The sequence below is a fragment of the Lolium rigidum genome, chromosome 1, assembly GCF_022539505.1.
Source record: "Lolium rigidum isolate FL_2022 chromosome 1, APGP_CSIRO_Lrig_0.1, whole genome shotgun sequence".
Lineage (NCBI taxonomy): Eukaryota > Viridiplantae > Streptophyta > Magnoliopsida > Poales > Poaceae > Lolium > Lolium rigidum.
In genome coordinates this window covers 103,406,324-103,469,141 of record NC_061508.1, presented here as the reverse complement: position 1 = coordinate 103,469,141, position 62,818 = coordinate 103,406,324, and the positions used below count along the sequence as shown (strand labels likewise).

General features: G+C 42.9%; 3 protein-coding genes and 1 pseudogene across 3 annotated transcripts in view; 1 reads left to right on the top strand and 3 right to left on the bottom strand.

Moving 5' to 3' along the window:
- LOC124704726 (receptor kinase-like protein Xa21) overlaps positions 1 to 4,744 on the bottom strand; it is a 28,091-nt gene extending 23,347 nt beyond the window's left edge. Inside the window, exon 1 of the mRNA XM_047237017.1 lies at positions 1,885 to 4,744. Coding sequence (XP_047092973.1) covers positions 1,885 to 4,666 — 2,782 coding nt within the window. The 5' untranslated portion in view covers positions 4,667 to 4,744. The remainder of the gene's footprint in view (positions 1 to 1,884) is intronic.
- Positions 4,745 to 8,543: 3,799 nt separating this feature from the next.
- On the bottom strand, positions 8,544 to 11,280 carry LOC124704638 (nuclear transport factor 2-like). Its single transcript, XM_047236934.1, has 2 exons — positions 10,909 to 11,280; positions 8,544 to 8,883 (listed from the first exon to the last, which is right to left on the bottom strand). Exons 1-2 carry the CDS (start codon positions 11,203 to 11,205, stop codon positions 8,812 to 8,814), a joined length of 369 nt encoding a protein of 122 aa, XP_047092890.1. The 5' UTR covers positions 11,206 to 11,280; the 3' UTR covers positions 8,544 to 8,811.
- A 21,278-nt stretch (positions 11,281 to 32,558) lies between these two features.
- On the top strand, positions 32,559 to 36,145 carry LOC124704544 (protein NUCLEAR FUSION DEFECTIVE 4-like). Its single transcript, XM_047236848.1, has 3 exons — positions 32,559 to 32,670; positions 33,788 to 34,725; positions 35,265 to 36,145. Exons 2-3 carry the CDS (start codon positions 33,788 to 33,790, stop codon positions 35,773 to 35,775), a joined length of 1,449 nt encoding a protein of 482 aa, XP_047092804.1. The 5' UTR covers positions 32,559 to 32,670; the 3' UTR covers positions 35,776 to 36,145.
- Positions 36,146 to 56,452: 20,307 nt separating this feature from the next.
- LOC124678887 lies at positions 56,453 to 58,997 on the bottom strand (annotated as a pseudogene).
- Between the last annotated feature and the right edge of the window lie 3,821 nt (positions 58,998 to 62,818).

Here is a 62,818-nt window from a genome sequence, read left to right as displayed (position 1 = left end):
TCTACTCCCTCTGTTTCTAAAAAAACTTCACAACTTTATCTAAATACTGAGGTATATAGATATATTTTAGCTATAGATTCATCCATGTCAAAAAAAAAGTTGTGAAGCTTTTTTAAAAACATAGGAAGTAGTACTTTTAGAGTAGAGCATAATTAGCAATATTCATGTTTTCCTTGTACATAATGGACAAGAATGTTGTATTTTACATTGAGGGATGTACACAACTAGATGCAGAGTTAGCCAGACACCCTCTGAACCGAGGACCATGGCGCGTGTGAGCTGCATTTTGTTTTCCTTGGCCTACTCTCTATAATAAGGACTTATTTGCTTCATAGGATTTGTATAAGATAGTGTAGGATTAAATATTTATAGAATTTTTTTATATTAAATGTTTGATTCATAGAAATATATCGTATAGAAGCCTTGTAGTGCAAATTCTATAGGAAATAATATTAGACTATATTTCATCGCAATTTCGTAACATAAACAAAGAGAAATCATCTTCTCATAGAATTCAGTGTCTTGCCAATTGGACGAGGACAGAAAGTAGAACGATGATGTGGTTTGGTTCAGGAGCCTGACCTTTCAGAAGTGGTCGACTGATGTAATCCTTACTATATCTAGTTTTACCCGAAAAAAATTATAAGTTTCAACTGATGGAAAGAGACTTATACACTTCAACAACCCCTCTCACGTTATACATAAGTTAACGCAACCAAGAGTAACTCTTCATGCACTGGCCTAAGCATTGGGAAGCGTACGCTCGAGAAAAAATGTGTTGGAAAGCGAAGAGATAAAAAAAAAAAAAAGAGGAAACGGAGCTGTTTGGAAAAATCAGACGAACCCTCTTTTCCCCTCCCAAAATTTTTTTTTGCCGATCCCTTTCGCTTGTAGCTCCTGAGCTCATCCGCCGCCGCCCGCCGGTCTGGCCCGCCTCTTGTTGCTCGCTTCGGCACCGCTCTTCAGGAGAGCTCTCCGGGAGGCGGTGCCCTACTGGCTCATCTCGGCGCCTCCTAGAGCTTGCTGCGCGGCTGCGGTACCTCTCGCCGGCCATGCAGAGCTTCATCCAGTCCAGGAAGGCCGCTCCGTTGCTGCCTCGCCGACGCGGCACGCGGCTCCAGCAGGTCATTTTCGATTGGATTAGTTCATTTGATTTTCGGAAAACGTTTTGAGGTAGCTTGGAGTGATATCGATGTTATGTAGAAATACAAAGATGAAAGATATTTTTAATAAAAATATGAAGAGATTTTATACATCTACAATACAACCGCGTCCCAATCCTGATCAATCCCAACTTCAGGACAGAAACAGCTCTTCCCAATTCTACCTTAGTTCTGCAATTGAGATACATTTGGTTATGCCTTTGGTATGTGGCACTTTTCATGATAGATATAGGTGTTTATTTTATTTTTTTGTCTTATTACTTGGTTGAATCTTAGCTCAATCATTGCACAAGACCAATGTTTATTACTCAGTACGTTCCAAATCATTTGAAGTTCTATGTTTATCCTAAGTCAAACTTTTCTAAGTTTGGCCGGGTTTATAGATGTGCTAATATGTGCAATGTCAACTCTGTGATTATTATGATGAATCTAATGAAACTAAGTTGATGTTTGATATTTTTATTTATGAACTTGGTATGTACTTTGACTTAAGACAATACACGAAGTTGCTGCCCCTGGCCGAAAATGGAGAAAAGGTAACAACCTACATAGGACTGGAAAACTTGGGAATTGGCAAGTCATGTACTGGCTAGCAAAATTACCAAAATACAAGATCATGTACTAAGGGAACTAATGTATCAGTCTAAAGTGAATCTCCAATAGCTATTTTTCTTTGCACTATATATGATTATAAAGGATGAAAGAAGAAGATCATGCTAACCTGGAGGAGCATAACCAATTGTTCCTCTGAATCCCATTGAGCTAGTTGAGGGTTGAAAAGATGAGCATCCCTCTGCAAGAATCCTGGCCAATCCAAAATCTCCAACATGTGCTACCATGTCATCATCCAGAAGCACATTGCTTGGCTTAAGATCACAATGCACAACCGGTGCAGCTGCATTGAAATGGAGATAATCCAATGCATGAGCCACGTCACAGAGTATGCTCACTCTCTGGACAAGGCTCAAGTGTCTCTCTTCTGGTTGGTTATTCATGTTAGGATGGAGCCACTCTTCTAAGCTTCCATTGGGCATGAAGTCAAACACGATTGCTTTGAAGTCATTCCCGCTGAAGTCGATACTTGAGCACGCTGTGATTATCTTCACGAGATTCCGGTGCCGTAGGTTCCTCATCGCCTCGCACTCGGCTGCGAAGCTCTTTAGCACCCCTGGTGTCTGAAGTTTTAGTACCTTTACAGCGACGGCATTATCTTCCCCTCCTGTTGGATCACATAAGTTTCCTCTGTAGACAGATCCGTAGCTCCCCTCACCTAACAAATTGGCTGTTGAAAAACCATCTGTTGCGTGTGCCAGCTGCTGGTAAGAGACAACATGGCAGCCTCGCATGACGGCTGATGGAAGGGTTTCGCTTGCTCTTTTCTTGTGCCATGCAAAGAAGAACAGGAGGAGCAGCGAAACGATGCATGTTATTGTTGCTACAAGCAAAATAACAATTGCAAGCACGGGTAATTTGTGCCTTATATTGGGAATGTGAAGAAAACATGGGGGTAAATGTAGGTCTTGAATTCCCCCGCAAAGCTTGGTATTGCCCAAGACTGAAATCTCAGTAGCATTTGCGAAAACTCCGGCAGTTGGCACTTGGCCATCAAAATTATTGAAAGAAAGGTTTAGATGATAGAGTGTGGTAAAATCTCCAAGGAACTTTGGTATTTGGCCAGAAAAATTGTTGCTTGAGAGGTCGAGAATTTCTAAACCCTTTAACTCACTCAAGGGTGATGGAATATTACCCGTGAATGAGTTATTTTGTAGCTGGAGAATCTGGAGAAGCTTGCATTTTGCTAGAGTAATAGGAATTTTCCCCTTGAGCTGATTAGACATTGCATGAAACTCTGCAAGGTTTTGTAGATTCCCAATGCCAGGTGGTATGGATCCTTCCAAAAGATTATTGGAGATATCAAGAGATATGGCAAGTGTGGTGATGTTGAATAGACTACTGGGGATCGCCCCTGTGAAATAATTACTAGAGAGGTCTAGTTGCAGTAGAGACACCAAGCTTCCTACAGTACTCGGAATGATTCCGCTTAAGTCATTCATTGCTAGGGCCAGATTGGTAAGTTGAGTTAAATTACCTATGGTTGTCGGGACTGGCCCTCCCAAGCTGTTATTATCTAGTCTCAAAACTGTCAGATCTCGAATCATACTAAGCGAAGATGGGATATTTCCTGTAAGAGAATTGTTGTGCAGTTCAAGGTCCTGCAAACTCACAAGGTTACCTATTTCTTCAGGTATCTGACCTGAAATCTCGTTGTTGCCGAGGGAAAGAAATGTTAGCGTCGTGGATGATAAATTGGAAACAGCAGAAGGAAGACTCCCACTGAGCTTATTATAGCGCAGTTCCAAGTTTTGTAGCTGGGAGCAGTTTGTCAATGCCCGCATGAAACCCCAGTCCGCAGGACTTTTAGCTTCGAGAGAGTTAAATGCCAGGACTAACCATTGGAGGCTCTGCAACCTTCCGATGTTCGGAGGCACCGTGCCGGTGAAGGAGTTGTAGGCGGCCTCGAACTCAACGAGGTTGGTAGCGTTTACAAGGGACGACGGGAGATGACCATGGAAGAGATTCTCCATCAGGGAGAACACCTGGAGGTGAGGAAGCTTGTGGAATGCATCCTGATGTACTCTCCCCGAGAGCTGGTTGACGTTCACGGCAAAGATGACCAGTGACGATAAATTCCAGATGGCAGGTGGGATGGGGCCGGTCAGGTTGTTGGTTTCCAGGTCAAGCGTGAAGAGGTTGGAGAGGCGGCCAAGAGACGGAGGTATGTGGCCAGAGAGATGGTTCAGCCAAAGGAGGAGCTGTTGGAGGCTGGAGAGATCGCCAAAGGATGCAGGGATGGTGCCTGAGAGGGAGTTATTGGCGAGACTCATGATGACAAGCGACGTCAGGTTTCCCAGCGATGGTGGGATGTTCCCCGACAAGTCGTTGCCATCGATGCTGAGAATGACAAGGTTTCCCAGTGCACCGATCTCACCTGGGATCTCGCCCCGCAGGTGGTTGGAGGCGAGGAGAAGCTTCATGAGACTGGTGCAACGTCCCAGGGTCACTGGGATGTCTCCCTGGAGCGAGTTCGCTGTGAGGTTGAGCAATCGGAGCCGACGAAGACGGCCCAGGTCCAGAGGTATATGCCCTGTGAGGCTGTTCCCCCCGAGGTCGAGGACACGGAGGTAAGAGAGGTTGCCCAGCGACGGGGACATACTGCCCAACAAACCGAGGGAGTTGAGGCTCAGCGCGACGACCCTATCGCGGTGCCTGCGGCGGCCGCACCCAACGCCGCGCCATTTGCACGGGTGGCTGGAGCTGTTCCACGAAAAAAGCAAGCCGGCAGGGTCAGACACCATGGACTTGAAGGAGAGCAGTGCGAGTGTCTGCATTTGCACGGAGGTGAGGTTGCCGCCGGTACCAGTTCGCGGTATCGCCTGGCAGTGGCCGCAATGCAGCATGAACATGGACAGGGTGAAGCACAGGAAGATGATACCAGCAGCCATTATTTGTTTCTGGGATGGCTTGGAGGAGGGAGAGGGATTTGGTGTTGACGAGGACTGGTCGACGAGCAGAAATCACTCGGGAGCTATCCTATAAATAGACAGGAAATGAATACATTTGCTGATACAATGATGCATATGTGCCCTTTGCGGCCATAGATATGTCTATCAACGAAGACCATTGGTCGCAACAACACGTCGGTGGAATATATTCCATCGTGAACTGGCAGTGGCGCACCAGGGGACAAGGGGGCGTGCCGTGTACTGTCGATGGAGACGACGGCCTTGTGCGTGTTTCAACAATCACGGCGGGTCATTCGGTTTGAGAGGCAGAGATCTGGCCGACATCGATGATTCTCGTTAGTAACAGCAGAGGACGAACGAGAGCGGCAAGACAGTGAGCCCCGATCTAAACCACTACACTCCTCCACGTTCCATCAGGCCGACATCGATGACTCTTGTCAGGTTTTTCGGCGCATTAGGATGATATCTCGTGTTTTAGACTACCCACAGTGAGGGTATCGTACTTAAAAATGCGGATGTGTCACATCAATTTTTTTTTGATGTAACCATATATTTCATTAGACAATCTGTTTACAGAAATTACACATATGGTCACCACACAAAATAAACATTTGCATCAAGCAACTTTGCACAAGAAAACTCACAAGAAGTAAAACTACAAGTTCACCCTTGGAGAAACCTGTGCCTCGCCGAAACATCGTCCATTTTCCTCCACTGTCACCATGGTAGCGCTGGAAAAAGAAGCGAACAACCACCACGCCTAGATCTGGGAGAGCACCATCGCATTCAATGATGTTTTTTGAGCCGATGAACCGGGTCGTTGCAGAGGACGAGCCCGAGACTTTGTGGCACGTCGGCCGGGGATCTTCCCCATGGTCACCAGATCCCAACACCGTCATCATCTCCAGACTCAGTCGAAGAAGACAAACGCTGCCGCCTGCCGTCATCCTCACACCCAACTGCAAGACGCCAGACATAACTGCAGCAGCCAACGCAACCGTCACCCGCGAGAGTGCCGAACGCCAACCGCCAGATACGAATCTTACCAGATCCGAAGACCGGCGAGAAAACCAGGTCACCTGCCTTCCGATGTCACCGGTTAGAGCGATGCCGAGATGGAGAAAGAGCAGAGGCAAATTATTCCGACGCGACGCAATCTTCTCCATAGAACGGCGACCCAAGAAAACACTTGCCAATAACTACTGACCAGAGCCGATACTCCGGGGTCCCCACCCCCTCCCGTCGCCGGAACGGCCGACGGAGGAGGCAGGGACCGGCGGCTGGCCGGTGTAGTTTGCTAGCAGAGATCGCCCAGTTATCGGAGCGGTTCCTGGTTTCATGGGAGCGGTTCCTGGTTTCATGGGAGCGGTTCCTGGTTTCGTACAAACTTTTTGCCGGGTGTTTTGGGGGAAGAATGGGTGTCACATCAATTAATGATGAAAGAGATGGAAGTACTTCATACCGGTTTATATGGGTATTAACATTTCGAGAAAATTTGACTATCAATTTGGTCAACAAAATATGAGATATATACTATAAAAAAATATACTATTGAATTTATATTCAAAAGAAGTTTCCAATAGTATATTTTTTGTGATATATATCTTATATTTTGTTGACTAAATTAGTAGTTAAAATTTTATCTTGAAATGCGTAATACCCCTATAAATCGATATGGAGAGAGTAGTGGTATCATAAGTAGATACTGGACCATAGTAGGTAGAACTAGAAAAGTTAATGCCAAACAAAAATTTACACAATTTTGCATAAATACAACTAGATTATGATACTACTATACGATGACATGCATTGTAGAGATATAATCATACACTAGTATTATACTCCCTCCGTCCACAAATAAGTGTACATGCGGGTTTTCAAGATAAATTATGAAGTGGAGTTTAAAATACATTGAGAACATGCATCTCTCTTCTTTAATTATATCAACTCCAATAAACTAACTGCATGTAAAAAAACAAGAAGAACATGTGCTGGTTTGATTTCCATGCGATTGAGAGAGAAGCAACTAAAGTGCATTGAAAAGATAGGAGTACATTTTTTTTGGACAACGTTTAGAGTTAGATGTCTACTTATTTGAGAACGGAGGAAGTATACATGATACTACTTTATGATATCATCCATTGTGGCTAGTCTTATCAAAAGAATTAACATCCACGTATGCTACAGTTTGCTAAGACTGGTCACAATTGAAAGTATCATACAATACACATGTATATGATATAAGTTTATGATACCACTTCTATATTGCATAGTATCATGGGGTAGTATCATACTTTATGCGTAAGGTTTATTAGGCTAGCATGTAGTTTAAGAAAAATGTACATAAATTTGATCAACAAAATATGAATTATATGGAACAAAATTATACCATTAGATTCATATTTAAAATATCGTTCCTATGATATAATTTTTGTGATATATAATTCATTTTTATTAAGAAAAATAGTTTAATTTTTTTTCATGAAATATGTGTTGGTCTACAGAGGGGTAGTTCCATTATATTTAATATTTAGTACAATCATAATGCAAATTTATATACACGATATATTTGCATTTAAATTTTTAATTTTACATGTTATGATATGATATTTATCTATGAACCACTTTCACCCCTCTTCGTATTAATTATTGTGCCAAATCAGATTTTTACCATCATACGGTTTAACATGCAAGTATTTGAAGAAATTGGTTTAACCATTATTTTTGTTAATAAAATATAGAATATATGTCACAAAAATTATATCATTGAAAACCTTTTTAAAATACAAATATAATGGTATAATTTTTTTGACATATAATTCATATTTTGTTGACCAAATTAATGGTCAAACTTTATCTAGTACCAATCCGAGGGAATACTTATGATGCTCTTATTGACTAGCCATAATGAAGTATCGTAAATACTAAGATTAGTCGTAGTGAAGAGTAATTTAGACTAGTAACATGCAAATGTTACTAGTTTATGTTACTAATTTCATAGCACTGTTCGAAAAATCGGTCGATAAACGATTAATCTTCATTTTGAGACTGACTGATAAGTTAACGGTTAACAATTTCTTGAACATTGCTTCATAGTGGGTTGTAACTTTTGTGTGGTATTTTTCATGGATTCTGTCATTTATTTTGTTGTTGACTCATCGTGTGATGTTATGATAGCATAGCTATTTAGCACATCAATTTCTTTCTTTATTTATTGTCATGTCACCGAATTTTTTTGAGGTATGTAATGTTACTACCTATTTTACTTCTACTATGAGTAGTGTAACATATATATCATGTTGACAAAAATCTAATGTGAGGCAACAATTAATAAGGAGAGAGATAAGAGTGATAGAGTTGTATCATAGGAAGACAGAACTAGAAAATTTAATGGCATATAAATTTGCATTTTATAAAATATTAAATATGATGAAAGTTACTGTGTACAATACTTTTCATTGTGACTAGTCTTTGCAAATTGTACATGAAGTATTTTTATTTTTCAGCATTTTCATGTTGATTTATTAGGCTTCACGTTCTTTAAGAAAATATTAACGATAAATTTGGTCAATAAAATATAGATTATATGGAACAAAAAATATTATCGGATTCTTATTTAAAAAACGTTTCCACTGATATAATTTTTGTGAGATATAATCCTTACTTCATTCAGCCAAATAATGGTAAAAAAATTTAAACTACATTAAGGCATAATAAACTGAGATGAGATAGAGAGTACCATTCCCAGCATTTGTTTCAGCATTGACAGCAAGTGTAAATTACAGTAACCCAAGCAAGGCCAGGGGAGAAATTCTTGGGACATGGAAAAGTAATAAGCTTAAATGACCACAAAACAAACCCAAATATGGCATGCATTGACAATACTTCAACGGTTTCCTTCAGCATTCCAGAGAAAGTGTTACCCGAGCGACAACAATGCAAGGCCACACTACATCCCACACATAATAAAGAAATATCTGGCTGATGCCTATCGAGTCTGGCAATTTCTTGCGATGATTTCCACAAATTGACAAACAAGCAAAGAGTCTACAGCATCATTCGGTATTCATCATTCAACATAAATCCCTGAACCAGTTCTTTGCTGCAAGAGTGTTCGACCTTCCTTAACCATAGTTCAGGCGGAACATGTCGTTCTGCACGTAGAAGGACCCTCCAGCTGGCAGCAAATGGAACATCTGCAAATACAGTGGGTCACAAGGTTAGAAACATTATACATCCTTATATGGCCGTCAACTACAATGAACATCACAATGTACTTCCATGAAACTCTCGTAACCTACACCTCGTGTCGGAAAAAAAAAAACCATCCTAATAATATTCATGCAAACAAAGAGGGAACACATGGACATGGATGTGAATTAGCTGCCTCATTCAAAGGACATCTCCTGTCAGAAAAGAAAACCATCCTAATAGTATTCATGCGAACAAACAGTGAATACATGGACATGGATGCGAATTAGCTGCCCCATTCAAAGGATCAGTCATACAAGGCAATCAAGAACCATCTAAGAGCTACAGTGTTCTAAAATGCTAACATAAGTATTATAAAACATTAAGTGGTTAAAGAGGGGAGGCACGTGAGATCTGAATTGCAAATTATTTTATTTGAAAGGACCATCTAATCCAATGAGCAGAGCTCAATTCTATCTAGAAACTCCAAAATACAAATACAAATATCACCGTATTGATTACGAGGAAGCTTTGTGTAGCCTAAAAAATATAAGATGTACAGCATTAGAAGATAACAGTTGAGGTATTGTATAGAAGTGTGTACATTTCATAAACAGTTGGGTCAACTTAAGAATAATCCCGTTGTTTTTTTTAAACGACCACCTGAATATAACTGTATGGTGACAGGAATTCCAGAACAGAAGGCAGTGAAACTTCCAACAGAAACGGCACAATCGGTACACCACTCCAATCTAATACTTTCAAACAGACAATATTCCAAGTTACATGGGACTGAAAATTCTTGATGTAGTCCTCCTTTCTAACAAATGGAAAAAAACATAACCCAAGTTCATGACACTACAAGGAGATGAATCATATTATTTCAGATGAATACAGAATTAAAGCTACCACGTGTTCCATGCATACAAGCATAAAATTAAGTGAACAAGAATGTAAAGCATCTTAAGTGTCAAGTTACTCCAGCAAGAAGAAAAATAATTAACACGGACATCATATTACTTTGTCAGGCAAAAAAAGATATCACGACATTAATATTTGATCTAATATCTACTAGTAGGGAAATTACGCAAAAATGTGATTCAGTGGACTAAATGTCATGCAAAAAAAAATACTGCAGATGGAACATAGAAAGCCGTAGTATCTGTTCTCGGAATGAAACAGCAGCACATCAATATTTGGTAACAAGTCAATCACTACACATCAACAAAGTCAGTGACTTGAGATAAACTGAGCCAAAGAAACAATGAAAGATCAAACTTGGAGATACACCACTGACTAGATACAAACAACAGAAAAATCAAATCATACTGCACAGGAGTCTTAGAGAAGAAACAGCTTAAAGCTGTAACAAAGAGAATGGTTAGTACTACACAATAGATTACCTCCTTCCTAAAACAAGTGTCTCACTTTTGTGTATCTAGAAAAAGCTGAGACACTTATTTTAGGACCGAGGGAGTAGTCAATAAAAGCTCTTGACCAGATTCAAAATTCTAAGAATAGTAACATAGGGAACAACAGGGTACAGATCGTATGAACAAATTACCTTTCAACTACCTCAAACAAATCTAAAAAAACATTGCTAGGAAATAATAGAAGTACCAAAGGGAGAACCCAGTGATTATACAAACAAGAAAACTTGGCAGCTATGAGGCAGAGATCTAAACGTCGCAACTCACGGTTTCACATCTCCAACATAAGGCTTGCGGCTCAAACAAATACAACTACTACCCAAATATACTACTGTAAGTAATCAAGTATAATCTATTGATAACAAAAAAGGCTAGGCTAGGAGATCGACCAAACCCAGCCATCACGATAGTAAGAGTTATGGACATATCAGACAAACATTTTTTTTATCAACAAATCGAGAGTCGACCAGTTCCAGGGAAGACCGCTCCGTCCGATTGTGTATGATTTGGGGCCAAACGAAGGAGCGCAGCAACCAATAGGAACAGATCGGCACGTAATAGGAAGAAACAAGGGGAATATTTGGCGGGGGTGGCGCGGACCTGTGAGAACTTGAGCGGGTGCTCGCCGGGGCCGGTGGTGATGGTGCCGGAGACGAAGACGAGGACGCCGCCCTGGGGCCCCGATGGCTGGCAGTCGACGGTGTCGATCTTGTGCTGGCACTGCTGGAAGGGGAGGGATCCGATCTTGTTGGTGATGGCGGCGGCGCCGCCGAACTTCTCGCCCTCGAAGGTGAGCATGGAGCCGTCCTGGTACAGCCCCGCCAGCGCGGCGCGGTTGGAGTCGAAGGTCTGGTAGTAGTGCTGCACGAAGGCCTTGGCCACCGCGTCGGGATCCATGGCCGCGCCTCTCCTCGCCTCGCCTAGGGTTTGGAGCTGTGGATGCGGCCGGCTCGGTCTCGGGGGCGTTTGGAGTAAATGGGGAGAGGGGTTCGCCAAGGGGAATAATAATTGCTGCTGATTTGGATGGGATGGGCGTGGGTGGGGCTTGGCGTGGGAAGGACGCTACGCCATCGGGGCTGGGCCCGCCGATGGAGGAATACCGCGTTGGGCATTTGGGCTGGGATGGAATTTTTTTATTTAGGATATGACTCGGTTTTCATGGGCTGTTGTGTGTTCGTGGGCTCGTTTTAGTGGGCTACTTGAACATATTCATAGAGTTGAATCCAGTGGTTTGAAGTTTTTTAAACATAAGGCCCTTGGCCCGGCTTTATATATAAAGCCCTCATGGCGAATAGAAGTAGCGATACAACACACACCACAGAACAGGTACCTCCATAAGTCTAGTGCCACCATGCGAATACAGCATACGAATACATAAGTCTGAAACCCAAAGAAAACAGCATAGGGCAAGCGTGGAGCCGCGCACAGGTAGCAGGAGAGGCAGCATGAACTCGTCGCTCCATCCAGGATGTCGATGACGTCAGAGTCCTCCTGCCCGGATCCTCGCGTGAACCCTCCTAACTTTGTCCAGCGCCACGTCCAGCAGTGGTCGATCCGTCGGTCTGACCAGAACCTCCAGCTTTTTGTCCTTGGTGATGGTGTTGCCGGCCTTGCCCTCCAGGTTCTTCTCGGCCGTGAGCCTCTCGGCACGGAGAAGTGCCGAGGTACCATCCGCTGCACCTTGGGTCCTCGAGATCTTCCTCGCCGCCGAGGCCGATGCCGTAGACGGCCTTGGAGCGACGGGCCTGCGCCAGAGGGGTCGCCTCGGACAGCTCCTTGAGGAGGTTGTTGTGTCCTTCATCATCAGTGTGCCGCGGCAGCTCCTCGCCCTCGGAGGCGTCCACCACCTCCACATCCACCGTGCGGCTGTGGCTCGTGGGTAGCGTAAGCCTGGCCAGCTTAGCCGGTGGGCCCTCCGCCTGTTGGCTGTCATCAACCCAAGAAGGCGCCGGGTCGGTGATCTGAGAGTCAAGATCAGCCGAGTCCATGGAGTCTTCAGTAAGGAGGCGGGACCCTTCCGTCGTGCTTGTCGGCGCCACCAGGTGCACAAGCATCTTGTGCCTGGCCGATTCTTGGAGGGTGAGGGAGGGCAGGATCTCTTGCTGCAGCTCGTCGCCGGGGGAGGAGGCCGACCAGATGGGCGGCACCTCAGGGCCGAGCTCCTGCCGCTCCAGCCGGATGGGGGCGCCGGGGTCGCACGCCCGGGGCGGCACCAGCTCGTCGCCGCCCGCGTCGCCCGCGTCCGCTCCCTCACTCATCCTTCTCGCCCCAGGAGGTCGAACTCAATCAAAGTGTTCTTTGCTTTCCCAGTGGTTTGAAGTCCCTTCTTAACTGAATTAAATATGATTTGCTCAACAAAAAATGGACTAAATAAGCCATCGCGTGCCGGGAAGGTTTAGCTCTTGCCGCTGATCTGCAGCTGAACACATGTATTATTGCTTTGGATTGCAAGGAAGAAATAATCTTGTCCATGAAGACAGATCAGAGGGCTTGCTATAGTACGGTTCTGAAGGAAATAAAAGTAAGGAGGTTTGATCTCATGGATGTTAGGTTTATTCATGAAGGAAGAGCATCGAATGTGCATGCTCACAATTTAGCTCGTAATTCACTAGATTTACTTCAAGGGCGCCGCTTGTGGCTCTTGAACTCTCCTGATATACATCGTGTACCTCTTATGATTGTTCAATAAAGAGATTTATGTCCCCTCAAAAAGAAAGGAGCCTGGTATATCTCCATTTCAGTGTCCATCTTATTTATTTCAAGTTTAATGCATTACAGCTTAAATAAAAATTGTGTGCTAAACTTCGTTGGTATTTATAGCTTCGGATGCCTTCAAAAAATTATAAGACTTTGTCAATTAAAACAAGAGTTTGAAGACCTCGAAGATTTGATTTTTAGACTTTATTTTGTAGTCACTAGAGATAGCCCATGTATATGTATCATGTACTATTTGCTAATTTAAATATATATGGTGTTGATTGTAAAAAAAAGTTCGATGGATTTCACAAGGAAATAATCTTGGGTATAGAGATTATAAAACATGCTGAGACGAAGATGTACCTCTTTGTTCACGCCCCTGAAATAAAGTTACCTCACCGTTGGAGAGGTGTGGGTTACCACGAAGGACCACAAAAGTTCGTCTTCTTCTCTAAGCCCCTCCACGAAGTTAAAGCCCCTTCTTATGGTTAGCTTATCTTCCACCCTGAAGTAGACGAGCTCCATAACATCTTCACAAATCCCAAGAAACGGGAAATGGGGGCCTTTTCATAATCTTCCATGAAGCGGATATTGTGGCACCAACCGCCAGGCTCATGGATCTCACTTGAATGAATCAACATGGAGACCTCAAACTTATGCAACTAATGCAAAGTAAGAATACCAAGAAATATGCTCAAATCGTTCTCTCTAAAATACACAACAGCAATAAAATGGTAGCAAGAAATTATAGAGCAAAACAATGGAAAAAGTCAATGATAGCCCACAAGTCTATGGGATCAATTGTAGTACCTTTCAGATATATATGGTTTTCGAACCAACGATCCATGAGGAGCTGAAGGTATTGGTTAGCAAATTCAACAAAGTATACAATAAAAATTGCATGTAAGGATTTGTATTTTCTAGTTTAAAGTTCGCGGGAAAGTAAATGACAAGTAAAGTAATTTGCAAGTAATGTAAATTCCCTTTTCAGAGAAAGCCTAAATCCTCTATTCAGCAAGAGGACAAGCGTGGGTGTGTTCTTATATGAGGCAAGCGTTCGCCAAGGCGGCATAGAATTTATGGCATAAAAAATTATAGTCCAGCATGGTAAATATTTTTTCAAACTTTATTCTAATCAGATGAAGCCTAATAGCCAGATACCTGCAAATTCATGTTGAATTTAAATCAACAAAACATGAAATGAAATTTGAAAACAGAAAATAAAAAACAGAAAAAAGGAAAAGAGGAGAAAAACCTTACCTGGACTCACTTGGCCGTGGTAGCCCACCAGCAGCCCATCAGTCCCAGCCCAGTAGCTAGCCCAGCTCAGCCCAGTACCGATTCAGCTCACCTGGTCGCCTTCTTCCTACTCCCTCGCATGAACGCCACCGGGACGACGTGAGGGAATTCACCGGCCACCTCACCGTCGTCGATAAGGTCGAGTGCGAACGCCAGCGACCAGCTCAACAACGTAGACAAGAATCTCCGCGTCCGAGCTTATCTAAACACGAACAAATTCGTGCCAGAAACCATCACCGACGTCACCGCCACATCTGTGCCGTCACCGACGACGTGCCATCGCCTCAGTGATCTCCTAGAGCTATAAATAGGCCAAGAAGATCTCCGTGAACTCCTTGTTCTTCGAAGCCAGTCCACTCTCTCTCACACCTTCTCCATCTCTCGCCATTCTCACTTACTGGCCGCCGGAGTCGAGGAAGAACCCGACGGTTGGAGCCACCCCAGCACCCGTGTGGAGGTCCAGGAGATGCGCCTTGTCGAGTAGAGCATCCAGGAGGAAGATAGCATCCGGGGAAGCAGTGAGGGATGCCAATTTGGCGATTCCCTTTCACAGTTCATCTCCGGCATAGAAGAAATTGAGTTCGTCTCCGTCCACGATCGTCGTCACCGACCACCTCAACAGAACCAGGGTATGAATACGCACACGTAGCCCTATAATTTGCATCAAATGGTCAACCGTAGCTCCATTTCGACATTTGGCCGGAGCTGCGCCGCTGCAGACATGATCTCCGACGATGCTCCGGTGAGTTTCTAGAGAGGCCAACACCACCACGGTGTTTATCGTGTCGAGAGGGTTCGATAGGGTTTAAACGTGCGTCTGGGGAGGCCGTGTATCGGCGGCGCCGCCCCCAGGCGACCACCGGCGTTTAAACGCCGGCGTGGTCAAACTACCGGCCAACTTTGACTAGTCACTGCTCACATGGCAGCCGACGTGTCACTGACCCCATTGGTCAGTGACTAGAGTTAGGTTCTGTCACGGTACAAAACCGTATTTCTATTTAATTTAAATTCCTGAAAACTATTTAAACTTTCCCAAATTATATAAAATTCATTTCAACTCAGAAAAATACAAATGAGGTATCAAAATGTTCCTAAAAATAAAATCTATCCACTAAAAATATAAAATGAAATTTATATTTTTAATAAAAAAAATTAATTATTTAATACTCATTAATTAAGCCTTTTCTTTTAATTCCAAATGCAACTAAAATTCAATAATTAGAAAAGGTTCTGAAATAAATAAAAACTAATAAATAAAATAAATAAAACCTTAAAACTAATTTTCTTTATTTGTTATTTTGTTAAATCCTTATTAGAAGGATTTAAACCTAATTAATAATTATCTTAATTATTAATTCAATAAAAATAATAAAATGTCAAATCCCATTTTTTTTTCAAAGTTATTAATAACTTCAACTTGATCATGAAGTTATTAACCTAAGAACTATATGGTAATTAGGAAACCCTAACTCCTTATTGAATGATATTACAACTTTATCATTTCATGTGAACCCTAAAACCCTAAATACATTTAGAACCCTAGCTCCATTATTACATGTGAACCTTAATTTGTTTCTAAACCTAAACCCTAGGTTAGAACATGTGATCATGATACTTTGATTTGATTCAATAGCTCCATAGTAGCAACTAAACAATTACCATTTCTTCATAAAATAATAGAGACCCATCTCTAACACATTGGTATTACATGTGTTCATGCCTAGATGATCAAATAGGACCAACCCTAGTTCCTATCTTCTGAGACACCAACCTTAATCATTCCTATTTAGCATCACACCATTGTGATGAAGCCTAATAGCAACCATGCAAATATTGTGCATCATGTTCCATACACCCTAAACCCTACTAGTGATATATACTTATGAACCATCCTATTTAGAAACCAACCATTCCTTACTTAGTGGATCCAATAGTAAAACCTAGACCACCTCAACCCTAATTGATATACTTCTTATTACTTAAGAAGTATGTTCTTCAAAAGTTATTCTTTTGAAGTAAATATGGAATAGCCATCAAACCTGCTTAATAGGACCTATAAACCCTAACTATCTATCACCAATAAGATATACCACCGGATTGCAACCATTGATAATTAAGATGCTTATGCTTAATTAAAAACCCTACAAGCCTAGGTGTTGATGAATCCAACATTGTTAGGATCCATCTAATACTTAATTAGGAAACTCAATTGAGAACCATAGTAAATCATAGAAGTAAATAGTTTCTACTTCAAATACCTAATATTTCATGTTTAACATGTTCTTCTAAAGTTATTCTTTTAAAGTATATAATAAGTAATCATCAACCATGCACTATAGAACTTAAAATGGACAACTGCTCTTTACTTATTATACAACTACCATCCCTTGGTGTATATGATTGTTATTATGCATTTTACCACTTCTTTATGATTCTAAGACAACAAAACCCTAATAAGAACCTTGTTTGTGAATCACTCTAAAAGTGCAACACACCCTGAACTAATCATACCAACTCACTGAACCTAAATCATCGGGGTTAGGTCACGCTTAGAGCGATTGCATCTCATACTTATGCATTATTGCATCCTTGCCAATCTTTTAAACATCATCCTTACCGGATGATGATGCTATTTCAGAATTTGGAGTTATTGCGTATCGAAGACCTTGCCTGCATAATCTTGTAGTCAAGAAAGGCAAGTTCATCGCTTGCTCATGTCATTTGAGTATTTTTTACCAAATTACTTGCAAAGTACTATACTTATCACTCTTGCATGAAAATCAAAGATACTATTTTCATAACTATGAATATGACTATGTGGTTGGCAATGGAACCATGGTATGTGTTGATATGGTGGAGGTTCCATTGCAAGGGTTTATATCCATCTAGGATTAAACAACAAATGTCGTCCAGTGATTCTTGTGCCGTAAAACACGTGTTAACCATAAGATCTGGAATGGGACGGAGTAGTCCAATGTATTTCCACCTCTCGTACATCAACGGATGCGCTTACCGTAGCAGTTGTGTCTTGCGAGAACAACCGGTGGGTGGGGATCCCCCTCTAATTCCCCACGGTAATGTGGTCTATGATGGGTTGCATCTAACGGCGAAGGAGTTTATGGTAGTTAGCCCAGAAATGTTGCCGTGGTCGGGGGCCATCCTTAAGTGGTATAAGTACACCTGCGAGGACCCATGGTCGGGGATTGCAACAAAGGGTGGGTGTGCGAGGTAGCGGAGGAATATAATTGGCTAGAACCTTATACCGGGCCTCACACCAAAGGAAGTGTGGACGGGGAATATGCCCGGTTGGCACCAAGGTTAAGATCTCTTATGGGTAAAGCAACACACCTCTGCAGAGTGTAATGAATCGTGACCTGGCACTCCCTGTTCCGGGTTTTGGAACTGCGAACGCTGCCGGAAAGGAACTCCATGAAGTTCTAGTAAACCGGTGAAGGCTGACGGACATAGTTCTTCTGAATAAAAGCGACCTTTTGAAGAAATGATTATGAAAACCTGCATTGGTATTAGACTTTCTGGTCTAATGCCGTAGCTAGTGCATTAAACACCTCTTTCCTATAATGAACTTGTTGAGTACGCTCGTACTCATCCCACTCTTAAATCCCTGCTTAGATATGAAGGCATCGAAGGAGGATCTACAGTGCAACTCGAAGGTCGAGGAGTCAACAACTAGTTCACGGGACAGGACCCTGTCAGAGGAGTCAAACACCACATCAACAAGGAGAAAACCTAGATTAGCAATAGAAGGGAACTAGCTTCCTAAACTTAGCTCCTATTTAGTTAGAATCTATTCATAGCCTCTATAGATAGTTAAATACTCTACAAATAGAGTTCGTGATAGGATTAGACTACGAGTCGTTCTTCTGGAGTTTATTTGCAGTTTTACCTCATTGTAACGTAGGAGGATGTGATGATCTTATGTAACAGAGTCTGTATGTAATTCTATAGACATGTCTTTGACCCGCATATGTTTCTGTTGTACCACTCTGAGTGATATAATACTAGTGAAACAGTGTTTCATTGGTGTTATATCAGACTTGCATACTACGCCATGTAGTGGTATGCCGGGTCACCACAAATGCCCAAATGAATCTCATAGTAATCATCTTGTCATGTATGGTCTTTATTCTGTCAATTGCTCAGCTATAATTTGTTCACCCAACATGTTATTTATCTTTATGGAGAGACACCTCTAGTGAACTGTGGACCCCGGTCCTTTCTTTTACACTGATAAATTCATCCACTGCAAACACCTGTTCTGTTTACTTACTGCAAGCATTGTTCTCTTTATTTCACTGCAAACAAACATCTCTTTCCACACTATACGGTTAATCCTTTGTTTTCAGCAAAACTGGTGAGATTGACAACCTCACTGCAAGTTGGGGCAAAGTATTTTGGTTGTGTTGTGTGCATGTTCCACGTTGTTTCTAACGCCGGTAGTGTGCCCTGTCGAAAGTCAGCTAGCAACACCTTCAGAAGTGATTTCTTTCTCCTACTTGTCGATTAAACCTTGGTTTCTTACTGAGGAAAAACTTGCTAGTGTGTGATACGTCCAAAACGTATCTACTTTCCCGAACACTTTTGCTATTGTTTTGCCTCTAATTTGTGTATTTTGGATGCAACTAACACGGACTAACGCTGTTTTCAGCAGAACTCGTTACGGTGTCTCGTTTTTGTGCGGAAATCCAACTTTCAGGAAAAACCTCGGGATTTTGACGAAAGGGCCTATTTTCCCGGAATAATGACGGAGCCGTAAGGACAATTGAAGTGGAGGCCCGAGGTCCCCACACCACATGGCGGCGCGGCCCGGGGGGGCCCGCGCGGCCATGTGGTGTGGCCCCTCGGCCGGCCTCCGACGCCCCCTTCGGACTACTTATTCGCCTCGACCTAAAAACGCACGGGGAGAAGTGGAAGTCGCCGTAAACCCTCCCGAACGCCGCCACATCGCGAAACTCCGTCGCGGGAGCCGAAGTCTCCGTTCCGGCACTCCGCCGGGACGGGGATTGGAGGAGATCATCACCGCCATCACCGCCAACGCCTCTCCATCAACCAGCAATGTTTCCCCCATCCATGTGTGAGTAATTCCCCCGCTGTAGGCCGAAGGGGATGGTAGGGATTGGATGAGATTGGTCATGTAATAGCATAAGATTGTTAGGGCATAGTGCCTAGTGTCCGTAGATGGTACTTTTATGATATTGTTGCAACTTGTTATGCTTAATGCTTGTCACTAGGGCCCGAGTGCCATGATCTCAGATCTGAACATGTTATTGATTCATGAAGATATTCGTTGTTTATGATCTTACCTGCAAGTTGTATACACGTGTCGCTGTCCGGAACCAATGGCCCCGAAGTGACAGAAATCGGGACAACCGGAGGGGATGGTAGTGATGTGAGGATCACATGTGTTCACGGAATGTTAATGCTTTGCTCCGGTACTCTATTAAAAGGAGTACCTTAATATCCAAGTAGTTTCCCTTGAGGCCCGGCTGCCACCTACGTTGGTAGGACAAAAGATGTTGTGCAAGTTTCTCATTGCGAGCACGTACGACTATAATTGGAACACATGCCTATTGATTCATTAGTACTTGGATACCGTTTTATTATTATCTGCAAATGCCCTCGCTATGATTGTTACATGAGTTTCTCTCATCCATGCAACGCCCGTCATCCGTCCCCGTGCCTACGGTATTTTAATCCTGCTTGTTTACTAAAATCACTACTCGCTGTCTTTGTTACTCGCTACTCGTTATTTCACTATCGCTCATCGCTATAAAGCGTTACTACCGATAAACTCTTGCGAGCAAGTCCGTTTCCAGTGCGACTGAATTGACAACTCCGCTGTTAAGGCTTTCAATTATTCTTTGTCTCCCCTTGTGTCGAATCAATAAATTGGGTAATACTTTCCTCGAAGACTGTTGCGATCCCCTATACTTGTGGGTCATCAAGACTATTTTCTGGCGCCGTTGCCGGGGAGCATAGCTTTATTTGGAAGTTCACTTGGATTGATATTGTTCGCTACAAATTCTCCATCATGGGTAAATCTCGCGATACTAAGGTCGCCATATTACCATCCACTACAAGAAAAGGTACAACTCTAAGTACCTCTGCTGCTCTTGATTCACCATCTGTGATTGATAAACTTGTTTCACCGCCAGATGCTTCAAATGCTGGTACTTCTGCTGAATCTGAAAACTCTCATAATACTGATAATATGTCTCGCTTGTGCTTGATGATAGTGGTTCATTGGGAACTTTTCTAGATGCTAAAATTGCTAGGTCTAGACAAATCGAAAATACCGAAACTCCCGATGTTACTACACTCGTTAATTCACCCGAACTTGAATACTCTAGTGATGATCTTGATGAAGATTATGTGGAACTTGATGATGATTTTATTGAAAAATGCCATGCTACTACCGATGCAAGAAAAATTAAAAAGTTGCTTGCAGAACATACTCGTTAGATATAAACTGTCTCCCGATCCTAAATTTGCCACATCTCCTATAAACATTAAGGATAAAGATTATGATTTTTCTCTTGATCTATCTCATATAGCTATTGTTGAGAAAACACCCTTTTGTGGTACTGAAAAAGAAAGTGCTGTTGAACACATGACTGAGTTATCTACTCTGAGTAGCTTGTTTTCTGATGATGTTAGGAAGCGTACTTACTTTGTTGCTAAAATCTTTCCATTCTCATTAAAGGATGACGCTAAAACTTGGTATAATAGTTTGCCACCTAGCTCTATTAAAAGTCCAAAAGAATTGCTTGCTCGTTTTCTTCCGGAAATACTTTCTCGCTAGTGCTCAACATGTCTGCTTTGCGAGAGAGTTTATAATTTTGATCGGGAAGATGAAGAGAAATTGCCCGAGGCTTGGGCGAGATTTTTCTCTCTTATTAGAGCTCTGCCCGACCATGATTTGGAAAAGCATGATTTACTTGATATATTTTATAGTGGACTAACCATTGAGTCTAGGGCATACCTGGATAGTTGTGTCTGGTTGTGTTTTCGGAAAAGAACTCCGGACGACGTTCGAAGAATTATTGGCTAAAATAGGCCGGAATTATGATGATTGGAATACGCCCGAACCAACTCCAACACCAATAGTGAAGAAGAGGGGTTTAATTAAATTGAATGATGAAGATATGAGGGAAGCCAAGAAGTCTCTCAAGGAGAAAGGTATTAAATCCGAAGATGTGAAGAATCTACCTCCTATAGAAGATATATGTGAGATAATTCCCCCTTCATCCATGATTGAGGTAAATTCCCTTCAACGCTTTACTAGGGAAGATATTCCGTATTCAAAACCTCTTGCGCAATGCTTAGATGAGTTTGATAATTATATTGTTAAGCAAGAAAATTTTAATATGAGAGTAGAGAATCATCTTATGGAAAATTCTCAAGCTATTAGTCAATTGCATGATATTGTGGAGAGAACCTCCAATGATGTTAAGATGCTAGTTAAACATTTTCATATGATTCAAACTCAAATTGATCAACTCACTAAAGTGCAAAATGACTTGTTAGGAAATAATGCTAAAGAAAAACATGCGTATGAAGTAACAACTAGAGGTGGTGTCTCTACCCAGGATCCTCTATATCCTGAAGGGCATCCCAAAAGAATTGAACAAGATTCTCAACGCATTGAACCTAGAGCTCATTCTAAGAAAAAGAAGAAGAAACATAAAAATGTTGTAGAATCCTCTCGAACCTCGTTAATGATCCTAATAGTATTTCTATTTCGATGTCGAAACCGAAAGTGGTAATGAACATGATAAAGATAATGATAAGAATGATACTTCGATAAAGAAGAGGTTGAAAAAGAACCTCGAAAAGCATGCTAAAAATAAAAAGTATACTAAAGAAGATTTTATTGCTGAGAAACATGGTAATGAAAGAGAACCTTGGGTGCAAAAGCCAATGCCTTTTCCCTGCTAAGAAACTAAAATCAAAGGAAGAAGAACACTATAATAAATTCCGTGATTGGATGAAACCTTTATTCATGCAAATTCCTTTGATCGATGCTATTAAATTGCCTCCTTATTCAAAGTATATGAAAGATATTGTTACTAACAAAAGGAAAATCCCCAATGAGGAAATTTCCACTATGCTTGCTAATTACTCTTTCAATGGCAAAGTTCCAAAGAAGTTGGGCGACCCAGGTATACCTACTATTCCTTGTTCTATTAAGAATAATTATGTTAAAACTGCTCTATGTGACTTGGGCGCCGGTGTTAGTGTTATGCCTTTTTCTCTATACAAGAGACTTTACTTAGATAAGTTGATACCTACCGATATATCTTTGCAAATGGCCGATAAATCTACTCGCTATTCCCGTTGGTATATGTGAGGATGTTCCTGTTCAAGTTACTAATAACCGCTTGATATTAATCGATTTTGTTGTGTTGGAAATGCCCGAAGATGATAATATGTCTATTATTCTTGGGAGACCTTTTCTTAACACCGCGAGGGCTGTTATTGATTGCAATAAAGGAAAGGTTACTTTCAATGTTGATGACAAGGAACACACCGTTTATTTCCCCAAGAGGATTGAAAAAGCGTGCGGAGTTAATACTATTTCTCATGTGAGAACTATCAAAGTGGGAACTATTGATTGTCCCATATATGAGCCTAAAAGAATATCAAACTCTTATGATTGGATCCATATCAATACAATTCAAGGTAACATGATTGATTTGAGGTTTATTTCTTCATATGCTATGTAAAATTTATTTGGTGGCAAGACTTGATCAACCTTGTTAACAAATACCTTTTATATGCATAGAGGAGGTAAACAACATCTCTTTCTTCCTCCACTTGCTTTAGTTGCTGTAGCATTTTTTATTTGCAAAGTTTCTTAGTTGATTTGAGATTTCAAAAATTTTCCGGCCGGTAATAATAAACTTAATACCCGTGAAAATGTGCATTTTTCAAAGTTTTCAAAAATTCGCGAAAATTACACCGTTGGTCCTATTTTTCGACGAGGCACCTGGGAGCACCAGAGGATGACCTGTGGGGCACCAGAGGGCGCCAAACCACAGGCCGGCGCGGCCAAGGAGGTGGGCGCGCCACCATGTGGTGTGGGTCCCTCCTTGCCCCACTTTGTCATCTCTTCCTCCCAGCACCTTCTCTCTCCCGAAAAAACTCGTACCAAATTTCTCTCACTCGCGTTTTTGCTCAAGAACTCCAGATTTCTCGATCTCTTTGCTCAGCTCAGATTTCCTGTTGAAATTTGGCACATTTGCTCCTTGGTATGTGACTCCTCCACCCATCCAAGTAGAATTTTGTTTGGTTGAGTATATCTTGAATATTTTGCTGCTGTAGGTAACATGTTTAGTGAGCTTGCATGCTTGTTCTAAGTGGTAGAAACTAGTTTTGATGCATGATTGGTACTCTAGCAAGTTCCTATGATAGTTTCCCTCAATTATATGTCACCAAATCAAGTTTTATATTGTTTGTTGAAAATTTCAGAAAATGGAAGAAGGTAGGCACCAACTCAACCAACATGAGTTGGAGGTGCCACAGGTTATGAGAGTTCACCGAGAAGAAGGAGTATATCCCACTTACTATCCGTGTGCAGATTTCATGAGAAGTGCGAGGATCTTGCAGGACGTCCAAAATTTAATCTCTCGTGCAGGATTGGATGATTTTGTTGATGGGGAACCATGCCAATATGTGAAACTGACTATGTCAGTAGTGCAAGATTTTAAATTCAATTGGTCACGATCTAACCCCATGGTTCAAGTACAAAATTTATAATAAAGCTCGTCAACTTGCCATTCAGTGATTTTTGTGCAGCAATCAGAGTGCCGCAATGGGGATCATGCGAGAAGATAAAGGGATCGCCGCAAGAGCTCTTGGACCTCTTCAAGATGATTTGTCATGGAAGGAGCTTCTCAGAGGATGATGGTAAAATCAGTAGTATTCATTTCCCAGCTATTCATTACTTCGCTTATTTCATTACCAAGTGCGTTCTAGCGAGAAAGAATGGAGGTAAATTAACTATCCCTGATCTAGCCTTTCTAGCTGCTGCATTACAAGGTAATAGGACTTATAACTTGGAAGCTTTGATAGCCAACAGACTTGCCATTAACCGTGAGAAAGGAGGAATTTGTGGGGGTCTCATCGCCTCTCGTTTATTAGCTATGCATAATGTGAGACCTCACAGTCTTGATATTCCGCTCCCTATGGAGAAACTTGACATAGCTTCCATGATTAAGCATGAATTTCTGTCTAATTCGTCTAATGTTGGGAACCTGTCTTATAAAATAACATTTTACAAGAAATCTTGGACAAGGACTAAGAAAGTTGAAAAATTAGTGGGATTGCCTGCACGACTTTGATTCCAGGGAGGAGTGGTCAGTCACGGAAAGTATGGTTAACGCATACATCGAGGGAGGAAGCCATCGTGCACGTGACAACACAAATGAGGTCGAGGAACACCTCGACTCGTCATCCGATGCAGCAAGCTCTTCGCATCCACAAGCTGGGTATGAGGAACCCCCACGTTTTTCTTCTCGCATCGGCATCTTATTATGACTACCCCACATATGATCCACCGGCGTGGAACCCGGGCCCTCGATGGGATTGAACTCCACTTAGGCCAAAATCCTAAGCTTGGGGGAGGTATACCGGCATCACTCATTCTTTGCATATTATGATTGTTGGATACTTGTATATACTTGTTTAGTCTCTTTGAGTGGTTTTCTAATGAGAGGAAGATGATATTTGGGGAAGTGCTGCCTGAAAACAGATTCTGGGCTGTTACCGTAAAAATTCGTGCGCACAGCCAGAACGTTATTTTGAATTGAAAACTTTTGTGCATGTTCCCCAGGTTGTTATCTAACTTTCATTAGTTGAACACTTTTTGAACTGAGCAACGTAAGATTTTTGTAAAAATCGATTTCTGTACTGCTGTCAGATTTTGGCAGATTTCTGCCATCTCGCTTTCTCGTGTTTCTTTTAGTTTGCTATTTCTTGCTTCCACTTTGTTTCTTTCCCAAAACACAAAAAGACCAAAAATATTTCTGTTGTTTCTCTTCACCATTTGCTTATCTTGGTTTCTTGCATTTGTTTCACTTTATTTGCTATTGCTAGTTTGCCATAAGAAAACCCAAAAAGATTTTGCTTTGTTTGCTTGTTTCCTTTTGTTCTTGTTCTCAAATTCGAAAACACCAAAAATATTTGCTGTTCTTCTTTGGTTTGTAAAGTTCATCATGAGTTCAATGGTCTTCGGTGGCTGGAGCGTGGTTTTCATTTCATATTATCCAAGCTACACAAGTGAAAGGCAATAATGACGATCCACGACAATCTGATTGTGGTGAGAGGCTGGTATGAACTCTATTTGTTTTCATTTTTGTACATATACTCATCCATGTGAGCATGCTTAGTTGGTTCATGTGAGGTATATGTTATTTGAGAAAGTTTAGTAGTTCATGATCTCTCATGATTAGCCCCAATTTATTAATATGAGTAGCATGTCATGGATGTTTGCTTGCATAGTTCTATTCATAAGTAAGTATGGCATTGTGGTATCCTCCTCTGAATAATTCATTTATATCGACTTGGCACATGCTCACGCATGCATATGACTGAACAAGAGTCAATTAAGCCTCAATGATTTACATTGCTTCGCAGTTCTTGTATCACTTTTATGCCTCGGCTTAATTTATTTTGCCGCAAGCATGATTATGACGAGTCATCGCTCTCTTGATTTGTCGCTCCCTAGTCTTTTTGCTAGCCTTCACTTGTACCGAGCGGGAACGCTGCTCGTGCATCCAAACACATGAAAACCAAGTTATTCCAGAGTGTCCACCATAAATACCTATGCATGGCATTTCAAACCATTCCAAGTAAATTCTCATGCGCTACCTTTAAAACCTTCAAAATGCTTCTTAATTTGTGTTAATGTTTCATAGCTCATGAGGAAGTATGTGGTGTTTAGCTTTCAACCTTGTCATTTACTTTTGACGGACTCTCATATGGAATAGTGGCACATCCGCTTATCCAATAATTTTGCAAAAAGAGCTGGCAATGGGATTCCCAGTCCCGAGTTAATTAACTTAAATAGACACTCCTCCATGGTTTGTGATTGTTGGACGGCACCCGAAGGATTCGGTTAGCCATGGCTTGTGTAAGCAAAGGTTGGGGGGAGTGTCCTCATCATAATAAAACTAAATTAAAAAGGCACTCCTTCATGGTATGAGATTGTTGGCAGGCACCCGAGGATTCGGTTAGCCATGGTTTGAGTAAGAAAGGTTGGAAGGAGTGCCACATAAAAATGCAAATAATTCATGGGAGCCGCTCTTGAAGGTCCGCTTGGCGAGGTAGTCGGTGTACCCATTACCATTCGTTGACAACAACAAACACCTCTCAAAATAATTTTACTCCTGCTTTACAAATGAAAAGCTCTAGCGCATGTTAATCCCTGCTTCCCTCTGCGAAGGGTCAATCTTTTACTTTTATGTTGTGTCTCCATTATTTCTTTGAGCACTTTCTTGAGAGCACAACTCGTCATTCTTAGTATAATATGCTTGTCTCAAAATATGATTGATTGTGGTATAACTTTGATGCTTTTATCTTTGACAATCACTACTTCTAGTCTTTCTATGAACTCCGCAGGTGCCCGGGCATTTATGTTTTGCCGATCAAATACGGGCAAGCGAGATACCACTTTATCATACTCTCTTATGAACATTGCAATCCTGCTTATATACATGATTCATGATGCTTATTATTAATTGTTGGTACCTCTTCATGATTGACATAACTGTTAGATGATCTTATTTGCATGTATCTTATTATGAACTCGCTTAAGTATTAGCCATATCATGAGAATATATACATCATATGAGCAAATGTGTTCGTGAAAGTTCTTTTATCGCTCAGTTGTTAACCGAATTGCTTGAGGACAAGCAATAAGCTAAGCTTGGGGGAGTTGATACGTCCAAAACGTATCTACTTTCCCGAACACTTTTGCTATTGTTTTGCCTCTAATTTGTGTATTTTGGATGCAACTAACACGGACTAACGCCGTTTTCAGCAGAATCGTTCCGGTGTCTCGTTTTTGTGCGTAAATCCAACTTTCGGGAAAAACCTCGGGATTTTGACGAAAGGGCCTATTTTCCCTGAATAATGACGGAGCCGTAAGGACAATTGAAGTGGAGGCCCGAGGGCCCCACACCACATGGCGGCGCGGCCCGGGGGGCCCGCGCGGCCATGTGGTGTGGCCCCCTCGGCCGGCCTCCGACGCCCCCTTCGGACTACTTATTCGTCTCGACCTAAAACGCACGGGGAGAAGTGGAAGTCGCCGAAACCCTCCGAACGCCGCCACATCGCGAAACTCCGTCGCGGGAGCCGAAGTCTCCGTTCGGCACTCCGCCGGGACGGGGAATTGGAGGAGATCATCACCGCCATCACCGCCAACGCCTCTCCATCAACCAGCAATGTTTCCCCCATCCATGTGTGAGTAATTCCCCCGCTGTAGGCCGAAGGGAATGGTAGGGATTGGATGAGATTGGTCATGTAATAGCATAAGATTGTTAGGGCATAGTGCCTAGTGTCCGTAGATGGTACTTTTATGATATTGTTGCAACTTGTTATGCATAATGCTTGTCACTAGGGCCCGAGTGCCATGATCTCGGATCCGAACATGTTATTGATTCATGAAGATATTCGTTGTTTATGATCTTACCCGCAAGTTGTATACACATGTCGTCGTCCGGAACCAATGGCCCCGAAGTGACGAAATCGGGACAACCGGAGGGGATGGTAGTGATGTGAGGATCACATGTGTTCACGGAATGTTAATGCTTTGCTCCGGTACTCTATTAAAAGGAGTACCTTAATATCCGAGTAGTTTCCTTGAGGCCCAGCTGCCACCTGCTGGTAGGACAAAAGATGTTGTGCAAGTTTCTCATTGCGAGCACGTACGACTATAATTGGAACACATGCCTATTGATTGATTAGTACTTGGATACCGTTTTATTATTATCTCGCAAATGCCCTCGCTATGATTGTTACATGAGTTTCTCTCATCCATGCAACGCCCGTCATCCGTCCCCGTGCCTACAGTATTTTAATCCCTGCTCGTTTACTAAAATCACTACTGCTCGTCTTTGTTACTCTGCTACGTTATTTCACTACTCGCTATCGCTATAAACTCGTTACTATCGATAAACTCTTGCGAGCAAGTCTGTTTCCAGGTGCAGCTGAATTGACAACTCCGCCGTTAAGGCTTTCAAGTATTCTTTGTCTCCCCTTGTGTCGAATCAATAAATTGGGTAATACTTCCCTCGAAGACTGTTGCGATCCCCTATACTTGTGGGTCATCAGTGTGCTCATCATACCTTCCTCTCGAGGTTCCCCAACGGTGTGCGCTGCACTCATCACCTCCTGCAATAGAAAGGTGTTATTCCAGACCGTTTGGAAAACTTTCTCGGTTTGAGACGTATATTATTCCAGATCGCCTCCAAATTATTTGAGATAATTGTAAATAAATATGCAGCGGTGTAATTTAATCGTAGTCATGATTCAGTTAACAGTGATCCATATAGTTGGGGAAATGCATACACACTAGAAGAGTATATATAGATCAAACTTTATAGTAATACATACATACTAGAAGTGCATATATACATCAAAACTAGCAGTCTAGCATATATACTTAGTACTCTAACACTTAGCATTGCATTAATATTGGCGAGGAAGGGCCTCAACTAGAAGATGTAGTTGTCCATCATCTCTTTCATGGAAGGAGAAAAGGACATTGCCACGGAGGTGGCATTTTGGCACACGTGTGCATATGCACCCATTATAGAAAATAATAAAAAACAATTTTAGAAATATCAAAAAAAATCTGACATAATTTTTTTTTGTACATTGTGACATCCTATGTTCGTTCACAAGTTTTCGTGGAAAAATAACATTTTGTGTGGTGTGTACAAAAAAGACAAAAAAATGTCCTGTACGTTGTCGTGTTACAGCATTAAAATTTGTCTTTTTACAGGAGCCATAGAAAAATGTTTTTTCTTTTGAAAACTTGTGTACCAACATAAAATGTCTAGATGTACATGTAAAAATTTAGTTTAGAATTTTTTAATATTTTAAAATGTGGATTCACATAATGGGAGCATATGCTCCTATGACCCAAAGTGCATTTCCCCATTGCCACCCTCTTTTAAGTTGAACCTCCTCAGAGCCGTGTCCCATCCAATTAAGTTTGCATCGTTTGACCTATATCCCATCTTCATCATAACTACCATTGGCTTCTTGATGGCCATGCGTGAAATATGGACATGAACACGCCGGCCACCAACAAGTAGATTAGGTACCCATCAGTGAACTCAGCTCCAAATTTTTGTGGTCAAGATAAATGAAGAATGAGCATATACTTGTAATTATTAAGTAATTAAATATCACAAGCGATTTGTTCATGTTTAAGAAAATAACATGATAATCTTACCAGTTTGCACCTCTTTTGACAGATGAATAGGTGATTTTGTGCCGGTAGTACTTGATTTTCGGTGGAGAAGCGGGATCACACCAATCTAAAAGGAAGTTCACATGATCATTTGTCCGATACATGCATGTCGTTTCCAAACATTCACCGCTCATCATAGTCTGTGCAACCCCTGTGTTGAGGTCCTGATCATGCAACATATAGAAAAATGGTATCATGCAACAGATTCTGAAATAGATTAGAGAGGTGATCATCTGCATCATATATTAAGTTGCTAAAATATTTAAACTATTTATCGATGGGTTTATATTCTCTGTATTGTATGACATACATATTCAGTTACTTACGCAATTTCTTTTAAAAAATAAATACATAGAACCTTCTCAGTGGGCTCTTCATCTGATAGCATTATTGCTTCAGCATAGCAGGTTCCCATATTTTAATAAATACATAGAAGGTGCAACAATGGCGGTGGGGAGGTGAACAACGACGGTGGGATGGGGTGGTGAGGTGGCGAGGGTTTCGACGAAGTATATGCAGTGGTGGAGTGGTTCCTACCAGAGGCACCGGGCCATCGGTGGTGAGGGTGGCAGTCGTGGGGTAGAAAGGGCGCGAGGGTTCGTGATTTCTTCTCCACTCGCCGACAGGGCTGGCCCACGGCGTTATTTTGGCCATCCAGCGCCCCGCTAGCCCCCTGTGGACTGGGTTCGGCCTTGGAGCGTTGTATAACTCGATGGGCCGCGCCGGTGGAAATACAAAAGGGGGACACCGACTGGGCGCGTTTTTTTTTTTGCACCGACTGCTCTTATGGTCTTCAACTATTGCCTACTGGAAATCCCTCCAAATATAGTCTAGTGAAAACATTAGTCCATAGGGATTATCATTAATACCAAAATCACATTAAACGACATTATGCAGGTTGAGAGGGGGAAGGGGGAGTTTAGAACAAAAAAGTAAGTAATTTGTTCCTCATAGATTTGTCAATATGTTATGTCCTTGCCGATGGATTGACCTAATCCACCCAACTGGATTAGGGATGAGGGGAACTAAACTTGAAGAAGAAGATCAGAAGTAGAATAGTGTTTGGGGTTAGGATGTTTTCATTCATTAATTCGACAAACAGGGAGCTTATGACCTTCTCGCGTGTTGCACGTAACCAAGTGGGCATCTAACACATACTCATCACACACCCCACTTGCTTAGTTTGGACGACCCATCTTAATTATTTTTAAATGGAATTTTAATTTGAATTCAACTTATGTTTCTGCTTGTGCATTCTTCATCTTCCGTTTCCTGACAGCTTTAGAGTAGCAACCTTGGCATGAAACTACTGAGCGAGGCTTTTCTAGTCTATACGTTCAACTGGCCATGAAAATCTCAATCCAGTACCAAAGGTGTATCCTCGTGCGACATGGCTATAACTCGTTTTGTTGAGGAACCAAACACACCCTTATATACGACGTCTACATGTTTCGACATTCAACTTCAGCCGATAGAACATGGATCACGTGCCACAAAGATTATATCACTGAATTTGTTCAAAAGAAAAGAAGATTATATCATCCAATTGATATTCGAAAAAGACGTTCCAACAATACAAAAGCAATCGTATTGATGTCAAATTCTTAATTGTGAAACGCGATAGCATCTGCAAAACGTGGCTGCCGCTGGTCTTCGATAGAGGATGTGTGTGTGTGTGTGGGCGCGTGGCAGTGCTGCATGCGCATGTGCTAGCTGAGAGAAGAAACAGGCCACGTCCGGCCGGATCCACGCTAGGCAACGCGCGCGCGACGAATCGCTAGTCACCAACCGCCAGCATGACACCGAAAACAACCGTACTACGCCGCTCAAGTCGCCCACCACGACCGGACAATTTGTCGGGCCCCTGCGTTGGAGCTTTCCGCCACCGCTGCCACCGTGGACGACGGAATCCACGCATTTCGGCGGTGGCGAGATGGGCCTTGTCCGGCGCCGCCGCCCACCCGATGCCCATCCACCCCTCACCTGGCCTCGTCTCCACGTCGGCTCGTCGTTGTCCCCCACGATGCGCGGTCGCCGTCACTCGGCGGTCGCATCGGCCGCAGGCGCGCACCGGAGTAGAAAAGTTCGGCGCGCGACGTCGTGTCAAAGTCGGGGCTTGTCGCCTTGCCGCCCTCCCTCTCGCCATCGCCACGCGGGCCTACTGCCTACACCCCTCCAGATTAAGAAAAACCGTAGCAGATGCTCGATCCCAATTTTCTTTTCTCCAACTTGCTCCGTCCCAGCCATTCGAGCTCGGACACACGTTCTTGTCAGCGATAAGTAACGCCAGCGAAGAAGATCGCTCGTTGCTGATTCCGCATCTCGATCCGCGGCTCCTCCCCAAGGGTCGCCGTCACTTCGGTTCTTGGCAGTCCAGCTAGCTCTTGGCTCGCCTCCAGACAGCTTCTTGTTCCTGTCCCAAGCCCGTACTTCCTTCTTTGGCCCCCGGTTCAGCTTTTCTTGCATTGGATTCGTGGGGCTGCTGCTCGCAGGTGCTCGGCTCGGATCGATCATTCTAGCCCCGCGCGGCAATGGGGGAGGTGGGGGGCCGGGTGCGGGGGTTCCTGCGGAACCGGTGGCTGGTGTTCGTGGCGGCGATGTGGATGCAGTCCGTCGCCGGCGTGGGTTACCTGTTCGGCAGCCTGTCGCCGGTCATCAAGTCCTCGCTGGGCTACAACCAGCGCCAGGTCGCCAGCCTCGGCGTCGCCAAGGACCTCGGCGACAGCGTCGGCTTCCTCGCCGGCACGCTCTGCGCCGTGCTCCCGCTCTGGGCTGCGCTCCTCATCGGCGCCGCGCAGAACCTCGTCGGATACGGATGGGTCTGGCTCGCCGTCACACGACGCGTCGCCGTGCCGCCGCTCTGGGCGGTAAGATCCCTTCACCTCCAACTCAATCATGCCAGTCCTCCTGTTTCAGATGCTTCCGCGTCAGCATGTCCCTCTTCTTCTCCCAGCCTCATGTGCTGCGGCAGATTGCAGCAAGATTATTATTCTAATGCTTAGAAAATATTAATTCTTCTCGGTGACTTTTGCGCTAACCGAAACGTGCACGATGCTGCTGTGATGGGAAAAATTCATGAACTTGTGTGTGTAGAGGTTGTTGAGGTTTCACTTTCTACCGTGCTTTGTCGAAATAGTCGGCCGAACTTTTCCGAGATTGGGATTGGAAATTAATCATGTCCGGCAACAATGCTGGAGAGCCGCTCTTCTTCAACTTGAGAAGGAGCCAATTCCTTGTTTTGGATATTGGAACACCGTTGCTGCTGGACTTCATGCTTTCTGTTCATCCACAATACTGTTGAAAGCTATGTCCAGAAATCATTTCCAGATTTTTATTGGTTCAAACAGTTTACTTTTTTTTGCTGTATGTTCTATGAATATTCTAACACACAGCATGTGGAATATGCCTCCTAGTCATCACTGTGTACTTATTTTCTTCTTAGGAAATGCTAGTGGTCGCTATCTCGCTTCCCATGTGCGTTTAGTTAACCTTCGTTATCTAATATCTGCAAAAACACTAGAAAAGAAACATGGGCTTCGTATAGTTCATGTTAATTAGCAATGTTCAACCTAGAAACTTAGCTGTGCGTTATTATATCAGTCTATCCAGCCACTGCCGCGTTGCAACCACATTGAGTCTTAAAAATTAGGATTATAATTATGATATATAATCATATGCTTATATTTTATATTACGGAAAAGACTTGCTATGTGGAATTCCCAAGCAGTGTGTGGTGACTTCAGAAAATTACTAAAATCACAGGATTATTGTTGTTGTCTGTCCATGAGGAAGGAGAGCTAATATTATTTGTATTCTTTTAATTTATAAGCACTGATTGCCAAGTCCTCATTTTAGTTTGTGGCATATGGAAATTTGGATGGTTTCAAATTTCAATATGATCTAATCGGACCCTTGCTTACAATTTGTATTTTTCCAATTAATTTTTGCTGACTCTTGGACTAAAAGTTTCCTGTCTCACCGCAGATGTGCATTCTAATTTTTATCGGAAATAATGGTGAGACATACTTCAATACTGCTGCACTCGTCTCATGTGTTCAAAACTTCCCCAAGAACCGTGGACCAATTGTTGGTATCCTCAAGGGATTTGCTGGTCTGAGTGGTGCAATCATAACACAGATTTATGCAATAATGCACACGCCTGATGACGCTGCACTGATATTCATGGTTGCTGTTGGGCCAGCAATGGTAGTTGTCGCTTTAATGTTCGTTGTTAGACCAGTTGGGGGTCACAGACAAGTACGGCCGTCTGATGGTATAAGTTTCACGTTTGTATATAGCGTATGCTTAGTTTTAGCAGCTTATCTGATGGGTGTGATGCTGCTTGAAGACCTTGTTGGCTTGAGCGAAACAGTTATGGTTGTGTGTACCATCATTCTGATAGCCCTGTTGCTACTTCCAATAGTCATCCCTGTGATACTCAGCTTCTTTTCAAATGACGACGAGAGTGCCTATGCAGCACTGTTACCATCACCACGAAGAGAAGAAGCAAGTGGTTCAGTACCGTCCGAAGAGCAAAATGAAGTTATACTCAGTGAGGTGGAGGATGTAAAACCAAAAGATGTTGATCTACTTCCAGCCTCGGAGAGGCAGAAGAGGATTGCTGAGTTGCAGACTAGGCTATTCCAGGCAGCTGCTGTTGGCGCTGTCAGGGTTAAAAGGAGGAGAGGTCCACGACGAGGAGAGGATTTCACGTTGCTGCAGGCGATGATCAAGGCAGATTTTTGGCTTCTATTTTTTTCCCTTCTGTTGGGGTCAGGATCAGGTCTTACTGTGATTGATAATCTTGGGCAAATGAGCCAGTCACTGGGTTTTGAGGAAAGCCACATTTTCGTGTCAATGATTAGCATCTGGAACTTCCTTGGACGTGTTGCTGGGGGCTACTTATCAGAGATTATTGTCAAGTAAGGATTATGTGACACTTCTTTGCTGACATTTGCGTCTCATTAGATGAGCAGTATTCTGTTTAGTTCATATGGAGCATTCTCCAATGGGAAGTTGCATAACAGATTTATGCTGTTCTTCAGCACTGATTCAATGCTCATGCTGACTAAGCTCACAATCCTAAGGAAACGCTTACCCTATTTAGTTTATATGTAATTTGAATATCTTTTTTCATGGAAAAAGAGTTTTTAGTGGTGTCGTCAATTGATTGCTAATCAGTTAAAAAGAAATAGGCGTCAGCCTGGGAGATTCAAGGACAGAATATGTCATCCAAACACACATCAAATTGATACAAACATTAGATTTAGTGAGCTCACAAAAGGAACGAAACTAATTGCAGGGAGCTAGTAGGCAAGATCAGATTATAATTTTGGTCAATCACGAGCAGTATTGTTCTGATCAATTAATACATGTAGAGTTCCTCTGCTCAATGAGTAATATCCTTGTCTGCAGAGAAATGTCCCCGTTCTAATTTTGTTTGTTCTCACTTCTTTTTCAGGGATTACGCATATCCAAGGGCAATTGCCTTAGCGACAGCTCAAGTATTCATGGCAATTGGACACTTCACCTTCGCAATGGCTTGGCCTGGCACAATGTACATTGGCACATTGCTCATCGGGCTCGGGTATGGCGCCCACTGGGCCATCGTGCCAGCTGCTGCCTCCGAACTCTTTGGCGTGAAGAATTTCGGAGCATTGTACAACTTCCTTACTGTCGCAAACCCCGCAGGGTCCCTGGTTTTCTCGGGTATCATTGCCAGCGGCATCTATGATTACGAAGCCAAGAAGCAAGCTAGCCAGCACCTGAACTCAATGGTGGTGACAATGCCCGGCAGATTACTTGGAATGGTCTCAGACGCCACTCCTGCGCTGAAGTGTGAGGGGGCCATCTGCTTTTTTATCTCGTCTCTGATCATGTCAGGGTTCTGCGTCATCGCTGTTATCCTGAGCTTGATCCTGGTCCACCGGACGAAGATTGTGTACACCAATCTGTATGGTACACCTCGTTGAGGAGCAAATCAAAGTTATGGGTATCGAAGCACAAGGATGAAGTTTTTTTTTGCGTCGTCCTCCTGCTCACGAACTACACATAATTTTATGGGTCATGACCACGTCTCCTAGTGGCTACAGACTGAAAGTTCAGTATGACAGTATCATGAAGCATCGAAGTGTACGGTGTTTTTGTGTGTTCAGTCTGAACTTCTTCAGTTATTTCTTTGGGTGAGGGGGAATAAAATTCTTCATTGTTTCTATTTTGGGGGTGAGATGAACTTCAGTGTTCCGCTGGAACTTTGCATATACATGTGGTCTATTGTATGTTTCATCACGGCTGTTGAAAACTTGAAATAAAATAAATTATCGGAGCTCTGCAAATTGGAAAGCCCAGTACCTGAACACCTGGTGTCCTAATAAGTGGTTGAGAGACACCGCCGTTTTGTCTTTTATTATTTGGAAGAGCAAAGATTGGCTAGCCTGCCTCCAGTATATATCTACCAGTTTCTTAATTGATAATTAACCTAGTAGTAGTAGTAAATTTTCGTTCTTTGTAGTAATTCACAAAAAAGAAGTTCTTCTTTGTAGTGAACGCAGGAGATTAAAAATGCCACCGTAGAAAAAACAAGTATAAAGATGCGGCAGAGCGCGACGTGATAAAAAACATAAAGCTGTAGTAGAAAGGTGTAAAGCTGTAGTAGAAAGATATATGCAGGAGGTTCGGAGTAGTAATATACTGAGAATGAAAACCGACGCGGATTTTTGAGACCTGGCAACGCGTGAGGATGAAATCATCAGCATTGAGATGAGCTTAAAAATTAGCTTTTAATATAGGTCATCTCAAATGCGGAAAATTTACCATGGCGAATTACCATTAGCTCGCACCATGACACGATCACATAGAGCACCAAAAGTCGTTGTGCATGCTGGCCTACTTTTCCCTTCCTCATGAATATTTGTCAACATGCCTGGAGAGTAACTCGTTGATTAAAATATGGACATGCATACTTAATTATGTCTTTCCTTTTATTTGGTGACTTATAGATTTCCCCTATGATTTTTGAGTTTTGAAAAATGTAGGAATGAAGTGACAATAATTTCGAATGTCTTAAGCTCCATGTTTTCTCCAAAGATATGTGGTTTGTACTTTGATAATATATGGATATTCAAATATAAATTTTGTTACTTTATATTTCAAAACCTCTTTAAAATAATGCTCAAATTTCAAATATACATTGGTTATTGTAGGTTCTGTCAAGTATATTCCCTATTGTTCAATGTTAGTAATCCAAATTCTAATATCTAAATTATCAAAAAGTGTACACTAATTTTCCACAATTTTTTTATATTTACCATATTGTAAAAAAATAGACCATTCATATGCACCTACTCAACGGAATAGACATGTTTGCATATTTAAAAGTTCTACACATTATTTGGCATTTGCGAGGAGCTGAATGGGTATTGCAGTAAGTCAACATGCAGTAGTGGGGCTACAAACATTAATGGTTGATTAATTACATGCATGATAAATACAGGAGCCTTGGTGAATACTCCGTATGACACTGATCTTGAAGTAATGAACAATAAGATTTCATCCTCGCGTGTTGCTAGGTTCTGCCGATCATTTTCGGAATGGAAACTTCTTACTTAAATCTTACAAGTTGAATTGCATTGGTTAGCAGAAGCTTAATTAATTAGGGAAAATTGGTTATTTACCCAAAGTTCATTAACCTTGGATTATCTACCCAAACTTGATTGACCATTGATAAAATTGTTAGAGTGTAATGACCGGCCCTCCCCCTCCCTCTCTCTCAGTTTGGACTGATGGGTGAATGGTTAGGTGCATACAACTTATAACCGGGGGTTGAAGGTTCAATACCCAAAGAAATGCAACTAAAAAATACTTATTGTGGCCTTCCCCGCTGCACACGTCAATACTTCAAAAAAAAGCATAGACGAGTGAGGGGAGTGTTTAAGTGCAATGACCAATCGTCTTCCAGTTAAGACTGATGGGTAAATTGGTTAGGTGCACACAAATTAAAACCAGAGTTGAGGCTTCAATACCCAAGAAAAGTAATAAAAAAAATATTGCGGCCATAGACGTGAGGGTGGGTGTTAGAGCTTAATGACGGTGAAAGGACACAGATGCCGCCTGGGTGGGGAGGGGGGGGTGAATAGGCGGTTTAAAACTTTCACGATTAACCTTTAAATTATCAAGCACAAAACCTACATATACTACAGTTCACCTATGTGCATCAACAACTATGCTAAGCAAGACAAGCAACTATGCGATAGCAAGATAAATAACTTCAAACACAAATGTTATCACAAAGTAAAATTCATAAGTAAAGAGCTCGGGTATAGGAATAACCGAGGTGACACGGAGACGGTGATGTAGCCGGAGTTCACAATCTACTCTTGCGAGTGCTATTCTCCGTTGGAGCACCGTGGAGGACAAAGCACTCCAAACGCCACAAAGACCTCAATGTATTCTCGAGCCCTTCCCATCAAAATGAAATCCTTGATCCACTAAGTGATCCTTGAGGGTGGTCACAAACCCGCATGAAGCTTAGAGAAATCTCCACAATTTAATTGGAGGCTCCCAAGAAATCGGCACGAAGGCCTCACGCTTGAGTAACCTCCACAACTTAATTAAAGGCCCCAAGAACACCACTAAGATCATCAAGTCGTCTAGGGTCCAAAGACCCAAGAGTAACAAGCTCATACTCACAAACTTTCACCTCCACGTATCACCACAAAAATTCAAACCGATGAACCAAATGAAATGGCAAGAACACCACTAAGATGCTCAAATCTCCCGCTCTCAAATTCCACCAAAACAAGAAAACCTATCGAGGGAATAAGAGATGAAGAACAAATAGAAAATCACACAAAGAAATCCAAGATCTAGATCTACTATGTGTACCCTCACTTAGAGAGGATATTGACTGCTGGAAACATAGATCTAGATCTTATCTCAGTTTTCCCTCAAAACGATTCAACAAGCATAGGATGAAAAAGAGGTAGGACAAATTTTAAAGGTTCACAATGAAGGAGAGAGATGGGAAAGGAGCAACCAGCCCAAGAAGAAAGATGTGAGCCTTATATACTCCCCCAATTTACTTAGGCTGAAGCAATATGATTAAGTCGCAGCTATGAAGCAATACCAGTCTAGTTGCAACTCACTAGTAACCGTGCAATATGCATGAATTACGGGTGGCGTCGTGGATGAACTTTGGCAAATGATGGATGTCGTACTGATTGATATGCCGCCGGGTCTTGCGCTAGCAGCAAGCGCACGCCGATGGAGATTTATGATCTAGTTGATCGAAATCGGCCTAGCGAGCATTTTATGTGCAACTCCGTTCACTAATCAGAGGTAGTTTTGTCTTTCAACGTAATGATATAATTGGAGGAGCGGCTGAGTGTTGATCTTTATTTGCTACCAAGCTCCTAATGCGTATTTTACCAATAGTTAATCAACTTTGGGTAGATGATCTTAGATTGACCAACTTTTAGCCAATTTTCCCAATTAATTATACTTGTTGAAGTAGATTTTTGTTGTTCAGAGATACGACTAGGTACGGAAGTTCGACCTCTGAAAGGATACGGATGTCGCCTAGAGGGGGGGGGGTGAATAGGCGATTTAAAACTTTTACGAGATGGGCTTAACAAATGCGGAATAAAACTAGCGTTTACTTTGTCAAGCCCAAAGCCTATAAACTATGGTTCACCTATGTGCACCAACAACTTATTCTAAGCAAAGGTTCACCTATGTGCACCAACAACTTATGCAAAGCAATACAAGCAAGTATGTGATAGCAAGATATATATAACTTCAAGCACGATGGCTATCACAAGGTAAAGTGCATAAGTAAAGAGCTCGGGTATAGAGATAACCGAGGCACGCGGGAGACGATGATTTATCCCGGAGTTCACACTCTTGCGAGTGCTAATCTCCGGTGGAGAGGTGCGGTTGCTTAGTGCTCCCGAACGCCACAAGAGGCTCACCTTGAGGTGTGGTTGCTCGATGCACACCAACGCCACAAAGGCCTCACCCCAAGATGCGGTACTCACACCACACACCGAACGCCACGAAGGCGCCTCACCTAAATCTCCGGTGACCCTCGCCACAAAGGCCTAGGTCACGGTTCCACTAAGGGATTTCCTTCGAGGCGGAAACCGGGCCTTACACAAAGATTGGGGCACACATCCACAACTTAATTGGAGGCTCCCAACAAATCACCACAAAGGTCTAGAATCCGTCTAGGGTTCCAAGAACCCAAGAGTAATAACCTTCTTGCTTTCACCACCACGAATCACCGTGGAGAACTCAAACCGATGCACCAAATGCAATGGCAAGAACACCACAAAGATGCTCAAGTCCTTCTCTCTCAAATTCCAACAAAGCTACAAAAGCTATTGGGGGAATAAGAGAGGAAGAACAAAGGAATTCACAAAGAACACCAAGATCAAGATCTAGAGAGTTCCACTCACAAAGAGATGGATTTGATTGGTAGAAGTGTAGATCTAGATCTCCTCTCTCTTTTCCCTCAAATGGGGGCAAGAATCATGGAGGGAATGAGAGATAGTGCAAGCTTCTCTAGTTCAACAATGGAGGAGAGAGAGAGTGAGAGAAGCACCAGCCCAAGGAGGAAGAAGGGGGGTATTTATACCCCCCAAGAAAATCGAGCCGTTTGGGCAAAACCGGAGCCGGATAATCCGGCCTAAGTAAGGGCCGGATTATCCGGGGGCCGGATTATCCGGCCTCAGGGACAAAACCTGGACAAAATCCGGCCAAAAATCCGGCCCCTATACTGAGCAGCAATTCCCCAGGTCCTTAGCCGATTTCGGGGGGGGGGGGCGGATATTTCCGAAATATCCGGCCCGGATAATCCGGCCCGGATATTTCCGAAATATCCGGCCAAAGCAAACTGCAGAAACACCAAAACTAAAACGGGCATAACTTTTGCACCCGGACTCCGATTTCGATGATCTTGGGCTTGTTTTAAAGCTAGGAACAAGCTCTACAAGATCATGCAGGAAACCATCATAGTCCAACAAGGGAGGATAGAAACAAATGATGAAAGGTTTGACCTATCTAAAAAAGACATACCGGTAAAACCTCCAATCTTGAAAATGCAACAAGTTGCCCATGCAAAAACCATTCTCAATGAACTAGAGCGTGTCATGAGAATAAGCACAAGCTCTAAAACATCACATGGATAAGATCCAAATAAAACCAAGAAAGATGATGAACCAAACTCGAAAACGCAACAAGTGATCTATGCGAAATCCGTTTTCGATGAACTAGAGCTTGTCATGAGAATGAGCACAAGCTCTAAAACATCACATGGATAAGGTCCAAATAACAACCAAGAAAGATGATGCAAGGATGCAAAGGTTTGAGCTCTCTCCGAACGATACGATCGAGTTACTCACTCGAGAGCCCTCTTGATAGTACGGCAACTAAACTATAAACCGGTCTCCAACTACACTATGAGACCGGTGAGAAAGAAACCCTATCAAGAGCAAACCTTATACTTGCGCGTTCCACTTGAGCTTGATGACGACGATCTTGACCTCAACAAGATGGAGCGCCTTTCTTGCTTGTGCTTGCTTGACGAAGTCTTGTAGATTGCTCCCCCATAAACCACCATGGGAGAGCTTCTTCTTCGGCGCATCTTCACATAACCATGACCACCATGTGGATTGCTCCCCCATAATCCACCATGGGAGAGCTTCTTCTTGGCGCATCTTCACATATCCATGATCACCATATGGATGGCTAGACTCAAGCAAAGGATCTCTTCGAGATGGCTCATCTTGAACTTGCACTTCATTTCTTCATTCTTCATCATGTTGATGTCTTGAAGTAACTTGAGGGCTCACTTCATCTTCATCTTCAAGACATACTTGACACTTGATATCCTTCATCAATTTCTTCTTATTGCAACCTTGAAGCCAACATATGGTTCAAGAATTGCCTATGGATAACTCCTACAAATATAACTCAATGCAAACATTAGTCCATAGGGATTGTCATTAATTACCAAAACCACACATGGGGGCTCCATGCACTTTCAATCTCCCCCATTTTGGTAATTGATGACAATCTCTTTGAGAGGGTTTATATAAGGAATTTAAGTAACAAATAAGTTGAATATGTAGAGCAAACTCCCCCATAATATATGCGTGTGTGAATGATCTTGACTTTCATTGCATATATTGGCATTCAAAGCCTAGTGGAGTTTCCTCTAACTATTCAACTATGCAAAGCAACAAGATGCAATGCAATAAAGGCACATGCTTAAGCACAAAGCAAAGTCATAACCAAATTCCCTTAAACCCTCCAAACTTCTCCCCCATTGGCACCAATTGCCGAAATGGGTAAAAAAATTAGAAGGCCAATATAGTGAGAGTTCCTCCATAGCGTGTGCATTTCTCATAATTTGAGTGGAATCAAATGCACATATCCAATGACGAATATTCGGAAGGAATCACACTATAGATAGGATCAAAGATTGCAAAAAGATAACAAAGTCAAGAAGCTTCAACAAATGAAGCAAGCAACCAAATGAACCACAAAGAGGATACCAAAAGAAAGATAGATATTATGATAAGATCAAGAAGATTGCTCTAAATAATATGAGGAAGCTCCCCAAGGTTTGTGCACAAAACTAGACAATTTGCATTGGAGTATAAAGTGCACAAACATGGAATCATCACTCCCATAATATCATTCAAAAAAAAAGATACCAAGTGAATCAAACTCTAATGATCACCACAAGATAGTGCTCTAAATCAAATGAGGAAGCTCCCCAAGGTACATGCATAAAATAAAATGTTGCATTTGAATACAATATGCATAACATGGAATCCTCACTCCCTCATTTAAAACACAAACATTTGTAATAGATCATAGATATAAAAGTAAGCTAAACACTTGCAACAAACAAATAGTTGAGCAACAAGTAGGAGGCACCATAATAAAAGGCTCAACCAAGAGGATATGTGAAAGGCATGATAAAGCATATTATAAGACTATTACAAGGATGAGCAAAAAGCATCGTCATAGTCTTCAATGAATTATATTGCTTAGCATGACCAATCAACACACAATAAATAAATAAGATATCAAAAAGAGATGTATCATCTCTTATGTGCATAAGTTTCTCTAAGTGGGCAATATCACAAAGATATTTATCCACAAAGAAACATGCACACATAAAATAGATACGCAAGAAAAATAGTATGATATCCAAGACAAAGTCATGCAATATACCAATAAGAATTTTTTTTGCTTAATAGCATGGCCAAAGGCTCAATTTTATCTTATTGTACATTCATGAACTTCAACCACAAACAACTAAAATACATCACAAATATCAACAAGGGATAGAAGATAGTTGGGATGCATTTGAGAAAGGCAACAAGTATCACAAACGAGGATACTAAAAGAAGTAACTCAATTTGCACTTTCATCGATATTGCACATGTGAGAAGTTTGAGGAATTGATATGCAATAAAATTGCTAGATAGGCATAGATGGGATGGGTGAATCATAATCATGATTTTATATACTTCCCAACATATGTGATCATCTCAAACTACTCACATTCGCAATAAAGAGGTTTCGTTAAGATTTTAGCAAGAAGCACAACATTTGCAAATCAAGAGATTCATGCCAAGATGCAACCACATGGTTGGATGCTAGAAAAATATGCATGAGAAGATACTTGTTACCGAGATAGCATTGGTGAGGATGTAGTAGATATGTGTTCGTTGACCATCCTAGCTTGCCTCAAGTTACCATTGAGTCACCACTTCTCCCCAAGAGTGAGACAAGCATCCAATGCATATCCATTGTACCTAACACAAAGGTAAGTACAAAAAGGTCCCCAAACTAATTGGGTTCAAAGTAGTTAGACACACTACAACATATAGGACAAACTCCACAATACTATGTGCATATAGATATGAAATTGAATTTCATGCACATCTTAGCCAAATTAGGATTTGATGGAGTTTACCCTATATATTGGATCAAAGAAAGTAACACATGCCATAAGATAGACATATATAGAAGATGCATGCACAATACTTTCAAGAACCAAAGAAAGATATAATTTGGACAAGACACCAAATAAATCAAGAGACAATGGTTGTCCAAATTATATCAAAGAATCAAATCAACACAAGATTGACTCCAAAGAATTATCTCATTATAAGAAGCTAATTAAAACTAAACACAAAGGAATGAGATAACCAACTCCCAAGAGAGCAAGGTTCTAACAAACAAACCAAACCCTCAACACTTTTTATGATGGCACAAAGTACCAAAAAGAAAGTTTATGTCTCCCGAAACCAAATTTTTGATAATGATCAAGAGATGTTAAGCATTCTAATAAATATCGGAGAGCTCCCCCAAGATTAGTGCATTATATAGGATTTTGCATATAAATACTAAATGCACAAAACTAGGATCATCACGCTACCTATATCTACTAAAATGCTAAGAAAGTTTGAATAGACAAATTAGATCCATAAGATGCAAGGAAGACACATGGGAGTCAAAGCACAACACATTCATGGCAATAAATAAGGCAATATAAATACAAGAGCCAATGTAGATATGATCAATAAATATCTACCTCATAATTGATTACCAATTGTCCTAGGACAAGAGGTATTAGGAAATATTTCCCGGTGGTAGTTTGTAAGTATACATAGGATCATATTTACAACGAACAAAGCATATGGTAAAAGATAAGAGTTAACCATCATGCAAAGATAGTTTCTTGATAGCTTCAATTAGTCATACCAACATGCAAAGCAATTAATAGTATTCATACCAACATGCAAAGCAATTAATAGTATTCATACCAACATGCAAAGCAATTAATAGCATTCATACCAACATGCAAAGCAATTAATAGTATGACTTGAAGCACATGGTTTTCCAAAAATGTATTGAGGGACACGTTGTGAAAAACCATGCCAAGAAAAACTTTCACAAATAAGATCCACAAAGATATTAGCTATGAAGCCATTTAAGCAAATTGGAGCTTGTTTGAGCAAGCATGCCACATAGGAGAGAGATAATTTACGGTATCAATTCTATGTGACACAACCTCAAATGTTCACATTTTCTAGGCTTGTAATATGCACAAAGCTTATTACTCCCCCATAATGTGATAAGGAATTTATTTTCACAAGAGGCAAAAAAAGAAGATCCAACTAGAGATATTAATGGACATTAGAATTTGAATTTCTCATGAAGATGACATTCCACATAGAGACTAGATAATCTTGCAATATCAATTCTAAGTGATATTCCTCATGTACACACATTGTTAGGATCATGAAATTCCCAAAGGCATATCACTCCCCCAAAATGTTATAGTCCATTAATCTCTCATAAGAGCCATATAAGATACAACAAGATGCAAAGAGGCTCCGACACAAGCACAAATACATGGTGTGCAACCTAACATACATAGACTTGATTTCTCAAGAAAAACAAGTAGGATGCACAACATATACAAACACATGTTAGGAACAAAACTAACACATGCAAAGGGGCGAGTAACTTTCAATATAAGAGAGTTGAGAACATGTTACCGCAAGGAGGAACATTGAATACATGATAGAAGCAAGATAACCAAAAGACTTGTCTTGAGATAATATAAATGATGAAGATCCCTTAATTCTTCATGATGTAGCCAAGTCTCCAATGCCCTCCAACAAGCACCTATTGATCAAATTTTGGATTGTTGGTCCCCAACTAAGTTGGGTCCTAAGATGTTAGTCACAATAGGCTTGGCAACCCAAATGGTTCTTTTCTTGACACCACTTTGAGCACCAACATATTTGGCAAACACATTGCCACCCTCATCCTTACGAAGAGAATAAACATCATCAATGGTGATAGAGTTGGATGAGGTACCAATAGTGCACAAGGAGGAGATGTGGCCCTTCTCACGGCATATGTAGCAAGTTCTTTTCTTCTCCTTCTTCTCACTAGGTTTCTCCACAATGGGAGCATTGACTTGTTTCTTCTTGGGAAGTGGCATTTCTTCAACTTGAGGTTGAATGTGAGTTTGAGCTTGAGGCCGCTTCCCTTTTGCTTCTTCTTCAAAGGGCAAGATCTAACATGATGCCCTTCAATTTTGCACTTGAAGCAAACAATCTTGGCCGGGTCTTTGACTTGTACTTGGCCCTTCTTCTTATTGTTGTTCTTGGACTTGTTCTTGTTGTTGGAGTTGAATCCAAGTCCACTTTTGTCATTGGGGGATTGTTGCACACTTAACATCTTGTCAAGTTTGCATTTCCCTTCATGACCCTTTACCAAGTCGTTCTTCAAAGAAGAGACTTGGGCCTTGAGACTCTTTGATTTCCTCTACATGGTTAGTAACAACACAAGTACTAGAGGAAGTAGAACCTTCATTGTTAGAGCAACAAGGCAAGGAAGATAATTCATCACAAGATTTAGCAATATTATGAGTGGATGAATTACTAGGACTAGCACATGGCAATATAGCATTTTGAGTAGTAGTGCTAGTATCCACATGAGGCTCACAAGGTGTTTCCTTTGATATGATAGCCTCATGAGCTAACTTTAGCCTATCATGAGAAGCTAGAAGATCCTCATGGGAGCTAGAAAGCTTTCCATGATTTTCTTCCAATTTCCAATAATTTCTAGTTAGCAACTCAAGTTGAGCCCTTAGCTCAACATTCTCCTTCAAGATAGATGCTTCACAATAAGTAGAGTTAGTAGCACAAGCATCATCACAAGACATATTAAGAAGAGATGGTAACATAGCATGCTCTTTTAAATAGGAAGCTTGAAGTTGCTCATGCGACTTGGTGAGGATAGAGTGTTCGCTCTCCAAGACCTTGTGGGCCTTGTCTAGATCATCTAGATCCTTAACAAGTTTATCATGACCAACACCAACTTTGGAATTTTCCTTTTTAAGCAATTTTACTTGAGCTTTAGCATGGTCTCTTTCCTTAGTGAGTTTAGAAACTATTTCATTTTGAGACACTTCAAGGGTTTCAAGTTGCTCTTCAAGAGAGGCTACGGTCTCTTGTTCTTCTTCAAGATCATTCTTTAGTGATGCTACATCATCGGCATACTCTCGTTCAAGAGCACCCTTTTTATCAATGGTGTTCTCATGCATCCAAATAAGTTTTTGGCTCTCAATAGCGATAGTCAAGATTTCAAAGAAGTGAGTGCTAGCAATTTTATCTTTGCAAATAACCTTGAATACACTCTCACCTTTATCGCGTAGAGAGACAACCCAATCCTCTTCTTCATATTCATCCTCATTCTTATCACCACGAGACATATTAGGTTCCATGGTAGGAGGTACCGTGGAACCCTTGGCCATAAGGCATATATGAGGACCGTGAGATAAAGAGGAGGAGTTACTTGAGGCTCCTTTCAAGATCTTGTCCTGACCAATAGAATCTTTGGTTTCCTCTACATTGTTAGACACACAACAACTAGAGGAAATAGAATCATTTTTATCATGGCCACAAGACAAAGCAAGCATATCATCATTAGATTTTTTCAAGCAACTTACACATGATATGCAAGGACTATCAACACAAGCATGTAAATCATTTCTAGTGCTAGATGTGTTTAAGTCCAAAGATGAAGCATTGCAATGAGATAGAGATGAATAATCATCAATAGTAAGCTCAATATCAATATTGCAATTTTCATCACCACTCACCATATCATTACCTTGTGTCTTACCACACTTTGGTGAAGTGGATGAAGATGAGAACTCATCACGGCTGGAAGTGGAAGCAATACAATCATCCTCAATAATATTGGACACATCATATTTGTCTTGAAGCTTTGTCCATAATTCATGAGCGCTCCCAAAAGGCATGATTGAAGAAGTAACTACATTGCTCACAACAATGGAAAACACATGAGAAGCAAGAGCATCGAGGCAAGAGTTTTTCTCCTCCTCAAGAGATAAACTTTGAGGATCCTTAGGAGAAGAAAAACCCATGCCAAGAAATCGCTCCATGTCCGGGGACATACGCCAGTAAAATATTAAGCACATAAATTTTCCATAGATCATAATTTGTGCCATCAAATATAACCAAGTTATTGTGCACTAATCCCCTAACCGACATCTTTACTCTCAAGGCGGTGAAGCCTAAGAATGAGAGACCTTGCTCGATACCAATTGAAAGGATACGGATGTCGCCTAGAGGGGGGTGAATAGGCGATTTAAAACTTTTACGAGATGGGCTTAACAAATGCGGAATAAAACTAGCGTTTACTTTGTCAAGCCCAAAGCCTATAAACTATGGTTCACCTATGTGCACCAACAACTTATTCTAAGCAAAGGTTCACCTATGTGCACCAACAACTTATGCAAAGCAATACAAGCAAGTATGTGATAGCAAGATATATATAACTTCAAGCACGATGGCTATCACAAGGTAAAGTGCATAAGTAAAGAGCTCGGGTATAGAGATAACCGAGGCACGCGGGAAGACGATGATTTATCCCGGAGTTCACACTCTTGCGAGTGCTAATCTCCGGTGGAGAGGTGCGGTTGCTTAGTGCTCCCGAACGCCTACAAGAGGCTCACCTTGAGGTGTGGTTGCTCGATGCACACCAACGCCACAAAGGCCTCACCCCAAGATGCGGTACTCACACCACACACCGAACGCCACGAAGGCGCCTCACCTAAATCTCCGGTGACCCTCGCCACAAAGGCCTAGGTCACGGTTCCACTAAGGGATTTCCTTCGAGGCGGAAACCGGGCCTTACACAAAGATTGGGGCACACATCCACAACTTAATTGGAGGCTCCCAACAAATCACCACAAAGGTCTAGAATCCGTCTAGGGTTCCAAGAACCCAAGAGTAATAACCTTCTTGCTTTCACCACCACGAATCACCGTGGAGAACTCAAACCGATGCACCAAATGCAATGGCAAGAACACCACAAAGATGCTCAAGTCCTTCTCTCTCAAATTCCAACAAAGCTACAAAAGCTATTGGGGGAATAAGAGAGGAAGAACAAAGGAATTCACAAAGAACACCAAGATCAAGATCTAGAGAGTTCCACTCACAAAGAGATGGATTTGATTGGTAGAAGTGTAGATCTAGATCTCCTCTCTCTTTTCCCTCAAATGGGGGCAAGAATCATGGAGGGAATGAGAGATAGTGCAAGCTTCTCTAGTTCAACAATGGAGGAGAGAGAGAGTGAGAGAAGCACCAGCCCAAGGAGGAAGAAGGGGGGTATTTATACCCCCCAAGAAAATCGAGCCGTTTGGGCAAAACCAGGGCCGGATAATCCGGCCTAAGTAAGGGCCGGATTATCCGGGGGCCGGATTATCCGGCCTCAGGGACAAAACCTAGACAAAATCCGGCCAAAAATCCGGCCCCTATACTGAGCAGCAATTCCCCAGGTCCTTAGCCGATTTCGGGGGGGGGGCCGGATATTTCCGAAATATCCGGCCCGGATAATCCGGCCCGGATATTTCCGAAATATCCGGCCAAAGCAAACTGCAGAAACACCAAAACTAAAACGGGCATAACTTTTGCACCGGACTCCGATTTCGATGATCTTGGGCTTGTTTTAAAGCTAGGAACAAGCTCTACAAGATCATGCAGGAAACCATCATAGTCCAACAAGGGAGGATAGAAACAAATGATGAAAGGTTTGACCTATCTAAAAAAGACATACTCAGGTAAAAACCTCCAATCTTGAAAATGCAACAAGTTGCCCATGCAAAAACCATTCTCAATGAACTAGAGCGTGTCATGAGAATAAGCACAAGCTCTAAAACATCACATGGATAAGATCCAAATAAAACCAAGAAAGATGATGAACCAAACTCGAAAACGCAACAAGTGATCTATGCGAAATCCGTTTTCGATGAACTAGAGCTTGTCATGAGAATGAGCACAAGCTCTAAAACATCACATGGATAAGGTCCAAATAACAACCAAGAAAGATGATGCAAGGATGCAAAGGTTTGAGCTCTCTCCGAACGATACGATCGAGTTACTCACTCGAGAGCCCTCTTGATAGTACGGCAACTAAACTATAAACCGGTCTCCAACTACACTATGAGACCGGTGAGAAAGAAACCCTATCAAGAGCAAACCTTATACTTGCGCGTTCCACTTGAGCTTGATGACGACGATCTTGACCTCAACAAGATGGAGCGCCTTTCTTGCTTGTGCTTGCTTGACGAAGTCTTGTAGATTGCTCCCCATAAACCACCATGGGAGAGCTTCTTCTTGGCGCATCTTCACATAACCATGACCACCATGTGGATTGCTCCCCCATAATCCACCATGGGAGAGCTTCTTCTTCGGCGCATCTTCACATATCCATGATCACCATATGGATGGCTAGACTCAAGCAAAGGATCTCTTCGAGATGGCTCATCTTGAACTTGCACTTCATTTCTTCATTCTTCATCATGTTGATGTCTTGAAGTAACTTGAGGGCTCACTTCATCTTCATCTTCAAGACATACTTGACACTTGATATCCTTCATCAATTTCTTCTTATTGCAACCTTGAAGCCAACATATGGTTCAAGAATTGCCTATGGATAACTCCTACAAATATAACTCAATGCAAACATTAGTCCATAGGGATTGTCATTAATTACCAAAACCACACATGGGGGCTCCATGCACTTTCAACCTCTCCCTCTAAACCGCGACGGCCGCATCATACCTATCGCCTCCTCTTCAACAAGAGTGGCTGCAACCTGTCGTTATTTGTTTTTACGGTACATATTACAGACGCATACGTTTATAAATATGTATACCCATTTACTTATATAACGTACATACGCACAATCACTTCTATAAAAACATCGAAGAAACACTTTTTATGAGTAATTTTAGAAAGGAAATCATAATTAAAGCAATTGTCATTCTGTATATCTTGAGCATACTGAAACAAAAAAGTCCTACACGCTCACATAAGTCGAAAGACCTATCCGTTGTGATGTCAGTTGAAATGCTACCTGACAGCTTTATCTTAGTTTGGGTGATCCAAATTAGGTTCGAATAAGAAGGCAGTCTCTTCATCAGGAGGCAGTCTCTTCAGCCATAAAATGAAAACTGAGTGAAAATATGAGAGACAAAGAGAAAAATCAAATTAGCTTTTGAGAGAAAGACATATTAATGGGACCATAACATGGCATATGTCAAAAAAAAAAACATGGCATATGTCAAAAGTTTTATCCAATCCTGACTCCATTGCTCATGCCACAAATCTCTATATTTGCACACACTTCTTTTTTTACAATCAAACGTGATCTTTTTTTTGAACTGACAATCGAACATGATCTTTATTACGGAGTAGCTAATTTTTGGTACTCCCTCCGATTCATATTATTTGACTTCAATAAGGATGTATCTAGAACTAAAATGTGTCTAGATACATTTATATTAGAGTCAATTAATATGAACCGGAGGGAGTAGTAGATTCCAAGTTTCCCAGTACATAACCCAGAAATATTTTCTTTATTTGGAAAACTTACTATTTTTTCGAACCTTAAGTCGGTTCACCGTTCACGGCGTGACACCCCTCAAAGCCGTTCGCGTCATGAACTCGTGACGTAGCGCGGCTTCGAATCGAAATCCCCACATCGTTTCTCCCCCCTCAAGCCGCCGCCGCCCTCCGCATCTGCCCTCCCCGGCCGCCGCGCCGGCCGCCGCCACCGCCGGTCGCGCGAGCGCGGGCGCGATGGCGTCTACGTGCTGGTCGTGCGGCGAGGGCCCGGTGGTCTCGGACCCGGACTCGGGCGCGCTCGTCTGCACCTCCTGCGGCCGCGTCCACGACGCTGGCGCCGGCGAGTTCGTCCACAAGCAGACCTTCACCATCGACGGGCAGCTCGACTTCAGCAGCTCCAAGCAGGTCTACAGCTCCGAGAACCCCTACCTCGACCGCAAGCTCTACCTCGCCACCGACGTCATCACCTCCACGGTCGCCCCCTTCTCGCTCTCGCCCACGCTCCTCCGGGAGGTCCTCGAGATGGCCCAGTCCGCCACCGACGGGGCCCTCGCCTCCCCGGGCACCGCCTTCCTCCCCGCGCTCGCCGCCGCCTGCGTCTTCCTCGTCGCGCGCTCCCACCGCCTCCCCATCTCCCTCGCCGAGGCCGCCGCGGCCGCCTCCTGCACCACGTTCGCGCTCGCCGACCTCGCGTCCCGCATCGCCTCCCGCCTCTCCCTCCCTCCCCTCCCGTCCTTCGACTACTCCGCCGCGCTCGAACGCGCCGTGGAGTACTCGGGCAAGCTCAGAGAAGCCGCGGGCGAGAAAACAGAAGACATCCTCTCCCAAGCCCGGTTTCTCCTCCGCTGCGCCTCCAAGTGGTCCCTCACCACCGGTCGGCACCCGCAGCCGGTTGTCGCCGGCGTGATCGCCTTCGCCGCAGAGCTGAACGGGGTCACCTCCATGTCCGTGGAAGAAATCGCCCTGGAGATCCCGGCGGTGCCTTACACCAGCCGCCTCCGATACAAGGAGCTCGTTGCTGCGCTGGTGGGTGTCGCGCAGAAGCTGCTTCCGTGGGGCGCCGACGTCAATGCCAGAAACCTGCTTCTGAACGCGCCCATGCTTCTCCGGCTCATGGAGATGCGGTCGCAGTCCGACCCTTCGGAACAATTTCTAGAGAGCTTCGCTCCAGACATTGCTGGGATTGTGCAGCTGTACTCATCCGTCGACGAGGACGAGTCCAAGTACCTCCAGAGTGTTCCCCTGGATGCTGATGATTTGGATTTCAAGAATTCTGGGCAAGAATCAGAGGATCTGAAGATCTCGGAGGGAGGCATGTCGGATACTTACCAGAACGTCTTAAAGAGGATCGCTCAGCTAAAGGAACTTGGGAAGGTTGGTAAAGTTGCTAGCAGGAGGAAGCGGTGGAAGAGAGGGCTGGACCTGGAGCCGTGGATGGATTCGCTCGGTAATGGCTGGGCCAAGAACATGCCCCTTGAGGAGGTACCAGATATTGACATTGGCTACGATGCACCTCCTCCATCGTTTACTGCTGGACTGGAGTTGCAGAAGCGGAGGAGAGCACGAATTGAAGCTGCCAAGTGTCGGATCGATGAAATTAGGAACCCTCCTGCTGCTCGTACTGCAAGTACAATTGATTTGCCGTCTACCCTTCGAATTGAAGATGCCTGTCCACCCCAAAAAAATAAAACTGGTTTGCCGTCTGCTCTTCGAAATGAAGATGCCTGTCCACCCCAAAAAAATATCAAGAAAAGGCAAAAGAGACAAGATCCTGCCATGGATCATGTCACTCACAGAAACCATCTGGCAGAGATCTCAAATGCTCCTGACTGTGGGAGGAAGAGACAGAAAAGAGGCGCATGTAATGGTATTGACTGGGAAGATTGTGTTATCGAGCTCCTGCTGTTACATGGTGCAAATGAAGCAGAGATAGAACAAGGCCATTACAAAAGATTGTTGGATTTGCATGTCTTCACTTCATAAGTGGAGACAGATGAAACTTGGTGATGCGGGGCTCCAGTCTTTAGTATTTGGTTACTGAATTGCTTCATGAACATAGGTTGTCATTATTCTAAATTGTGCATAGTTTTTTTTATAGAGAAATTTCGCTCTATTTGCATTTTTGGAAATTCTGTCAAGCTGATTGTGGGAATGCTAATACATGGTAGGCTTTCTGTTTTTCTCCTGGTAAAAACAGACAGATATAATGCATTGGACATTTGTACTGATACAGTCCCCAGCGATTTTGATTGCATAGTTAACTGGGGATGTGTCACTTTGCGTACTTCTTTATACTACTTATGAAGATAATACCTGGCAGGGCTCAACATTGCTGTACAGCTTATGAATGACATATTATTATTTAGACTCGTTATTAACCTTGTCATTCTACTACTATGAATGCATCATTTCTGAAGTCCCAAAGTGAAAATATGTCTTGGCTAATTTACTTTAATTAAGAAGTATGTTTTTTGGTGGCACACAATCTGATAACGGTTTATGGTGTGCAGTTTGTCCTTCTAACTTCAGTTTCATACAGAACAAGTTACAGTTGTGCCTTTAATTTTGAGTTCTGAAGTGATACAGTACTTACTGAAAAGGCCTTGAAAACATGATCCTCATGCAAATGGGATCTGAGTAAATGTTCTCAGACCCAAGACTATGGAGTAATTTAGTTGTCACAATATTTTTATTTGATGTGTCTGTTTTAGGAGATATGTCTGTTGCTGATACTGAATTATCTCGTAGATCAATATTGAGGTTTAACTCAACATTCAGTTTGTCGATAACCTGAAAGAGTTTTTCAATCATCTCTAACCAAGAGAATGCATGCTGATGTTTCTGGATCTTTAGTCATATGGTATTTTCTACTGTGCGATAAGTGCCATTCTTTGATTTATGCGATGGCTTGTTTGTAAATTATACTCCGAAGGTAACCTGGTTTCTTTCACCAGTCCCCTGCAAACCCACTTAAATGATGACCTCAACAAAATGGGATGATTTTAGTAGGCAAAATATCCACAAGATTCAGCTGCAACTGCCGATGACCGGAAGTACTATACATGGGTATTGAATTTTTTTGCCGAAAAACTTATGATGATGGGTATTGAATTTTTTTGCCAAAAAACTTATGATGATGGGCAGTGGAATGCATGTCAAAGCTTCTCTATTTTTCTTTCAACTCATGATGGTCAATTATTTCCCCATAAGAATTATTCTTGCAGAGCTAATTCCTAAAATGCACGCTTTTCTATTTGTACTATGCTTTGAAACTGACTACCAAATTAGTAAGGTATTTTGAGTGTAACTCAACAATTGGCTTGCAGACATTAAGCATATAATCGAAGCATGCACTAATGCTTACATATCTCAGTGGGCCTATTACTTTACATTGTAATATTTTAGTTCAAAGTGTGATGAATGCACAACGTCTCATGACTGCTACAGCAATGCAGGTAGACCATCCCTTCTTATTTTAGAACAATGTGTCCGATATTACCCGAAATTGATCGCAGTGTTTTATTTGGTTAATCATTCTGAAAACTGGGAGACTTCTAGTTGGTAAGTTCATAGAGAAATCGGTCGAGTAATATGTTTCTGTAAGTTTGGAGTTCAAATAAATTCAGAGATTGTTGCTGTCAACTGGGCCTCCTTTTGCTAAGGAAATACTATTTTGCTGATGTATTTACCACTAGAAAATTGATGATACTTAATACTTAATTACCTACAGACGTGACAGTTTAGTGCGAAGAGCCAAATATTTATTTGGCGCAAAATGCCCATTATGTGCTGACCATATGGGCTGTCAACATCAGACCAGCCATTACAACTACAATACTTGCTTACCATAGACCAGCCATAATATGGTCAAGCTAATTATTTTGTTTCATGAACCATGTTGCGTTACGAACTGTAAATCTTATTGCAGTTTGACTGCAGCTTGCTTCACAGTGCAAATTTGAACGTCGCGTTTTAGTTGCTGTAAAAGATATCAGTGCAGAGTGTACATGTCTTGCACTCAAGGATGATAATTGTTCTGTATATTTCCTATTCTTGTGTCATCATGTTTATCAACTTGTTTTGCAGGGAAACCATCCAGACAGTGGTGCCTAAATATGCTCTCAAGTATCACCGATCTGCAGAGAGTGCACTTAGCTATTGCTACAGATATTGTTTGGAACTACTGCTTGAAAATGGTCTTGAAAGGTATATTACAAGCTTTGAGGCTTGGATACTCACACATTTTATTTATCTTACATTTTGTTGTCTTCAAAGGTTGTTGTGCCCTCTCAAACAGATATTTTATTTGCACACTTTGACATATCGGGCATGTTCCTAATACAGACCAGTAAATGGTGCATCTGAAGATTTCAGAAACTCACTGATTTGGACTATGGGGAGAGTTAGAGCTTCATTTAAGATGTGGTATATGCATGGCATGTTAACTCTCATGTTCTGTTGTATTGTGTTGCAAGAAGCAATCCATTGTCATGGTTTTAGCTCCATGATATGCTAGCTAAATGGCTTTATTCTTTTCTGTATTCACCAAGAAATTTTGTGCTAGCACTTGATGGCTTCATTCACGTTATATGTTTTACACTATAGTTTTCTCTATGAGCTGTTGTTTTCGGACGCTCTCCAGTCTTCAGAAATCTATTCCAGTTGCCACCTCCAGCTTTAACTTGCATAGTTTATTTCTGGTGATCCTCTTCAGGCTATCATAGGCATGGATTGGCGCCTCTTCAGGCAAGGACTTTTTCCAGTCACTGGCCGTGATTAAACTTCTGCAAAGTCGAACGGTTAGTTTCGCATTTTCATTGTTGTGCATCAACATGTCTTATTGTTCTTATTTCTTACTACTTGTTGGGGATAATACTGAAGTTCTTAAAATGGCCTAATCAATCTTGTCTTACTTCGACGTCCCTATATCACAGATGAATATCTCATACTGATAGACATGCATTTAAACAGACTGAATCAGAAGGTTTCTTCTAAACAAAGAAGAGAACCACAAGCCAATACCGTTTCCCTTAATTTGTCCTATTCATCAGTTTAAATTTCTTTTTTCAAGAGATAATCCTCAATGGCATTACACTCTTCAGGCTGTACAAAAATGCACCCACAAACAATAAGCCGAAATGAGAAAAAGAAAAAACAAAAAGGAGAAAAAAATCCCTAAAGCAATGGAAACCGTATGCAAAAGAATCAAACTCAGTATATGTCTATCAAATCCCCCTAAGAAAGGTAAATGCATGTCAAACTCCAAACAATACATCTGAATTACAGTTGCTGAAGCAGTCATCTAGTGGTTGAAGGCAGTGCAGTCTCTTCTGATATCTCCACTGTTTCCAGTCTTCACCCCTACTCTCCCCAGCTTGATCATGGATTCCGTGAACGCCTCGAAGAATTTTGTCTGGTTCGCGGAAAATTCCTGCACTATCTTTTGTGATGCATTGTCCTTGTAGAGCACCTGGTCAGAGGTGAAGAGGCCCAAGCCGTTGACGAGGTTGGTGTAGTACTCGTTGTCAAATTTGATCGGGCTGACGGGGTCCATGTTTACGGCAATGGTTGCACTGACGTTGCGCGGGCATGCTTCCATGAGCTGCTGCGCGTAGGCCGGGTTGAACCACGGATCAGTCTCGTGGGTGCTGTTGAAACTGTACAGCCGCTTGTAGAAGCGGGTGCAGTGGGCGAACCCGACTGTGTGCGCACCAGAGAGCACGACCATGTCCCACTGGGACAGGCCGCTGTTCTTGAAGATGGCGGTGAGCTCCTTGACTTTCATGTCAGGGCCAGGAAGCTTGCCCTCCACATCGCTGGCCTTGGAGACAAGGCCGTCGCGGCGCCCGAGCTCCACAGTCCAGTATGGGCCATCTGCCTGAAACCAAATTGGACAGTGTTTCAGAACCGAAGGACGGCGAAAACGAAACGGTAGTCAGTAGTAGAGTGGAGTCGTGCTTCTTACCAGGCTGACAACGTCTCTGGCGGCGAGGGCAAGGATGTCGGAGCAGGAGACCACGCCGGGGCACTCCCTCTCGACCCTAGCCTTGACCCGGTTGACTGTGTCGTAACCATCGCCGGCGAGGAGTCATCGTCCTCCGAGTTCTTCTCGGCATCGTTGTTGGGAGAGGCTATTAGGACTGAAGCGTCACAGCCCTGTGGTTGGAGATGAGTTCAAAAGAAGTATTTTAACCATGGTCACTGTTTAAATTGCAACAGCATGAAACGTGAACTTGGACGAAGCACCTATAAACTGTGAACTCTGTATCTGGTATGTATACCAACTGACCAACATATAGGAGTAACAGAAATGCATCATAGGGTTTTTTATAGGTTCCATAAAAATCAGTTTGTATGTGTATCCCGTTTTAAGTTATTACTTTGATTCTTAGACTATCATGTCCTCTGGTGGGATGGGCTCACGGGCCTGCATCCTATGTAGGTCAACCCAAAACAGTGGGGCAATAAATAAAGGAAAGGAAAAGAAGACGGGATGCCATGCCAGCTAATGAATGCCACTAAACATCATTAGGCGCGCACGACAGGCCTTCAATCTTTTTTCTTTTCACAGCTTTGAACTGATAGTCTGAGACAGCTGAAACAATGCGGAGATAATTTGAAATTTAATACAGCTACAGAATGCTCGGCACACTACACCTCTAGGTAGAGTAGTTTTGAAGATTTAAGCACTAGCAGGACTAGTGTTTTTCCTGTGACGAACAACGTTGAGGTGAAATGATTATGATCACGAGAGGGCAGAGGGGAGAAGGAAAGAGATCCGACATTGCTACAATTTGATAATGAGGATAGCAGTTGAAAAGTCGTGCTGCCACATGCATAGGCTGTCGCTACCGACGACCACGCGAGGCGATCGAGTTGTTCCAGCTCCATGGCTCCCACTAAACAATGCAAGTAGCTAATTCCTTTTGGTTTTAACTAATCGTAATTTTGTTTCTAATGTAGTCCTGTAGTATGATCTGAAGCTCCGAAGTCCTCAGAGAAAAATGCCCATTTGCTGAAGAGAAACTGATGATAGGAATTAACATGATGGATCAAAGGCTGTCACTAGAAAGCATGCCGCTTTACACCTTTTTCAAAAGAAAAGTACAGAGATGGCTAGCTTCTTGACGAAGCGACGGGAGAGAAGAGCAAGAACTTATTCCAAAGCATAACAAGATGAAGCTGAATAGCAGTTGGAACCTTTTTTGAAATAAAAAAACAGTTGGAACTGACAAAGGAACTGTTGAATAATGAAGGATCCGAAAGTAATCAGTAAGATGAACCAACTGGTGGCATACTATAATCATCAAACAGAACCGCATATGAAGGATTTAGCAAGCAAAGCAAGAAATGCTCGAACCGCAGATGCAGGATTGGCAATGGAACTCACGTTGACGAAGCAGTCGTGGAAGAAGAGGCGGAGCACTGCTGGGATGGTGACCACCGTCTCGTTCTTCTTCCTCGTCACCTCCTCCCTCACGAAGGACAGCAGCCCGGGGCATGACGAGCTGTAGTAGTCCTTTGACAAGCCGTCACCGCCGTATGCCGCCTGGCTGGATGGCAGCATTGCGGCGAGCAAGGACACGGCCACTAAAGCGAGCATGCTTCTTCTCTGTTTCTCCATGGAGTATGGGTCCTAAGCTGTGGAGGGGAAGAGGGCTGGCCTGTAAGGAGACACCGGCCGGACACGAGAGGAGTAGAGGACCCGGGAGGAGAAATGGAGACGAAGTGGTGAGAGCAGGGAGGGAGAGCGAAGTTTTTATAGTGGTCCTCCTATGTCCCAATAGGCAAAATATTGTGAAACTCTTTGAGGGAACTGCGGGTCCAATTCATGATTTCACCCAGGCAGGTTGCTTGACCCCAGTTTCAGGCTTCGATCCCGGAATTGCCGGCTCGGCGGAAGGCAGCCGTCAGATAGGTGTTCTCATCACATGCAGCATACATACTTTTTAGTGGAAAAGCAGACATCCATCATTCGTGGAACGCATACATTTGTCCAAAAAATTATTTGGTTGTTAGCTAATCGTTTTATTTTTTTGAGATATGCTTGCTAACATCTAGCTGAGAATTCTAACGGATCTCGGTTCATGTGCCATTTTGTCCATGTGATCCTGTGGATTTTCGATTTCTCCTGGTGGATTTACTTTAATTATCGGTTTTGTTAATCCTTCAGGCTGGGAATTTGTCAAGTCTCAGTTGAAGTCGAGAATTTTCGATCTGATTTTGAGATCCGTGTTTGTCTGCAAGGAAAGGTTATAAGTTATTTTAGTGATGTGGAAGAAAAGAAACGAGGAGTGAGAGTGAAACTGTCTGTGAAGTTCTAAGTAGTCGATAAAATTCTTCTTGCATATACTCTAGTTATGTCTAAAAATAGACGACTTTATATACATTGTCTATATAGAACATGAACTAGTATAACTATCTGTCTTAACCAATGTAACATGCCCTTAGTCGACACACTCCATTTAACTATTTTAATCACTGCCATCATAACAAATGAGCAGATTTTGTTTGATCTACAACTGAGCAACTAGCGCCAATATCTACAAATGATCATAAACTCACTTTTGCCCGTCAATGTATCTGATGGCAAGTTTAGATTTGTCCCACAACTCCCCCTTCTTTAATGCATAAAGCAAAGCTCCTGTTCTTGTAAAAAATAATTTATCCCACAATGCCACGTGTGAAAAATAGAATCTCCTACAAATAGCTCGCTAACTTTCACTTATCGGATGCCCAACTATCATGTGCTTTTAACTTCATCTAAAAATTCGTATCGTGTGTATGACGCGTCACTCATGTGGTTTTCTTGCATCTTCTTGTCCGGTCTGATGTAATATGTCTAGTACATTACTAAAGTCAGATCGTTTAGTAAAGCAAAGACAAACTTTTCGGATTCAAAGGATGACTCTGCCGATGCACAGAAAAGCGCATGTATGTGTTTTTAAACTGAAGGCCTCAGCCCTGCTTTAAATTAATAAAGCACCAACACAACCATACAGAGTCAGGATACATAACGAGCAACCGCTCCCACACCGCACATAACGAAACACAGGTCCCCGGACCTAACAAGAGCTACAGTTCAAGATGTAATACAGCACCAGATAAGATAAAGTTCAGCACAACCAGTAGCACCATCCCCCTGGTACAAGGCAGAAAAAGGAAAACGCGGCGACATCAGGAGCCCGCCTGCACCACCAGATCCGCATGCATCCGCCTAAGAGAGTCCATCGCCGCATCCACGAGGCCTCTATCCTTCCACTTCACCAGCATCCTCCATTGCTGCATGTAGATGATCATTTTGAACAAGGCGTCAGCTGGTTTGCTAATGATAACGCCTTCCATAGTTAGCTTATTATGAATATTCCATAAGGCCCAAGCTAACGCCGCAAAGGAGTACCAAACTACTCGTCTATACGCCCCAGTCAAGCCATGAGAGATAGCAAGGAAATCGCCTGCCCCTGCGGGGTTCCGGAAGCAATGCGGGAGCTCCCTAACTCCCGCCCATAAGAAGCGAGCCAATGGACACTTGAAAAAGATATGATCGCAGTCCTCGAGGCTCACCACAAAGAGAACAAAGCCCATTAGACGGACCTCTCCGTTTGGCCACCTGCATAGAGCAAGGCAGTTTACCCCAAAGGAGTTGCCACAAGAATACCCTTATCCTCGGAGACACCCTCGTCCGCCAGACTTCTCTAAAGTGCGTGACCGCCGCTCCCTGCGACAGCCGGCAGTATAGGGACTTAGCAGAGAAGTCACCAGAAGCCTCCAAGCGCCAGGAAACCACGTCGTCCTCGGCGCTGGCCTGGGTAACGTCTAGCTCCCTAGTGAGATTGTCCCATTCAACCGTCTCGGCAAGGGAAAAAGGGCGCCTAAACCGCAAGCGCCAACCCGGGCCGTCCCTGGCCCCCAGCACCGTAATGAACGGTGAGTCACAACAGCTGAACAACACCGGATACCTATCTCTGAGCGGAGCGGTGCCCAGCCACCAATCCAGCCGGAAGAACGTCCGTTTCCCATTGCGGACGCAATGCTTGGCGCCAAGCTTAAAATACCACTTGACTCTCTGGATGGAGTTCCAGAATTGCGAGCCCTTGGTAGGTACCAACGGCGAGAAGAGGTCATGCTCCCCGAGGTACTTGGCTCTGATGAGATCCGCCCAAAGCCCATCCGCATTGTGGTAGAGCTTCCAAACCCATTTGAGCATAAGCGCAATGTTCATATGCCTAGTGTTGAGGATACCCAAACCCCCAACCTCCTTTGGTCGGCACACTCTGTTGCCCAATCAACCATGTGATACTTGCGCTTATCCCCCACCCCTTCCCAAAAGAAGCGGGAGCGAACCTTGTCAAAAGCCGCATGCGTCGAGTCAAAGAGCATGAACAAGCTCATTGCAAACAACGGGAGGCTAGACAAGCAAGAATTCGTCAGCTCCAGGTGCCCCGCCGAAGCCAAGAAAATTCCCTGCCAAGGGTCAACCCGTTTGGCCACTTTCGACGTCAGGAAATCCCGATCCGGAGACGCGAAGCGTTTTGTTACTCAAGGCGAGACCCAGGTATTTGATGGAGAATTTCCCCAAGCGGCAGTTAAGGAGCCGAGTCACCCGCTCCTGCTCCTGGGGTGTGGTCCCAACCACAATAACCTCACTTTTAGCAAGATTGATCTTAAGTCCAGACATCAGCTCAAAACTAAGCAAAACAAGCTTAAGATTGGCAATACCCTCATCTGACGGCTCAATCATCACCATAGTGTCATCCGCATACTGCAGGTGAGTGACTCCCGAGAATCAAGTGCCGCACCGGGCCCACAATGTGACCAGCCTCCTTAGCCCGCGACAGCATGGCTGCCAAGGCATCGACCATGAAGTCAAAGAGGATGGGCGACAGCGGGTCTCCCTGCCTGACCCCTCGCGCGTTCCGGAAGAAAGGGCCGATTTCCCCATTGACGTTCACCGCCGTTTGGCCACCCGAGACCAGCTGCATCAAGCGGTGAACCATATGTAGGATAACGTTGCATAGAAAACAAAAAATTTCCTACCGCGAACATGCAATCCAAGCCAAGATGCAATCTAGAAGACGGTAGCAACGAGGGGATGATCAAGACTAACCCTTGAAGGGATTCCAAAGCCTATTAGAGTAGGCTCTTATTGCTGCGGTAGACGATCACTTGCCGCTTGCAAAAGCGCGTAGAAGATCTTGATCACGATCACTTCCGGCGCCACGAACGGGCAGCACCTCCGTACTCGGTCACACGTTCGGTTGTTGATGAAGACGACGTCCACCTCCCCGTTCCAGCGGGCAGCGGAAGTAGTAGCTCCTCTTGAATCCGACATCACGACGGCGTGGTGTCGGTGGTGGTGGAGAAATCCGGCGGAGCTTCGCTTAAGCGTGCGGGATGTGGTGGAGGAGAGAGACCGCTAGGGTTTGGGGAGAGAGGGGGTTGGGCGCCGGCCCTCTAAGGGGTGCGGCCAAGGCTGAGGCTTGAAGTGGCCAGCCCCCTCTCCTATGCCCCTCATTATATAGGTGGAAGCCCCAAGAGTTCT

What these genes read in the sequence shown, in the direction of transcription:
- LOC124704638 (XM_047236934.1), bottom strand. Translation starts at nt 11,205, where the DNA reads ATGGATCCCGACGCGGTGGCCAAGGCCTTCGTGCAGCACTACTACCAG. An exon ending in ACCCGCTCAAGTTCTCACAG is followed by an intron (nt 8,884 to 10,908) that starts GTCCGCGCCACC and finishes CTGTATTTGCAG; the next exon opens with ATGTTCCATTTGCTGCCAGC.
- LOC124704544 (XM_047236848.1), top strand. Translation starts at nt 33,788, where the DNA reads ATGTGCATTCTAATTTTTATCGGAAATAATGGTGAGACATACTTCAAT. An exon ending in TTATCAGAGATTATTGTCAA is followed by an intron (nt 34,726 to 35,264) that starts GTAAGGATTATG and finishes CTTCTTTTTCAG; the next exon opens with GGATTACGCATATCCAAGGG.